Raw genomic sequence first — 70,810 nt, forward strand, 5'->3', positions numbered from 1 at the left:
AAACCAGGTCGTCGTTAGAGGACTCTAACTATGACCTGGTTTATCTGCTCAGTTTAATTATTGACTTTCCCAAAATGATCAGAAACTGAATAATATTTAATTTGAGACATTTTCACACATCGTCTATTCACAGCACAGCCGGGCTAATTCCTGGAGGTTTTAATATTGAGTCCTAATGAGGCTGTGGATTAAAGGGCGAGTTCAGAACAAACAACAACACACAGTTCAGTTTGATTTATGGATCAATAATAATAATAATAATAATAAGCTTTCACACCCGATCTCATTTCTAGAGGAGGTTTGTCTCCGCCTCCGGTTCGGACTCGTCTTTAACTTCAACGTCTGGTTTCCCACATGTTGGCTTCTCTCACGTCCAAACTCCAGACACACAGGCGGAAGCATGTGGAAGCGTTTAGAGGAGGTGGCCCCAAATCACCGTGCCCCCCCCCCCCCCGACACCTCCCAGAGAGCTGTGAACCGGGCACAGAGGTCAGAGGTCGAGCATGGGGGGGCGATGGAGTCCAGGTCCCTCAGAGGTCTCATTTAGTTCAGAGTTCTGCCACCAGACTAAATCACCTCAACATGACTGTGCCACCAGCAGGTGACATCTCCAGATCTGCATCCTGGTTCAACACAATACTTGGTGTTGCATTCATGGTCCCCTCAGGAAGAACCCCGGATCCCACCACTCTCCATCCAACGCCATCTGCAGGCCGAAGTTAAAATCTCTCCCTCTCTCGTTTTCTCCTTTGATCCATTTGTTCTTCACTGAAACAACCCCTCTCTCGCTCTCTCTCTCTCTCTCTCTCTCTCTCTCTCTCTCTCTCTCTCTCTCGCTCTCACTCTCTCTCTCCACCTGGTGTTGGTCCAGTTTGTTGTGTACATTGTGAAATGAGTGAACTCAGTGTTTACACACGAGAGCGGCAGAACGAACACTTGTTCACCTAAGCTCACTCTGGAACACGTTGTTCCCTCAAAGTGAAGTTTGATCGGACGACGCCCGACATCGAGGTGGATTCAGACTTTCACTCCGTCAGGAACTGGGAGATATAAATGTCCCGAGTGCGGGTGAAAGATTAACTTGAACTCTGATCATTAAAAGAATCATGAAACAGAAACTTCCTGAAGATCTCAGATGGAAACACGTTCCCAGATCTCTGCTTTACAGTGAGATGATGAAGTTAAACTCAAATTGAACAAAACATTTTTTATTGATAGAACAGAGAAGAAGAGGAGCAGCAAAGAGTCAGAGCCAAACCTGCAGGACTCAAACCTTCGTACATGACACGTCCGCTCAACCACCGCAAACAAAAGAGAAAGTTTCCTCCTTCTCTCCCTGAGCGTCTGTTCTCTGTGACTCTGCTGAGTGGGTTCCATCTCCTGAGAGAACAACTGACTGAGAGTCACAGACACAACCAGCTGCAGCTGAAGAGTGAAGCTGAACTGAGATCAGTTACAAACACTCTGAAGTTATTAACAACCAGAGTTTATCTCCAAGATTCAGCAGGAAACTGTGAAACATGAAGATTTGTTACAGCTGCAGCTCTTCAGGTTCAGGAAGCAGAGGATCATGGGTAATACCCAGTGTTCAGTGGTGTTTCAGAGCCTGTTCCAGTAAACCAGTGAGCTGCTGCAGCTTCACCTCAGACTCACTCTGTGGTTTCCTGCAAGTTCTATTTCTCGTCTCTGACTTAACTTCAGACCTTCACTCATCGGTGAGGTTCTGGTGAGTTCGGTGGATTCCCTCCATCGTCTCGCTCTCGTTCTTCTTCAGTGTAAAAGCAGATGGACGATTTTACATCATAAAATAAATCAATGACAATGATTGTTGGAACAATTTGTATTACTACTATTTATATAATCTGTAAAGATCGTTTCTCTCCTGAGAGTCTGAAGCAGCTTCATGTGTTTGTTCCATAGTTCCATTGGATCTGGTTCTGGTCTCACATTGTATTAGGATCTGGAACATGGCCTGAGGAACCTTTCACACCTGGTGTTGAGGTCTGAAGATCTGGAACAAACAAGGTGTGAAAGAGGAAGACCTTTAGCTCAGGGTTTGGTCTCCTCCAGCTCCAGTGGGAAACATCAGGGTCTTTAGCTCCTGAATAATCCAATGATGAAGCAGGTGATGAAGGTTAAGGACTTTGCTAAAGGCAGGAACACGTGATTTCCTTCAACATTCTTGAAACATGGTGTAATCGAGGATTTATCTCTGGAGGCTTCACGATGTTGATCAGGAGCAGACTCGTGACCCAGTGTGAATCACGCCCTGTAGATTTAAAAATGAGGAGCTGTGATACTTCATGGTCATTTCCAGAAGAAAGGTTGTGACATTGAAGTATGAGATACAGTTTATAGTAATGTATATTTATATTGACCTGTATCTGACTTTAGGCCTCACACATTTAAAGGTAAACTTTTGTTGTGAAGTCGTGAGCGTTCAAACTCTTTAAGATCATTTAAACTCTTTACTTCTTCTCTTGCAGGGATCAGAATCAGAATCAGAATTATTTTTATTGCCAAGTATGATTGCAAATACAGGAAATTGCCTTGGTGTCGTTCATTGGTGCACTGAACATAAAACAACAATATGAAAACAGCAATATAAAAACAACATATACACATAAAACAACAATATAGTTGTTAATCTAAGGCAGGAAGATAAAGACAGAATCAGAGGAGTGAGCAACACAGAGTGTGAACTGAGAACATGGAGGAACCCCACATGTGGATCCTCTGGTGGTGAGAACATCTGTGTGGCTCCTCCTCTGGTTCCCTGGTGCAGCCTCATTGGCTCTGGGCAGTTTGGTGGTGGATGCTTCTCATCCCGAGCTGCTGAGGAAACAGAGTCACACCCTCATGCATCACTGTGGGTCAGCCACAGGAGAGATGAGCAGGACAGGGCGCCCCCTGCAGGTAGAACTGCTGCACTGCAAAGAGCTGCAGACAACCACAAATCTGGATCAAATAAAAACATGGACATCATCAAACCTACTCAAACTCATTTGTCTGTTCTTGTCCAAAAAACGAATTTACTTTTAAGACATATTGTCTTTATATATAAAGTACATCTATCTATTTATATATCTCTATATTCTAATTATATTCCATTTTTGATCCAGCCCTGAAGATAAGAAAATAGGATGAACTTTAAAAAAGTATAATTGTACATGTTGTTTCAGAATAATGTCCCTTTCAATAATATCATTTATTTCTTCTCCTGTCTTTGTCTTAGTTTATTAAGTATATTTTATTTTGTAAATTCAGATGTTATTCTATTACTACATATTTAATGTAAATAACTTACTTATAGTTTCCCAGCAAACGTTTTCTACATGTTTTCAACTGTGAGATCATCTTGAATCTTTGTGTATACTGAGGTAGAACGTGGGACTCTGATTGGCTGCTCCTTCCCTGAGCAGACATGTGATCGATCACCTGTCAGTCACCTGATGAATGAGTCTTGTTTCTCACTGAGCTCCAGCCCTTCAGAATAAAGTTTTTTATCAAATGTGTGTTTTAATATGAGAGTAGATTCTGATGCTGATGCTGGGACGTGAACAGAAGAACAGCTGCTGGTGACATTCTGTTCTCTGTCAACCTGACTCTGCTCACACTGATCTTTGATGTGGCGGCTGTCTGCAAACATCAAAGGAAGTCGGACGATTGTGTTTCCGCGTCAACGTGTTCAAGTTTCCTCAGAACGACTGAAACAGAGAAAAGTCCCTGAAAGAACAAAATGATGATGAACACCTTGATGTTTCTGGATTTCAGCTGAATTCACTCAAGGGTTTGGGAGTTCCCACCAGTTGGGGTAATATCTGCTCTATTTCATTTGTATTTAAGTTTGTCACTTCCTGCATCGTGTCCTGTGTAAACAGGAAACAGTCACAGCTTCACTCGACTGAAGAGACGACCACAGGGTTTTCCAACAAAAACATTTTGAGTCTTTATTGAAGGAAATGAAATCCAGACCTGTGACTCCTGAGGTCACAACACCACAAACATCATCACACTCGTCGTCACACGTTGGTAAACTTCTACCGCTCTCTCCGTCCGCACGACCAAGAGCTTTGGCAACTTCATATGTTAATTAAGAATTAAATTAAAAAAAGACCAGAAAGTAATTAATCGATGCAGCACGACAGAGAAACAGAAATAAAACAACGAGTGAAACTCTCCTGCAGCGACATTCAAAGAAAAATCCTCTTAACTCTTTTGATATAATAATAATCTTTAGTGACTCCTCTAAGTGTACATCATCTCCGCCATGTGGGACATCTTCTTGGGGATGTAAAGATAATACTCCATGTAGCCAGAAAGATCATCTATTGTGATGTCATCGACGTAACCGCGCGCCTGCTCCGAACAGGAGCGGGGGGAGGAGCCTGCCGACGACGCTGCGTTACTGTTGGTGCTGACAGTTCTGGGGGCGTCGCCGTGGCCCGGCAGGCTCCGCTCACACTCCGAGATGACATTGCGGAGCCCGGTGAAGGAATACACCTCCACGCCCTGCAGGCCCTGAGGATGCGACTGGCATCGGCACTGGCTGGCAGCGCCCTGGCTCTGCTCTGGTGAATCTGGGCTTTCCTTCTGGGCGCAGCAGCAGGGCGGGTGGGCGCCGTCTGGAGAGCAGTGGAGCTCCGATAAGGCTCGGAAGTCCGCGGCCTCAGCGGGTCCGGATCTCAGAGAGGCTCCTGCTCCAGACGCCGCTCCGCCACAGGCACTTTTCTCCTCCTCGCTCGACTGGGCGTCTCCACAGTTTGCCCCCTCCGGCTCTACGACTGGATTGATGAGGCTGGGGATCTCTTGTGAAGATGGCGAGGAAACCACGGCTCCAACACGTGACTCGTAACCGGCACACGATCCAAAAACCAGGGCAGAGATGTGGCCGGGTGAGCCTGGAGACCTGAGCTCTTTCTGGGCGGGGAGAGCTGTGGAGGAGGCGGATCTGCTGTCGACCGCAGGACGAAGCTCCACGGGCTCCGGCACAGCCAGGCGCTGGTGCTTCAGGCAGCCACTAGAGGGCGACAGTGCAGAGGCCGTGGCCGTGCTGCAGTAGCTGAACTTCGGGGGGTGGAGGATGGGGGACTTGGACCTCCGGCGCCGCTGGGTTCTGGATGCTCCTCTGGAAGTTTTCCTCATACAGCTGAGGGGGGAGCGAGAGAAGATGATGAGGAGCAAAAACACAAAGACTGCATCACAGCCAGCATCTGGATGTTAAACCTGTTAGTTCGGATGGAATTCTCTTCATTCAACATTAACATCAGCTGTTTTTAAAAGCTTCTTTTTCTCCATAGACTGAAAATGCAATATGTGTGTTAACATGACGCTGGTCTGCTCCACCCACCCGTGCCAGTTGTCCTTGGGGCAGCTGAGCTTGGGCTTTGCTCCGCTGGTGTCGAGACAAGGTCGCGGTGCCGCTCTGGGAACCAGCGCCTCGGACACACTCACAGCTCCGGGCATGCTGAAAGGAAGAGAGGAGGATGGAAACACGAGTCTGAAACTTGAATAATAACACAAGCACAAGAAAATCTAAAAAGGTTTCCGTTTATGTCCCAGATGAGAGAAGAGCCATCTCTCTTGTGCCTGTGGAGCCTGAAACTCAGACATCACACCAGGAACTAACACGTTTAACTGTCATTATATCTAAATGATAATTCCTCTGCTTAAACATCACGTGATTAAATCTTTTTCCAGAACTTTTACAGGCCTGGACATACCAAATGTCAAGTTCCTGGACTCAGGTCTTCATGACCTTTAACACTCTGATGAAGCCACTAACCAGTGTACAGTGTGCAATACCAACAATCTGATACAACTACCACAGCAGCAGAAGACCAAGGTGAGGCTGTGGATGTGGTTTACCTCTCAGCATCGACCCGGAGCTTCTTAAACGCTGTCTGCAGAGTTTCCTCCTCACGGTCCGTCCCTCCTGCCTCCATGGTGGGAGGAGGCTGCTCTGACCAGCCACCCAGCTGAAACAAGACCACAGCTCTTACATGACACAGGTCGATGTGCAGTGACCTCAGGTTCCACGGGCTCAAGAACAAGAAGTACAGCTAACGAGCTGATGAAGCGATTATCAATATGGTTTAAAGGACGTTAGAAAATGCTAAAGTTGTTCATCCGTATATCTAATGTCTTATTTTGCTCATGAACTGTAATGATGAGGATTTAATGTTACAAAATGTTAGAATTATTCAGGACAGTGACTAGTGATTGTTTTTCTTCATCCATAGATCTGTTGTTTTGAGTCAAAGTTTCCCAGATGAAATCTTCAAAGTTCGATCAATAATGAGAAACCTAAAGATCTTCAGTTCAACGTCATAGTCGAAACTGAAACTAGATTCACGTCCGAGAGAAGACTCTATTTCCTACAGATCCACCACAGCTCATTAACTGATCATATCCAACACGTCTATCAGCTGTTCTGATTGTTCTGGACTGTCTGTGACTCATGATCATTATTTAGTATCGGTTCAAAAATCTGTTAGTCATTGATCCTTTAATATGTGTCCGTTTCCAATATCAATAGTCTAAATGTTTTATTCACATCATGTAATTATGTTAGTGTAAATATCTATATATTATACATTATAAACACATTCTGAGATCTGCTGATGTCACTGCTCTGCATTCTGTTTGGCTGTGAAACTGAAGTAAACAAGCGAAGCTGCAATAACCAGTAAAACAGAGACTTGATCACGGAGCTCTTCTGATAACTGATGGATCGTGAATATGATTGACTGCTTCTCCATGTGAGGACGTCGTGGATCTATTCGTGATACTTGTATCTGTGGGTTAGAGTCCTATTTAAACGAGTCTATTTACTGTCATTTTACAAACCTGTCGATTAATCGATAAGACAATCGGAGTTCTGCTCGGTGATGAAGATAATCATTAGTGTTGGTCGACGACAGAAACTGTTTACATTTATTAATCCCGCAACAAAACGTCTGCTTGTAAACAGCAGATTTCATAACTCCCTCCTCCATGCTAATGCTAGCAGGCTAGTGTGGCCGCTGAGCTAAGCTAGCAGGCTAGCTCTCGGCAGGACGTGGTGAATGAAGCCGTCGGTAAACCTCCGGGCTCCGGGAGCAGATACTCACGGTTCACGGTCTCCTGGTCGCTGGAGAGAAAGATGTCCTCTGGGCATAAAGAGCGTGTCCCCCGCTGCAGGCCCGCGGAGGTCTGGTAGCCAGGGAGGCTAACGGCTAATGCTAACGGGAGCGAGATGCTAGCTGCAGATGCTAACAAGTCACAACGTCTGTTAAAAAAACAACCACGAGGAAAACCGTGTTCTGAGGAAAACAGTGCGCGTGACCGTCAGGACCCGTGTCGCAGATTTATTAAAACTGATATGAGCCGTCAACGTCCACGGGGACGCGCAGTGCTCGCGGCCTCTTGTTTACAACAGTGACTCTGCAACAGCGCTGCTGACGTCACCAGCCTGAAACCCACGCGTGACGTCACTGAGTGCTGAAAATATACTTCTTCGAAGCGTGTGTGGCAGTGTGTATCCCCTGGATGTGTGTGTGTATATACCCTGGATGTGTGTGCGTGTGTGTGCGTGTGTGTGTGTGTGTGTGTGTGTGTGTGTGTTTGCGTGTGTCAGTTATATAAAACTCAAGACAGTAAATAAATTAAATCCATATGAGAACATGTTCCAAAAACAAAAACACACAGAAAAACTCAAAAATCGAGGTAGTTTTAATCTCCATGTTGTTGAGATGACAATCACAGATTTTTAAGTTGATCTGATGAAAGCTCTACAAGGAGTTAAAACACACAACGACTTCCTATTTCGTTAAGCAAAATGAAATGTTTGTTTCCTTTCTGGTCATGCTACACGTGTGAACCGAATTTCGTGAAGATCGGTAAACAAGATAGATAAAACAAATCAAAAGAGAAAAGAAAGAAGTGTAGGAATTAGATACAAAGATGGGGAACATGAGGGGAAACTCAAAATAACGTTAAATCAAATAATTACCTACTGGTCCAACTTGATGAATATCACAGTTGTGATTGAAATGGGATGCAGTGCTCGAGTATTTTACTTTCTAATAATGAAAAAACGAAAGATTATCAGTCACCATCATAATAATGTTTTATCTATTGATTATTCCTCGTTATGAATCGTGTGTGTTTCTGCTTCATCACTTGGTGGCGCTGTTGCTTTGTTTGTCTGATTTTGTATTTAGGGCCCAAGCAGCGTCAAAGGCCCTATTGCTTTGTGTGTGATTATAAATTAATCACATTTTGACGGCTTGATCATAAACTGTCACAGGACATGTTCACTCTATGCAACATGTCTCCTCACATATTCTACCCTCAGGACCTCCTCAGTTCATCTGGTCCTTCCTCTCCAGTAGACATGATGTAGAAACCCTTTAAACATGAAGTTACAAACTGGTTCTTCTCATGTACTGAATCCTGTTGTGTTGATGTGTTCAGTTCCATCAGGATCTGTGTGTGTCCTGGGAGAGGATCCTCACATGGGGCTGAGCTTCACTCACTGGTCACTAAGTTTCTCTGGAGTTTGACTCTTGTTGAGTTAAGAACAATAATCTATGGGACAAACTGTGAATATCAGACCAATAACATGGGATTGGTTGAATATGGACTCATCAGTTGTTTTTTAAAAACGATAATTAGGCTCAAACATGTCTAAACTTTTCTTTTTTCTTTTATTTGCTACTTTCCTCCTCTTTGCATACGATGAGAGCGTGTAGCTGCTGTGGACCAATCAGCGGGCGCCAACTGGACGTTGTTCCCGGAATGTTCTATCCCCGTCCAATCAGAGCAGAGTTCGTGGAGGACTACGGAAGTGATCTTGCCTTTGAACCAATGGAGTGCAGGAGTAGTGTGACGTGGACCAGGAAGCCAGTCTGGAACCATCGCACTTTACCGGCGTCCGTAGTGAATCTGTGGCGGCTCCAGAGACTCAGGGAGCGGACTGTCCTCTGCTCAGCGGCCGGTAGAAACACGCGTCCTCCAGGTGCGGACATGTTGGCTCTCAGCGGGCTGTCGCTGGCTCTCGCCCTCGCGCTGCTTCCGGCTCCCGGCGACGCTCTGAAGGAAGGAGAGTGTGAAGGTAGGTGTTAGCATTGGTTAGCATCTGTTAGCATCTGTTAGCCCCGGATGAATGGCTGCCTGCGGCCACAGCTCAGCGGCTCTGTCCGTGTGGAGCAGCTTCCACAGCCAGACTCCAACCCGTCACCAAACATCTCCTGACCTTAGCGTGGACACAGATCTCAGTCCCACCTGGACCTCCTCCATCTTCTTCCATCTTCCTCCTGGATCCACTGTGTCTCCCTCACGAGTCACCAGAGACTCCAACATCTGCTTCTCTGACCAGCTTCAACCTGCACGCGTTCAAACATCTGCTTTCACATCATGTTCTGCTGTGAGAGGAAGATGTCGACACATCCAGATGTGAGGAGAAGTTCAGGAGTCTGATAAACCGGATTATATAGACCCAATACGTAGAAGAGGCGCCTCAGCACAATGAGATGTATATAACGCACTTATGTAATGGTGTGTATTGTTATAATTGACAGTTGTGACCCATCAGATTCTGTTTAGTTTGTGAATCTGTGGAACACACAAACTACAGTGGTTTCATTGACATTGTATTAGGCTGTGGGATTATTAATATTAATGATTTGAATAATAATGGGAGTCTGGTCAATATGGATTTCTGGGGGCTAATACTGGCAATTAAAAATCATTTGTATTACTAACATATCAGCTCATTAAATATTGTCATTGATTCTTAAGATGTTTTTAAACCTTTATGACAAATATATTTGAGGTTTCATATTTTTTACAGTTTACCCAAACACGTTATTATAAATAACTATAAAGAAAACATAAAAACAACCAAATATGTCATATAAGAAAATATGTCATATAAGAAAATATGTCAAATAAGAAAATAATAATTTTCACATAAAATATCAACATGACTACACGTCTGCATTATTTATTATGAATGTTATCAGTCACTCAAATTAGTCAGGCTCAAATTTTATAATACTTATATTTAAATGCCACTTTACAAAGAGCGTCACGAATAACAACACGAGCGTTGAAATAGTTGCAGTAAATAGCTCAGATGAAATCAGGAGAGGCTTTTTTGTTTTGGGACTTAAGAGACTCAGCCTCATGTCCTCGGGCCGGTCGTCCTCGACCTCGTTCTCCGAACACAAAGCCTCTGTCCCCTGAAGTTCTCAACCTTCTCTCTGGAGCAGTGAGACGACCTCTCTCCCTCTGAGGATCTCACACTACACAAAGGTTCATACAGGATTTACAGATCTAAGATATAATCAGGAGTCAGGACCAGATGGGCTGTCACCTCAACAAGATCTTAAAAGCAGCCCTCAAATAATCAGGGTGAGAAGTCAGACAGCCGAGTTCTGAACTGCCACAAGTCGTCCAAACGTTTCCTGGTTTAGGCACAAAGAAGGTAGTTGCTGTGAGGAGATAACGTTTGACTCGGCTCTGAGATGATTTTAGAAAACATTAGGACAAACCTCTGATATCAATATGTTAATGTGTATTTTCCTCTTTGTTCCAGTGTGCCTCGGCTTCCTCGGGAAGTTTTACAAGTCGCTCCAGGACAACGATGTGAAGTTCAAAAGCGCGGACATCGAGAAGGCGCTCGTCAAGACCTGCAGAGATGTGAAAGGGAAAGAAAACCGCTTCGTGAGTAAAATACAGATCAGACTGTGGAGGCAGAGTCACATCTCATAAACAAGTTATGTATTTTTATTCTGATCAACTGAACTGAATGTGAAAAGGCTCTGGAGTCTGTTTAAACTGAACCAAATACACTTTGGTGTGAACGACACCTTCGTCTCCCACAGATTCATTCAATGCATCTTTACAGCAGGAAACCCAAAAGCTAGAAACCTGTAAAATATGTTTGTCTTCTTCATGTGTAGTGTTACTACATCGGTGCAACAGCTGACGCAGCCACCAAGATTATCAACGAAGTTTCCAAACCGCTCAGCTACCATGCCCCCGTGGAGAAGATCTGTGAGAAGCTCCAGAAGAAGGACAGCCAGATCTGTGAACTGAAATATGGTAAGAAGGAAAAGTGTCCTCTTTTTATTTAGAAGCTGTGAAGGTGAAAAGTAGGAGCAGGGACCGGGAGGTGGAACTGTTACCGACAGTAGAGCCAAGATCTCTGGGTAAAACCTGGATGCTTGGCTGCAGAGTTTGTGTTTCACAGCTGAACAACTCAGCAGCAGGTTCTCTGCACAGACTCGTTCAGCATCAGATCCTCCTCATGGTTCAGGTGAGAGGTGGAGCAGCCGGCTGCAGCAGACAGAGACAGGAAGTGACGTGTTACAGAACGTCTCACTTCATGCATGATCCTCCTCCAGAGAAAATACAGAGGATGTGCACGGTGCTGTTGAGTCTGAAAGCAGCTGAGGTGATCGCAGAGCTTTGCATTCACTGCTGGTGAGCGAGTCATGTGACTGATTAGAGCCAATAGGGGAGATAATCTGGGCGTCTGTGTCATCGTTTACAAAAGTCTCAGTTTCAAACTAAAACGAGCAGTTCACTCAAGTCTCTGATTCCATAGCAACAGCTGAGTTTTACTGACTTAACTAATCATATTTCTATTTTAATTTAGTAAAAGATCGAGTCCAACATTTCAACTATAGAGATAATTCATGAATCTTCTCAACAGTGTCCCTGTGATGATGTTGTGTCTCTTCTTGCAGACAAACAGCTGGACCTCACCACAGTGGACCTGAAGAAGCTCAAAGTGAAGGATCTGAAGAAGATCCTGGAGGAGTGGGACGAGTCCTGCAAAGGATGCGCTGAAAAGTCCGACTTCATCCGCAAGATCACAGAGCTCATGCCCAAGTACGCCCCAGCAGCCGCCAAGGCACGGACAGAACTGTAACGCAATAAAAACCAAACACAAACAAACACACAACTTTGGACTTGATTTGGACCAGACTGCTGAGGACCGGGAGCAGAGAGCTCTGTCTTCTTCTTTTTTTATTTTTTTATTTACAGGGATTCACTCACCTGGTCATAGAACACAGATTCAGAAGTGTAGATGGTAGTGTACACACACAAACACACACTGTATACTACACTGCAGTGTCCTTTTAAATCAGTGTGAGGGTCGAGAGGTTTACATGGTTGAGGAAGTCAATTTAAAGGGGAATCTAGAGGCTCGGGTGTTGTGATGTATTTAAAGCTTTTCACAGGAAGTGGAGACATGAGGGTCGTTCAGTTTTAATCTCCATCAGTGTCAGAATCATCAAGTCGGGGGGGGAAATGCTCAAATGCTCCACAGCAGAGCTCAGCCGTTGCCCAGGACTTCACACTCCAGGTCTTTAAATCTACAGCTCGCTCATTGACAAACCCCTCGTCTGCTGCCTCGGCCAAACCTCACCGGACACATGCTTCTGGAGAGTCGTCAGGTTTCCTGTTTATCGGCTCGACTTAACTTTAATTTCCACGATGTTCTCATCCAGGAGATCGGACACTCTCAGAAGTAGTTTGACATTTTGGGGAAATATTTGCTGAGATCTGCCTACAGGCAACAGAATCACTAACTGCCAGTTTATACCACGTTTATGAACCTGTACAAACATAGTGTGAAAATGAAGGTGAACGAGCGAAGGCCACTTCCCACAGTGTCAAAGGTTTGCTTTACGTGTGTAGGATTTAGACGGATCTACTGGTAGAGATTAAATCTTCATGTTGTTGAGTTTATCATTACCTTTAACTAAGGAGCTGTGTTACCTCACAATGAGCTCATGTTTCTACAGAAGCCCAGAATGGACAAACCACGGCTTTCATCCGCCCGCACACTCTCCCACATGCCTGGAAAGAAAGTGTAATATGCCTTTTCACCACACGGTGCCACTAAATCCTACACACTGTTTTAAAGTCTTGTTATCACTGACGAGTCAAGACTTCAGCATCTATCACGTCTTTCAGTTTTGGTTCTCTGTCAACAGAGTCAGCCGTAATCCAACACAGAGTCAACTCAAACCAAGAACAATAATTAAAACAGGTAAATTTAAAATCTAAATTCATCACGATAAAGATGTTTTCAGACGTGAACTCTGGGAAATGTCCTGACGATGTGATCTGGACATGTTGTGTAGTTTGTGTTTCTCATGTGAAGCAGCAGCAGGAATGTGTCTGAGTCAGACTCGATCACAACGGGAAGCTGTGGTTCATCTGGACATTATCTGGAGTTTGACAGGAAAACCTCTGGACGTCTGAATCTGATCTGACCTCAGTGATGATCATGGTTGACTTCTGTTGAGGAACATCTACTTAATCTCTGACTCAGGAAGGTTCAGCCATCCTTCCTTTGTCGGTAAAAATATTTAGGAAAGATATTTATTTGGGTCTTTTTTAAGAATCTTTCATTTCTGATCTGTGACTGTTTTTCTGCTTAGTTTTGGGGGATTGTTTTTTCTATTTTGCTCTGTTTCTGTACTGCAGCAGTTTAAATGTGTCGTGAACATTGAAACTGATGACATGCTGAGCTTCTCAGCTTCAGTCCAGTCAGGCATTGGATCATGGGAACGTTGAAATTCTAAATAAATACGTGAAAATGAATCCGTGGGTGAATATTTGCTGTCACTCACCATCACCTGTTGTTTATCTCAAGTTCAGCTCAGTTAAAATACTCATGTTTCTGAACACATTAAAAACAATCACGTGTTTCTGTCAGGTGGAACTTTACGGTCTCCGTCAGCCCCGGCCTGCTGAGTGTCAGGAGGGATCATTCTTTTTATTGTGTGATGTTAACGTGTACTCTTTAAAAAAAAACTTGTTATGGGAAATGAAAACTTAAAATATGCTGTTGTTTCACTGTGACCTTTCAAACCAAGGTGCAGCCATTTGTTACAACTGTACTATTCTACTTTTTCATTAAAATATGAAAACCTCAAGATGGTTTTATTTCCTTCAACACGTCAGTCGTTCATAAGAGTCAATTTAAAATTAAATGAGATATATATTGAGTTTCACTATTGTGTAAATAGTTTAACTTGCATCTGAAAGAAAATTATTTAAATAGTGAAATCACTGGTATAAGAGAATAAATATATTTATATACAAAATACATTATGTACACTCAGATATAAGAATAAAAACATAGGTTATATGACATGATTATTGCTATTAGCCCAATTTTTTAAGAATTAACTGGGCCAAAGATTTACAAACAATGCAGAGTATGACATAATTATGAGAGCAACAAAAACAGTGAAGTTAAACTTTGACCGCCATCTCATCATTTGAACCCATTACACATTTCAAATTTAATTTGATTCTACTTGTACGTCTTCTACACAACATTTCAGAGTAAATTATAATATTACTTCATTACATTAAAACTATCAGCATAACATTACATAACATTTCTTTAAGCTGACTCTTTTATCCAAAGCGACTTGAAATAAGTGCATCAACCATGAGGGAGCAAACCCAGAACAAGAATCATCCAGTGAGAACTCGCTCCATCTCAGACGGATACTAAATTCAGAAGTTGTTTAGTGCAGGAGAAACACTTATCCAATATCAAAACCTTTTAATACATTTTAAGTTTGGTGTTTTACTCGTAGTGTTTTTAAAAAGAGGTTTTGCTCCTTCAGGTAGATCTCAATGCAGCAAGTCAGGGGTTCACATCATGTCTATGAATAGAAAACATTTTAAATAAATAAATTACACTAAATATAGTTTTGATATAATTTGATGAGATTTATTTAAACATTTAAAAAAAAAATAATTTAAGTTTAAACAAAGCGTGACACGTCACGAGGCCGTCAGTAGTGACGGCCAGTGGCCCCGCCCCCCAGGAGGAGAGCGCACATTCCTATTGTCCAAGATGGCGGCGGCGGCGCGGGTCCGTGAGGGGACATGTCTTTAAACCAGTTTGTCCTGTTTCTATTCCCACACACGCTGATCCTCGGAGTCTGCAGCCGGAGCGAGTCGCTACCGGAGCCGGTGTCCGCCGCCCTATCGCCCCCCCAGTCCTGAAGCCCGCTGCCCGGGCCGGTCCCCGCTGCAGCCGCGGAAAGTTGGAGCTCCATCCCCCAGTGAAAATGAAGCGGCAGGCCGGGAGGGAGGCGAGTCCGTCCAGGGCCGCAGCTAAACGGACCCGGGAGAGGGAGCGAGAGAGCGGCCGCAGAGAGGAGCTGCCGCCGCCGCCGCCGCCGCTGGCTCTGCTGCTGGCGGAGAGCCGGGGCTACCACCGCCGCAGCCGCAGCAGGGAGCGAGAGAAGCCGCGGCTCCGGGAGGAGCGGGCGGCCGCTCTGGAGCTCCACCACCGACACGAGCTCAGCCTCCTCGGCCGCCCGCCGCTCCGCACCGCGGCGGCCGAGCTGCCCGCCGCCAGGCCCGGGACCCTGGAGTACAAGACGCTGCTCATCAGCAACCTGGGCTCGCAGGTGCCGGACGAGGACGTGGAGGACGCGCTGTTCCACGAGTTCAAAAAGTTCGGGGACGTCAGCGTGAAGCTGTCGCACACGCCGGAGCTGGGCCGGATCGCGTACGTAAATTTCCGTCAGCCGGAGGACGCCAAGGAGGCCCGGCACGCCAAGTCCTCCAGGCTGGTGCTGGGGGACCGGCCGCTGAAGATCGAGCCCATGTACGTCCGGCGGCGGAGTGTGACGCCGCCGGACGTCGGGTATTTACCGCTGCACCCCCCCTACAGACCGAGGTCCCTGTCCCCGCCGGGCCCCGCGGTCAGCAGCATCAGGGACCTGAGAGCCCGACACTACGCCCTGGAGACCCTGGGGCTGGGCCGGGACCGGGACCGGCTGCTGGACTACTACGGTATGTTGGATGAGAGGGGGCGACCCTACGGCCTGCCCATGCCCGTGGTGGAGGACCTGAAGCCCGAGGACGACCAGAGGGCGACCAGCAACCTGTTCATCGGGAACCTGGACGGGAACGTCACCGAGGCGGAGCTGAGGCGGGGGTTCGAGAAGTATGGCGTCATCGAGGACGTGGTGATCAAACGTCCGGCTCGCGGACAGGGCGGAGCCTATGCGTTCGTCAAGTTCCAGAACCTGGACATGGCCCATCGAGCCAAGGTGGCCATGCAGGCCCGGCTGATCGGTGGGAACCCCATTAAGATCGGTTATGGCAAAGCGAACCCCACCACGCGCCTGTGGGTGGGCGGCATCGGGCCGGGGAACTCCCTCGCGGCTCTGGTTCGGGAGTTCGATCGGTTTGGAAGCATCAGGAATATCGACTATGTCAAAGGGGACAGCTTTGCTTACATCCAGTATGAGAGTCTGGACGCCGCCCAGGCCGCCTGCTCCCAGATGAGGGGCTTCCCTCTGGGGGGCCCCGAGCGGCGTCTCAGGGTGGACTTTGCTAAAGTTGAGGACAGCCCCTCCCGGGTGTTTCCCCCCGGGTATCAGCCCCCTGTGGCGCTGCCCTCCAGCTACGACCTCCTGGGGGAGGCCTTCAGCCGCCACCGCAGCCTGGAGCGGGAGCTGAGGGGGGCCAGGGACCGCCCGTCCCCGCCCCCCCACAGCGCCCTGGCCCAGAGGGACAGAGACAGGCCGGTGCTGGAGAGAGACCACCCCACCAGCCCCACCCGCAGCCTGGAGCGCAGGGCGGGAGGCGTGGAAGCGTTCGGGAGGAGAGGAGGGAGGAGCCGCAGCAGGAGCAGGGAGCGATGGCTGAAGGAGAGGGAGGAGAGGAGGAGCCGGAGGAGGAGCAGGAGTCTGTCCACTGATCGGCAGGCGGGGGAGAAGGAGAAGGAGAGGGAGAGGGGACGATCGAGGGTTCGAGGTCCAGGAGGCGTGGTCTCTCCAGATGCGAGTCCAGACCGAGCGAGGGTTCGAGCCCCCGACTCCACCACCGAGCCCAGAGACCACTCCCCCGACAGCGGGGCAGGAGGCCGCCACGCCGCCGGGAGCGAAGAAGATCCAGCTCCTGCTCGCCACCACGGCAAGAGGTCGTCCAGCGTGCAGCTCAACAACCATCACCACCGAACCAGCGAGGTCATCGCGGCCAGCCCCCCCGCCCCCCACACGGACACCTCCTCCTCTCCCAGCACGCTGTCCGAGTTCGCCCACGCCTCGCTCTCCAAAACGTGGCACGGCTTCTTCGCCCTGAAGAACAGCAGCTTCCCCACGGAGCTGCACCTGCTGGAGGGGGGGCCGGCGTTCTTCAGCGCGGTGATGAAGGAGACCCTGAAGCAGCAGAGCCACAAGCAGCCCAGCCAGCTGAAGATCGCCCAGCGGCTCCGCATGGACCAGACCCGGCTGGACGAGGTGTCCCGCCGCATCAAGCTGGGACGTCCCGACGGGTTCGCCATCCTGCTGGCCCTCCAGGGCCCCGTGGACCGCCAGGCCCCGGCCCCCGAGCCGGGCCTGCAGGTGCGCCTGCTGCGCCACCTGGTGACCTACCTGCGGAACAAGGAGGCGGCCGGAGTCGTGAGCCTCCCGGCCGCGAAGGGGGCGGGTCCCGGGGCCATGCTGTACGCCTTCCCCCCCGGGGAGTTCTCCCAGCAGTACCTGCAGGCTGCCAAGAGGACTGTGGGTCATCTGGACGAGGAGCACATGGTGATTGTGATCGTCACCGACACTAATTGATTCATCACAGCACATGAACACACACACACACACACACACACTGGCTGGACGACCACAGACTTCCATGTTTTTAAAAAGATGCATCTTCTTGTTTTATTCGGTGTCTTATGAACTGAACCCAGCGACTGACACTACATCTCTTCACTTTACGTCTCCTCCCTCGGGGGGGGGGGGGGGGCACAGACACACTAACACTGACGGCTCGGTTTTATGCTTGTTAACTTTATGTGTATTTTATCATGGAGCTGAATCCACCAGGTTGTTTCTTTACACCCGACCCACGTGGGACTAAGAGGTTTTCTACAAAGTGATTGTCCTGTGAACTCACAGGTTCCAGCTGTCGTCAGGTGTTTGTGTTTTGATTGTGTGTTCAAAGCTCCAGTAGAGACACACACACATTTCCTGACCCGTCCCTGGGACTGTTTACTCTTCAGTGTTTTTATCAGTTCAACCATTCCACTTCTACAGTGCGAGTGTGTGTTGCATGCAGGAAAAGAAAAGAACAAGTTTTATATTAAAATGTCTGCTTCCTTTTCAATCTGCTGTGGGATGTCTCTGTTTGTGATCTACTGGGACGAGGTGGGATGACATCACCGGCTCTGGTTTTATATGGTAGCTCGACTTTTATTCAGTTTTAAAACATGGATTCCTCATTTTTGAGCCATTCTCTGTTTTTCTTCTCCTCTGCTGCCTCAGCTTCACACGTTTAGTTCCGTCTCTTAAAGCAAAGCTCGTCCTCAGGAGCTTTTAGTTTGAATAAAACCACAAAGTGTCTTTGAGGAGATGAATTCACACAAACATACCAACGACATGCGTGTGGTCATTGAGTTGAATTCACCTCTGGAACAGTTCAAGTCTTTAACACTAATTCTAACTCTTGTGTTCACTTTGTTTTTCTAACATCAGCATTTAGTACCAAGACACTATTTTTAAATACAACTGGTTTCAACAAAGTTTTTCCACCAAGATGTTATTGAATGAAAAACTTGACACTGAAGATTTAAAAAATAAAAGATGGAGACGATTGTTGTTGATGTGAAATGTTGGAAACGTAAATGTTGTGCAGTTCTTTTACCTGAACAACAGGTTTGTTGTGAGAGGATGATGAGGACGTGTGTGGTGGAGAGGTTCTTTAAACCTGAAGCTGGTTTCCAGCAGCAGGAAACGTTCAGTGACACCAGGAGTCCAGGACTCAACACCAGCAGCTCAACGTGTGAAGGTTCAGAAGAAATATTCAAAACACGTGGAGGTTTGGTTCTAAAATATAAACTCAGTGTGGTTGAACATCTGCAGGTAGAAAGGAGAAGGCAGGTTTATTAATCTGAAGATGGTTCCATCAATTAGTCTGTTCATTATTTCATTGATAACAAATAAACACTTTCAAAACTTGATTTTTGATATTTGAGGCTTCACAGGAAGAATCTGAGTCTTCACTCCAGAAGTTTGAGTTTTGGGCCTGAACGCTGTGAACCGCCACGTTGGAGAAATCTGTGTGTTCATCAGATCCGCTGCAGAACGTCTTCTTCCTCGATCCTCACGCGCTCACACATCAACTCAGCAGCTGATCTGTAAATCTGCTGAAGATCAAACCACAATGAAAATATATGGAAACAAACACTGAACTCACTGTGATGGTAGAACTGCAGTTACTGGGTGGTTCCAGGAGGGGGCGCTGCTGCACCTCATTTGAACGTCTTCAACCCTCCTCCACTACATTTACTTTATTCAACAGATGTTTGTTTTATTTGCAATGTAAAAAACGTCATCTTCTAAATCATGACGTCATTTCCTTCTTAGTGTTTCTCAAAAGTAAAAGAAAAATACCTCTTAAAGAAGTTGATTTGAAATTATAATAATATTCTCACTACACTTAAAAAAATACAGAATTGTTTTCAGGATCAATGTTAAACAATCGAGACTTTACAAGATTCAGGTTTGTTCACATTGAACAGCTCATAACTTATGGACTGAGTGAAAATACACAGCTCACACACCAAGGCTGATTCTCTTCTAACACCCAGTGTCCGAGGAGGAGCACTTTCTGTTCTACTTCAGTTTCATGTTGCTTTCACTTCAGGAAAGTTTTAAACAAGTATTTTTATGTTTGTTAAGGATCAGTTTTTTCCACCACTGGTAGAGAAACCTGAACATGATGGTTTTATTGACTCTGTTGTTTTACCACAGCTGCTCTTCACTCTTCATCTCTTCGCTCGTTCTCATGTTCGTAGCTACGACGTAACATCAGCTGCATTTTTAAGTCGTAATGTTGTGAGATTAAAGTCGTGATTGAGAAGAAAGTCTGAATTTATCCTCACGATGTTCCAACGTCACTGTGATATTACGACTGTTTTTATATCAGCCGCCCTCGTGGTGAACAGACTTCCTGTCTCATCTGAACTCGTGGCGTGCTGTGATGCGACCGATGACATCACGACCGATGACATCACGACCGTGACGACGATCGTTTTTGTAAAGTCGCTCTTCGGTTTGTTTTGGTGTCAAAATAAAAGCATGACGTATTCTGCATTTAAAGAAATGTAATAAACTTTATGATCTTTGTAAAACAAAGTGCAGTCATTTCTCAGATAGATAAAAAAACATTTAACACATGAAAATATAAAGTTAAAATATCTGATATTTAAATATCTTATGCAGTTTGGTGCTTTTCAACCTGAGAAATGTTATAAATGGAATTAAAATAAATATTACTATATACTATAATAACATTTTATTTAAAAGACATTTGACAAGAGGTAGAAAGTTATAGAACAAGATTAGTTGCTATAATTTAGAAACTAAAAATGTAAAACATCTAGATCAATAAAATCAATAAAACAGACGAAAAAACAAGAATTAGTTTTAACTCTGATTTTTAAACTCTGTTGCTGCGGAAAACGTGTGAACACCAGGGGGCAGCAAGGGTCAATAAAACATTAGGTCACATGGTCTGATGGGTCAAACTGTGAGACTTCACTAATATATCTGACAGACAGGGGGCGCTCACGTGCTGTTCTTCATCTGAACTGTTTCATGTTTTATTTAGAGATTTTAAACTTCTCTTCTACTTTGTTAACAACCTGAGAAGTGAGAGTTTAACACAAACATTTAAAAATGGTCTGATTTGGATTCACACTGAGATTCAGGGACTTCTTCTGTTTGTAAACAAATCAACAAACAAACAGAGGAAAAACATAACCTCCTTAGAGAGTTAGGGTAAGTTATAGAGTTAGAGTCCTCTCTCTCTCTCTCTCTCTCTCTCTCTCTCTCTCTCTCTCCCTCTCTCTCTCTCTCTCAACTTGTTTTATACTGTATGTGAATAAAACACCAAATCACAACTTACAAGTCAAATAAATCCAATGAAAAGATGATCAAGGCTTTGGTCAAGTTTTCTGTGAAATAGAATTTACACTCACATCAGTTTTATTTCTTGTTTTCATAGAAAGTAGTTTCTATGGTGGAATTCCAGTTCATCCAGTTTAGGCTTGATGGGAAAACCATGTTGTCTGCAGCCAGGTGCTCTGGCTCTTTGCTGACTTGACATGACATGTTCATCTTCATGAACTGGGAGGTTTCAAGAGTGAACTGGTTCCACAGGGAAGAGGAGCCTGAGAACAGGGAGCGGTCAGACTCCATTTTCACCTGGACGAGCAGAAGGAAGGAAAGTGAGCAGGTGAGTGTGAACACAACTTTCTGAAAGTTTCACTGTCTCACTCTCACACCTGCTGTTAACATCCGTCTGCTGATCACATGACTCTAAGTTTGACAGTTCACACCTGGTAACAGACGTCATGTGATCGGATCCCAGAGACAGATGTGAACAGCAGGTCTGGATCAAAGAGCCTTCAAAGGACTAATTAACAGAGTTAACTCACAGCTTCACTTTTTATCTTCATCTGTTCATCAAGTGTTTAATAACACAACGTGTTTTCACCATCATACGTTACAGTCACCTGAGTGTGTGTGTGTGTGTGTGTGTGTGTGTGTTTGTGTGTCCTTGGGTGACACACAAGTGATGCAATTCGTAGTTTGTCGACGTACAGAGAGAGACTCTTGTCCTTCCTGAGGTTTCTGACGTGATCACTGTATTTCCTTGTATATAAGTACTCCTGTGTACTCAAATAAATACCAGTACTACAAACTATGAAGCCCTGCTTCTATTTCACAATAAAAACATTTAAAAAAATAAATCAATAGTTTCAGTCGCCAGAAACGCTGGAGTGCTTTTATTTTGAAATGGGTCGGCTACAGGAAGTGATGCAAATATTTGTGTTTGTGACGTTTTCACAGATAAACATTGAAACTGGTGTGAAAGATCATTTCACTGTGTTCTGCTGTAAACTGAGCGCAGAACCAGAAGGAAATAGACCAGACCTTGAATATCCAGAAGAGCAGCGTGGCCTGAACCACAACTGAGCCGCAGCCGGTGCAACATGGACGAGGACACTTCAGAGCAAGTTGGACCCTCAACCACAAAGTAAGAGACCTGCTGCAAACATGTGAAGCTCCAAACTGAATCCTCACAGAATGAACCAGTGAATGATGTGTTCTGAATAAAAACATGTTTGTGTTTGCAGAGGTCAGGACCACAGACTGAGAGCAGAGTCTCCAGGGTCCAGCTGTCTGTCTCTGAAGAGTGACCAGTCCATGGATCCTCCTCTATTCTTCAGTAAAGAACCTGGACCCTCACCCACAGAGTAAGAGACTGTTTCTACTGGGACCTGCTCTGAAGAGGATCTAGTCTCCTCTAGTGTGGCCCCTGCATTAGGACACAGCTTCATTGAAGTTGGTGACTAATCTCTCAGAATCACTCAAAGAGCTCAGACCTCCACCAAGAACCAACACGCTCCTTATGAAACCACTTTGAAATCCACTAGAGACTCATTTGGATTTGGATCTGCACCAAATTCCACACACTGGTAAACATCAGTCCTCTGAACATGTCTGTGAAAGAGGACCCCCCCCCCCCCCCATCTGGTTCACAGACCACAACCTTCCACCAAGTTTACTGGTAATCTGTTGTTTTTTATAATCCCACTAACGAACCAACCAACACACAAACATACTGGGTGAACACAAAACCTCCTTGACAGAAGTGATGACAACCTGTGACTGTGACATGTGAGTTATCAGGACATGTCTTCACAGGGAGAGGAAGAGGAGTCATGTTTCTGAGGAGGAGCAGTCGTCCTGCTGTGCTTCGTGTCAGGACGTCCTGAAGGATCCAGTCTCCACCAGCTGTGGACACTGGTTCTGCAGACAGTGCATCACCTCATACTGGGACCAGTCTGGTTCTTCAGGAGACTCCTCCTGTCCCCAGTGTGGACAAAGATCCAGAACAGCAGCTGGAGGTCAGACAGCCGGTCAGAGCAGCACTGTACATGTGTCTGCTGATGTCTTCACTTCTGACAACAGCACATGTGGTTTTATTTTGTTCCTTCATACAGCATCAACATTTAACATCGTTAGAAAAGCACAAAGTTAAAAAGCTTTTATTTTCTGTAGTTTTTCTGGATCTGATGAAAACAATCAGCAGATTCTCAGATTCTCTGTCTCTCACATTGTTTCTTGTCTTTCAGCAGATCGTGGTCTGCAGGAGGTTTCAGATGAACATAAGCTCAGTCTGAGGAGGAGATGTGAACATGTGACTGAAGGAAGTGATGAAACAGGAAGTAGAACCCTCCTCAACAGGATCTACACTGAGCTCTACATCACAGAGGGACAGAGTGAAGAGGTTAATACTCAACATGAGGTGAGGCAGCTTGAGACGGCTTCCAAGATGAAGATCCTCCAGGACACTCCCATCAAGGTCCACGACATCTTTAAAGCCTCCACTGACCAGCAGAGCAGCATCAGAGTCGTCCTGACCAACGGAGTCGCTGGCGTTGGAAAAACCTTCTCGGTGCAGAAGTTCACTCTGGACTGGGCAGAGGGTTTAGAGAACCAGGATGTGGGTCTGCTGGCTGTGCTTTCCTTCAGGGAGCTGAACCTGGTGAAGGACCAGCAGCACAGTCTTCTCACGCTGCTCCATGTTTTCCATCCAGAGTTACAGAAGCTCACGGCAGAGACGCTCGCTGTCTGTAAACCTTTGTTCATCTTTGACGGCCTGGATGAAAGCAGACCTTCTCTGGACTTCAACCACAGGGAGCTTGTGTCTGAGGTCACACAGAGGTCATCAGTCAACGTGCTGCTGACAAACCTCATCCGGGGGAATCTGCTTCCCTCGGCTCTCGTCTGGATAACCTCCAGACCTGCGGCGGCCAATCAGATCCCTCCTGCATGTGTTGACAGGGTCACAGAAGTACGAGGCTTCACTGAGGCCCAGAAGGAGGAGTACTTCAGGAGGAGGTTCAGTGATGAAGAGCTGTGCAGCAGAATCATCTCACACATCAAGACGTCCAGGAGCCTCCACATCATGTGTCAAATCCCAGTCTTCTGCTGGATCAGTGCTACAGTTCTGGAGCACATGTTGACCACAGACCAGAGAGGAGAGCTGCCCAAGACCCTGACTGACCTGTACTCACACTTCCTGCTGGTTCAGACAAAGAGGAAGAACAACAAGTACGGTGAGGGACATGAGACGAGTCCACAGCAGCTGACGGAGGCTGACAGGGACGTTCTCCTGAAGCTGGGGAGGCTGGCACTTAAACATCTGGAGGAAGGAAACATCATGTTCTACCAAGAAGACCTGGAGAGGTGTGGTCTTAATGTCACAGAGGCCTCGGTGTACTCAGGAGTTTGTACTGAGATCTTCAGAAGAGAGTGTGTGATCTTCCAGAAATCAGTCTACTGCTTTGTTCATCTGAGCGTTCAGGAGTTTCTGGCTGCAGTCTACATGTTCCACTGTTACACTGAGTGGAACACAGAAGAACTCAACAACTTCTTGGGACATTATGGGAACACAAACAGTTCCTTCTCCCTGAATGACCTCCTGAAGAGAACCATGAAGAAATCCCTCACCAGTACAAATGGTCATCTGGACCTGTTTGTTCGCTTCCTTCACGGCCTCAGTCTGGAGTCCAACCAGAGAGTCTTAGGAGCCCTGCTGGGTCGGACAGGGAACATTCCAGAGATCATCCAGAGAGTCATCAACAACCTGAAGGAGATGGAGAGTGATGACATTTCTCCTGACAGAAGCATCAACATCTTCCACTGTCTGACTGAGATGAACGACCACTCAGTTCATCAGCAGATGAAACAGTTCCTGACGTCAGAGAACAGATCAGAGGAGAAACTCTCTGAGATCCACTGCTCAGCTCTGGCCTACATGCTGCAGATGTCAGAGGAGGTTCTGGATGAGTTCGACCTGAAGAAGTTCAACACATCAGACCAGGGTCGACTGAGACTGATCCCAGCTGTGAGGAACTGCAGGAAGGCTGTGTGAGTCCAGACATGATCAATATCATGTTCAATCAGTAGAGATGAGTCGTTCTTCAAATACACTCAGTGTTAGATGATCCTCATTGTTTTGGGCAGCTAATGTGTGTATGTAATAATGTATGTCCCCTCGGGTTTGAATGCACTTATTGTAAGTCGCTTTGGATAAAAGCGTCAGCTAAATGAAATGTAATGTAATGTAATATGTCAATCAATCAATCAAATTTTATTTGTATAGCCCATATTCACAAATTACAATTCATCTCATAGGGCTTTAACAGGGTGTGACATCCTCTGTCCTTAACCCTCAGCAAGAGTCAGGAAAAACTACTAAAAACCCTTTAACAGGGTAAAAATACGTAGAAACCTCAGAGAGAGCCACATGTGAGGACCCGTCTCCCAGGACGGACAGAAGTGCAATAGATGCCACGTGCAGGAAAACGTCATCAAGATTATTACACATATTATGTGTGTAATAAAGTTATTATTATGTACATTTACATTCTCATGTACATGTGAGAACAACTAGATCAGATGTGGAGAGTGAAATCCAATGTGATCACTGTGCTGGAGTTTGAGGGTTCAGACATACGACCATGTGGGGTGCAAGGGGTCATTGTATATACTGTGTATATATATATATATATATATATATATAAATATATATGATCAAACAGCTAGCAGAGAGTGAGGAGACGATCAATGAATCAGTGTTTTGGATGAGAATCACTGATGGTTCCTTTAAACTGAAGAGAGGGGGGAGAGCGTGGCCTAGGGGATAGATTGGGTGCTCTGCAACAAGAAGGTTGCCGGTTCAAATCCTACTCTTTCCCATCTGCATGCCTAAGTGTCCTTGGCAAGATACTGAACTCATAAATGTTGAGTGTACGAAAAATGTAAGTCGCTTTGGAAGAAGCAGGAAATATAGTTTATTCTTCATTCTTGTCAAACCAGAGTTCCCACTCTGCGTTTGTCCTCCACCACCAACCAGTGCAGTGTCCGTCCCTCCAGGTTCCTGACATGTTACTTCACAATAATATGAGGTCACTGTGACCTTTGACCTTTGACCACTGAACTCTAATTGGTTTCTCTTTCCAACAAAATGTGAAAAATTCCCCTGAAGACAAACTTGAGATATCATGTTCAAGAGGCCATGAACATGTTCTGTGACCTTCACCTTTGACCCTTGACCACCTGAATCTAACGAGTTCCTCTGTTAGTCTGAATGAACGCTTGAACTAAATCTGAAAGGATTCTCTAGAGGAGTTTTTAACAAAGAGGGGATTTACCAGGGTGAGGGTCACATGATCACGTTTTGTATGAATGTATTGTTTTCTGATTTAATTCTCACAGATTTAATATTTTCTTTAATTACAGACTCGTTGATTGTGAACTCTCAGAGACTCACTGTGAAGTCGTGGCCTCAGCTCTGAAGTCAGACCCCTCACATCTGAGAGAACTGGATCTGAGTGACAACGAGCTGCAGGATTCAGGAGTGAAGCTGCTGTGTTCTGGACTGGAGAGTCCAAACTGTGGACTGGAGACTCTGAGGTCCTTAAATCCTTCTTCACTTTTCAGACTTTCTTTCTTATTGGGTCATTATTTATTTATATTGTCTCAGTTCTGCTCTGCTCACTGTCCCTCAGTCATCTGTCACTCACCCAGCCTGTCAGTCACGTCCACCTCATCAACTCCATTCACCTGCACTCACCTGCTCCTGATCACTAAGAAAGTGTCAGTAAATAACATGTGGACTGAGGCCGAGCACTCGTCCTCCTCAGGTTTTCAAAATAAGACTCATTCTTATTGAAACTCGTTGGACAGTTGATAAGTATAGAAACAAACAGGAAGTGACATCAGGAGCCATCCCTACTTTAAACAGTGTTTAATTTCACAAACCTGCTCAGTGACCAACACACAGAGAAGAAGCTGATGAATGAAACAATGGTCCAACATGTCTGATCTGATATTTATCTTCAGGTCACAGACTGGACTGAGGTCAGCAGCATGTTGAGAGTCTGTGTTGACATGATGAAGATCCACAACAACAGGAGGACACATTCTAATATTCATATTTCTTTATCCAGGTTGGTGTACTGCAGTCTGTCAGAGATCAGCTGTTCTTCTCTGGCTTCAGCTCTGAGGTCAAACCCCTCTCATCTGAGAGAACTGGATCTGAGCTACAACTACCTGCAGGACTCAAGAGTGAAGGAGCTGTGTGGTTTTCTACAGAGTCCAACCTGTCACCTGGAGACTCTGAGGTCAGTTCACTGACTGGCTTTTTTTAGATCTCATATCTATAAACAGCATTTATACACAATTTATCTAATTTAATTATCACTCTCACTCATCTCACTCATCGTCATCCGCTTATCCGGGGTCGGGTCGCGGGGGGAGCAGCTCAAGCAGGGGGCCCCAGACTTCCCTTTCCTGGGCCACATTGACCAGCTCTGACGGGGGGATCCCGAGGCGTTCCCAGGCCAGTGTTGAGATATAATCTCTCCACCTAGTCCTGGGTCTTCCCCGAGGTCTCCTCCCCACTGGACGTGCCTGAAACACCTCCCAAGAAAGGCGCCCAGTGGGCATCCTTACCAGATGCCCGAACCACCTCAGCTGACTCCTTTCTAAGTAAAGGAGCAGCGGCTCTAATCCGAGTTCCTCACGGATGGCTGAGCTTCTCACCCTATCCCTAAGGGAGACGCCAGCCACCCTTCTGAGAAAACTCATCTCGGCCGCTTGTACCCGTGATCTCGTCCTTTCGGTCATCACCCAGCCCTCATGACCATAGGTGAGGATAGGAACGAAGATCGACCGGTAGATCGAGAGCTTTGCCTTGCGGCTCAGCTCTCTTTTCGTTACAACGGTGCGGTAAAGAGAACGCAATACCGCCCCCGCTGCTCCGATTCTCCGGCCAATCTCACGCTCCATAGTACCCTCACTCGCGAACAAGACCCAGAGGTACTTGAACTCCTTCACTTGGGCTAAGGACTCATTTCCTACCCGGAGTAAGCAATCCATCGGTTTCCTGCTAAGAGTCATGGCCTCAGATTTAGCGGTGCTGATACTCATCCCAGCCGCTTCACACTCGGCCGCCAGCCGATCCAGTGAGTGCTGAAGGTCACAGGCCGATGATCCAATGAGGACCACATCATCCGCAAAAAGCAGTGACGAGATCCTCAGACCACCGAACTGCAACCCCTCCCCACCACGACTACGCCTCGATATCCTGTCCATGTATATCACAGACAGGATTGGTGACAAGGCGCAGCCCTGGCGGAGACCAGCATCCACTGAGAACGAAACTGACTGGCTGCCGAAGACCCGAACACAGCTCTCGCTTTGGGAGTACAGGGATTGGATGGCCCTGAGGAGAGACCCCCTTACCCCATACTCCCGCAGCACCTCCCACAGTTTCTCCCGGGGGACCCGGTCATACGCCTTCTCCAGATCCACAAAACACAAGTGGACCGGATGGGCATACTCCCAGGCCCCCTCCAGGATCCTTGCGAGAGTGAAGAGCTGGTCCGTAGTTCCACGTCCGGGGCGAAAACCGCATTGTTCCTCTTCAATCTGAGGTTCGACGATCGGCCGAACCCTCCTTTCCAGCACCTTGGAGTAGACTTTACCAGGGAGGCTGAGAAGTGTGATACCCCGGTAATTGGTACACACTCTCTGGTCCCCCTTTTTGAACAGGGGAACCACCACCCCGGTTTGCCACTCCTTTGGCACTGCACCCGACTCCCACGCGATGTTGAATAGGCGTGTCAACCATGACAGCCCCTCAACACCCAGAGCCTTTAGCATTTCTGGCTGGATCTCATCAATCCCTGGGGCCTTGCCACTGCGGAGATGTTTGACCACCTCAGTGACCTCCACCAGGGAAATTGACGACGAAACACCATCAACCTCGAGCTCTGCCTCCAACATAGAGGGCGTGTTATTCGGATTCAGGAGTTCCTCAAAGTGTTCCTTCCAACGTCCGACGACCTCCTCAGTTGAGGTCAACAGAGTCCCATCCTTACTGTACACAGCTTGGATGGTTCCCCGTTTCCCCCTCCTGAGGTGCCGGATAGTCTTCCAGAAACACTTTGGTGCCGACCGAAAGTCCTTCTCCATGGCCTCTCCGAACTTCTCCCACACCCGCTGCTTAGCCTCCGACACGGCAGCAGCTGCAGCCCTTCGGGCCTGTCGGTACCCTGCAACCGAGTCCGGAGTCCTCCAGGATATCATATCCCGGAAGGCCTCCTTCTTCAATCGGACGGCTTCCCTGACCACCGGTGTCCACCACGGTGTCCGAGGGTTACCGCCCCTTGAGGAGCCTAAGACCCTGAGGCCACAGCTAGCCACCACAGCTTCAGCAATTGAGGCTTTGAACACCGCCCACTCTGGCTCAATGCCCCCAACCTCCTCAGGAATGCCAGAAAAACTCCGCCGGAGGTGTGAGTTGAAGATACCTAGGACGGGGGCCTCCTCCAGACGTTCCCAGTTCACCCGCACTACTCGTTTGGGCTTACCAGGTCTATCCGGAAATTTCCCCCATTCCCTGATCCAACTCACAACCAGATGGTGGTCGGTTGACAGTTCCGCCCCTCTCTTTACCCGAGTGTCCAAAACATGCGGCCTCAGATCAGATGACACAATCACAAAATCGATCATTGATCTTCGGCCTAGGGTACTCTGGTACCAGGTACACTTATGAGCACCCTTATGTTCGAACATGGTGTTTGTTATGGATAATCCATGACTAGCACAGAAGTCCAATAACAAACGACCGCTCGGGTTCAGATCAGGGAGGCCGTTCCTCCCCACCACGCCTCTCCAGGTGTCTCCATCGTTGCCCACGTGGGCGTTGAAGTCACCCAGCAGAACTACGGAGTCCCCTACTGGAGCCCCATACAGGACTCCATTCAGGGTCTCCAAGAAGGCCGAGTACTCTGAGCTGTTTTTTGGTGCATACGCACAAACAACAGTCAGTTTTCCCCCCAACAACCCTTAGGCGCAGGGAGGCGACCCTCTCGTCTACCGGGGTAAACTCCAACACCGCGGCGCTCAGCAGGGGATTTATGAGTATCCCCACACCCGCCCGGCGCCTCACGCCCTTGGCAACTCCGGAGAAGAATAGAGTCCAACCCTTATCCAGGAGTACGGTACCAGAGCTGAGACTGTGCGTGGAGGTAAGCCCCACCAGATCTAACTGATAGCGCTCCACCTCCCTCACAAGCTCCGGTTCCTTTCCCCACAGCGAGGTGACGTTCCACGTCCCCAGAGCCAGCTTCTGCCGCCCGGGTCTGGTCCGTCGAGACCCCTGACCTTCGCTGCCACCCATGTGGCTGCGCACCCGACCCCAACGGGTCTTCCCACAGGTGGTGGGCCCATGGGATGAAGAGAGGGGGGGGGTGCCACGTAGTTTGTTTGGGCTATGCCCGACCGGGCTCCGTGGCAAACCCGGCCACCAGGCGCTCGCCATCGAGCCCTCCATCTGGGCCTAGCTCCAGACGGGGGCCCCGGGCTTCCTCCGGGCCGGGTCACATCTCCTCTTTTTTCGTTATTCATTGAGGTTTTTTGAACCATTCTTAGTCTGGCCCCTCACCTGAGACCACTCTGCCATGAGAGACCCTACCAGGAGCACAAGGCTCCAGACAACACAGCCCTCAGGTTCACAGGGACACGCAAACCTCTCCACCACGATAAGGTGACATTTAATTATGTTTAACATAATTCCTCTTCATTCATAACTTGAATTCACTCATTAATTAATCTGTGACATTTTAAATATTCAGCTACTTGTTAAAACACTGAGTTTAGTTCTGGATTTCCTAAACTGATCTGCAGGACAGAGACCGGGTCCAAATAATCTATTTGTACTGAATCAGGACTCGTTTTTAGTCCAACATGTCTGATTTCATATTTATCTTCCATGTTATGAGTCTGTGCTGACATGAATATGTGTCTGTTATTTTCACACATGAACTCAGTTTAATTTACAGTTAAGTTTTATTCTTTATCCAGGTTGAAGTGGTGCAGTCTGTCAGAGATCAGCTGTTCTTCTCTGGCCTCAGCTCTGAAGTCAGACCCCTCTCATCTGAGAGAACTGGATCTGAGTCACAACGAGCTGCAGGATTCAGGAGTGAAGCTGCTGTGTTCTGGACTGGAGAGTCCAAACTGTCGACTGGAGACTCTGAGGTCCTTAAATCCTTCTTCACTTTTCAGACTTTCTTTCTTATTGGGTCATTATTTATTTAAATTGTCTCAGTTCTGCTCTGCTCACTGTCCCTCAGTCATCTGTCACTCACCCAGCCTGTCAGTCACGTCCACCTCATCAACTCCATTCACCTGCACTCACCTGCTCCTGATCACTAAGAAAGTGTCAGTTAATAACATGTGGACTGAGGCCGAGCACTCGTCCTCCTCAGGTTTTCAAAATAAAACACATTCTTATTGAAACACGTTGGACAGTTGATAAGTATAGAAACAAACAGGAAGTGACATCAGGAGCCATCTCTACTTTAAACAGTGTTTAATTACACAAACCTGCTCAGTGACCAACACACAGAGAAGAAGCTGATGAATGAAACAATGGTCCAACATGTCTGATCTGATATTTCAATAAGGAGAGACTTGATTTCCAATTTACCAATATTTATTTATTTACAAACACACAAAAGAATGTGTATGTTTCACAGCATTTTAGACCCCTGTGAGATGTCATCAGGTTTAGAAGGGGGTGGAGCAGAACATCAAACAGGAATACCCCCGGGGGTCTAGACACTGGTTGTGGTTTTATCTGTTGAACGTATGTTTACAAGGCCCATCTTATGCTCCTTTGTCCTATTGGACTCGCTGAGTGTGACATCCTCTGCCCTGAACCCTCACAAGGGTTAGGAAAAACTACAAAAACCTTGACAGGGAAAAAGTAGAAACCTCAGGAAGAGCTGCATGCGAGGGAACCCTCTTCCAGGATGGACAGAAGTGCAATGGATGCCACGAGCAATGTGTATATTGTCAGGGCGCCTTGTCGATTTAGTCTGTGATCAGCTGCCACCATGATGGGGTGCCGCTAAAATCCCCATCCGTTGACATGATCCATGATCAGTTGAGGTCGGGATCCGGATGAGGTGAACATCCTCGACTGGAGGAGAATGGGGTGGAGGAGGGGCTGCACGAGTTGCTGAATGATGGGTGACTGAGGAAGAGAGGAGAAGGGATTTTTAAAGGTTGGCAGCTGCTGAATGACTGGCTGACTGAGACCGCGCCCGACCTGATCGATATTGAGGTACACCCACAATCAGCTGATCACTGTGCAGGTAAGGACCTCCATTGGGCGCTCCTCAAGTTAGGAACGCCCACGATCAGCTGATCGTCTGCTGGTTTAAGTCTTCCTTCCTGAACTTGTGCTGAGCTTCATTTATCTTCAGGTCACAGACTGGACTGAGGTCAGCAGCATGTTGAGAGTCTGTGTTGACATGATGACGATCCACAACAACAGGAGGACACATTCTAATATTCATATTTCTTTATCCAGGTTGGAGAACTGCAGTCTGTCAGAGATCAGCTGTTCTTCTCTGGCTTCAGCTCTGAGGTCAAACCCCTCTCATCTGAGAAAACTGGATCTGAGCTTCAACGGCCTGCAGGACTCAAGAGTGAAGGAGCTGTGTGGTTTTCTACAGAGTTCAACCTGTCGACTGGAGACTCTGAGGTCAGTTCACTGACTGACTTTTGTAGATCTCATATCTATAAAACAGCTTTTATACACAATTTATCTAATTTATTTCTAATTTAACATAATTCCTCTTCATTCATAACTTGAATCCATTCATTAATTAATCTGAGACATTTTAAATATTCAGCTACTCATTAAAACATTGAGTTTAGTTCTGGATTTTCTAAACTGATCTGCAGGACAGAGACCGGGTCCAAATAATCTATTTGGTCTGAATCAGGACTCGTTTTTAGTCCAACATGTCTGATTTCATATTTATCTTCCATGTTATGAGTCTGTGCTGACATGAATTTGTGTCCGTTATTTTCACACATGAACTCAGTTTAATTTACAGTTAAGTTTTATTCTTTATCCAGGTTGGAGAGCTGCAGTCTGTCAGAGATCAGCTGTTCTTCTCTGGCTTCAGCTCTGAGGTCAAACCCCTATCATCTGAGAAAACTGGATCTGAGGAACAACAAGCTGCAGGACTCAGCAGTGAAGGAGCTGCTTGATCTACAGCAGAGTCCAAACTGTCGACTGGAGACTCTGAGGTCAGTAGATGGTTGGAGTCAGTCCACGCTGCTTTCATCAGTATGTTACTAAACACAGTCAGTATCACAGATCCAGGGTCTGTGCTACCAAGCAGGATTTGTGGTTATCAGGTTAACTTCAGGTTTAGTTTTTTCAGTTCTATGAAGCTCGTCCACTTCTTAACCAGGTCAATCACCATGGTAACTTCTGATGAACAGCTAACCTGCTCCAGGTTAAGTTGGAGATCAACCCGTATAGAAGCTCCGCCCACTGACCACAGTGACTCTACACTGTTGTGTGGTGCACACCCAGAACATCTCAATGTCTCCAGACTCATCCTGTCCCCAAAACACCAGATGACCTCAGCTTCCTGGAGACAGGTCCATGTGTGTGTCCTCAGAGACAGTGAGACAGTGTGTGTCCTCAGAGACAGTGTGTGTCTCAGAGACAGTGAGACAATGTGTGTCTCAGAGACAGTGAGACAGTGTGTGTCTTCTTGTCTTCCACTCGTCTTGTTAGTAAACAACAGATTCAGGTCTCGTGGTCTCGAGTTATTTATCTCGTTCACACGTTATTATGTCGTGGTCATGTAATATATTCTTACCAGATTCCACCAGGGGGCGCTGTAACTTACACATTGACACGATCCAGATGTTTCACCAGCTGTTCTTCCTGCATTTAGCAGCTGTGACTGGGTTTCTTTTATTCTGGATCAGGTGTTTGTTCTCCTCTGATTTTTATTATAGAACAGTTTGATCCTGGTTGTGAAATATGAGGCTCTGCTGTCAGTCAAACTGTCCATGTCTGTGATTGGTCACACACAGTAGACCCCGCCCCTTTTATGTGCCCGCTCAGATCTCGATGAGGAAAACCTGAGTTAACTTAACGAGTTGATAACCAGCGTCATGTGACCACTTAGCCTGACTGTGTCTGTCAGGTTCAGTTGAGCTGATCTCAGAAAGATCTCCTGGACATGTTGAAGTGTCTTCATAGTTCAGGCCTCAGTGTTTCCTCAGTGAAGCTGTGAGAGGACAATGAGGACAGACGTCAGGATTGGACAGAGACACAGAGAGACAACAGTCGGCCAATCAGACGAGCCACAAGCTGCTTGGGATCATGTGACTGAGTTGACGTGAAGACGACAGTTGTTGTTGTTTTCATGTGAACAGGAAGTGAAGCTGGACCACAGCTGACAGCCTCACACGAGGGACAGAGACGGTGTCGTCTTCATCTGATCTGAGACAGTTTGTCCTCTCACTTCATCAGTGAAGAACTGATCAGGTGGATCTTTGTCACAGCTCTGAGATCAGTGGGACTGAAGCCTCTCCTCATCACATGGTAACCAGGAGCTCTTTATACAGAGCAGAACCTCTGCTGAGGTCCATCTGTCTCCTCTGGTCCCAGTTTGTCAGAAGCAGATGTTCATCAACACACAGTGAAACATGGCTTCACCTGTAACAGCAGTAAATCCACCTCTCAGGTGTCCACTCTGCACTTTGACATGCAGAGGACACACACTGAGCTCTTAGCGTGTTCATTCCAACACGTGAACATGAAGCAGAGAGGAAGCTGCTCCACCTCTGAACAGGACTGAAGTCCCTGCTGCTCTTTCTACTGGATGAGCTGCATCACTGACTCACAGCTGATGAAGTGAGTCTCTGTGACACTGATGTCTTCTTCTCTCAACAGGTGGGACGGGTCTTTGTGGAGTTGAGAGTGAAGAGGACAGTGTGTGTGGACGGAGGCTGAGCTGTGTCCTGAGGATCCAGAGGCTGAAGCAGCAGCAGCTTGTGTGTAGTCTCCAATCTACACAACCCCTAATCTGCATGTGTTTGTGAGATGAAGCCGGAGCACCTGGAGAAAACACGGGGAGAACATGCAGACTCCACACAGGAAGACCCCATCTGAACCGGATTCAAACCAGCAACCTTCCTGCCCTGATTGTGTTTATTCACATGTAGAATGTGTTTATTGAAATGACACAACACAAGCAGAATATATAAACCCTCTATAAAGAGTCACATACACAAAGTTCAACACATTGAAATCCCTTTGAGTTCAAAATCAGAGTTTTGTCTTTGACACAAAAGATCAAAACTCTGGACTTAAAAATGGGACGTTTTCATTTCTGCATCAGGTGCAGAGCGGTGGTGGCTTTTCTACTTTTGACCCACAGGTGGCGCTGCAGTACAACAGCAGCACATCCCAGTCAAAGGCTTTATATTCAGTCTATGAGTCAAACACATGGATCATTTCCTCTGTGACAAACCATTACATTATTATTACATTAGCTGACACTTTTGTCCAAAGCGACTTACATTTTAAGTACACTCAACATTTATGAGGGGCCATCTAGGGGTTCAGTATCTTGCCAAGGACACTTAGGCATGCAGATGGGATGAAGAGCATAAACAAACATCTTTCCCGTATGAAGATGTTTGTTTATGCTTCTTCTTCTTCTTCATCATCTTCATCATCTCTGACAAACGTTCATCCTAACGTCTGTACGACGTTAGGATGCCCCCCCCCAGCCATCACCCCAACTTAAACAGCACCCCCCCATCCGTACAGCGCCCCCCCAACAATAATCTGTTAGTTTTTTTAATCTGTTGGTTTTATGATTTCACTTCTTTCATTTTGATTCTAAAATCCTCTTTGTTTTTCGCTATGATTTAGTTTTTGATTTTTTTTAACATGTCTTTGGTTTAACCCTCTAACCCTTCTCCATCCAACCCCCCCCGTACCGCCAGGGATTCGAACCAGCAACCTTCTTGTTGCAGAGCACCCGCTCCATCCGCTAGGCCACGCTCTCCCCAAACCAGATGTAACGAGAAGAAAAACATCTCAGAGAGAAAAGTTCTGTTTCTACTTGTCTCTGCTTTAATGCTCAATAAACATCCTTCAACTGGTGGAAACATCTGGTCCTTGGTGCAGGTAAAAGAACAAAATCACCAGTTTGACATAATGGAAACCAGCAGAAGAAAAGTGAATGAGACATTAACAGTATGAAGAAGAGTCGATGAAGAGCAGAGCATCTTTAAGTCTCTGAGGAAACTGTTTCATAAACATTTTACCATATTAATAGAAAACTGACCCGAGGACGTTTTATACAAACCCTAACTCACTTATAAGGAAAAGCTTGAGATCATAATGAAATTCTACATCTGATCAATATGTCTCAATATAAACAGCCTGACAGCAGATCAATACATTTATTCATGATTCTTTATCAGTGGATTTAATTCAGAGAGAGAGTGTTGATTGGATTGTGTTTACAGGAACAGGTTACCGACAGTCAGGTCGAGTCCTGCATGCAGATATTAAAAGTGTATGAATGTGTGTGTGTGTGTGTGTGTGTGTGTGTGTGTGTGTGTTTGTGTTTGTGTTTGTGTGTGGAATCCAAGTCCTTTGTCTTTTTCACAGAGAAACAGATAAAACTGAAACACGTCAGGAACACGTCAGGAACATGTGAGGAACACGTGAGGAACACATCAGGAACACGTCAGGAACACGTAAGGAACATGTCAGGAACATGTGAGGAACACGTGGTTGAGTTCATGTATGGAACCAGCTTCAGTGTTGTTCTGGTGAACACTGTACAGTTACTGGTCTCCACAGTAAACCCACAGCTCCAGGCAGTAATCCTGTGGAAACACGACTTCATGATAAACACGACTCGGCCTCTTTGTTTGTTTCAGTGTGGGTTTTATTTATTAGAACATGAATGTAAAGAAAACAGAATCAGTAACACGCTGACACACTGAGCACTCGTCTTCAGAGGAAGCACAAATGAAACGATGGAGAACATCAGCAGGAAAGATCTGGTCCTAATGGACTTTTCATGTTCAAGTGCAATAAAGAATTCAGAACTCGTTTAGTTCGGCGATTGGTTGGTGAGTGTGTGCGTTTGTCTTGTGTTTGTGTCAGTGTGTGTTTGCTGTACAGGTTGATGTGTGTCTTGGAATGAGAGCTTCATTAAATGGTTGATTCTTCTCTGTGTTCGGTGTCGACTGGTGTAGCGTCGCTGAAAACCTTCGTCTCTGCTCCGAGGGTCTGATTCACGTCACGTCCGTCCTCTGGTTGTTTTCACGTCCAAACAGGAAGTGAAACATGTTTAGTGACGTGAATCTGTGATATTAAGAATCAGAGATTATAAACTAAGATGATGACACATCTCCACTTCCTCCAGAAATGAACACAAAATGTTTTAAATACAAACGCTGCCATCTTGTGGTTAAAACATAACATGCAGTCATTCGTGATCGTGGTGCTGATGATATATCAGCTCGACCAATCAGAAGCCGGTCTCAGCTGTCATCACGACGTCTCAGCCTGTCTTTATATGATCATGTCACGATTGACAGATGAAATCGACTTGTGATTGGTCGAGTGTAGATTTAGGCGGGACTTTAAACCACGCCTCTACTCCACGATCACTGCTGGACAAGTGATGTCATCACCACAAGATGGCAGCGTTTGTATTTGAGATACTTGGCTTCGTTTTTATTAGAACAGCAGGAAGTGGAGACGTGTCGTCCATCTTTATTTACATCTTCATCTATGTCGGCATCATTTCCACGTCATGTGACACATGGTTGATAATTTAGTTGTTGATGTTGTGATCGTTATGTCTGGTTTGATTTGAGGGAGTACACCAGAGTACACGTGTACTACATGTACGTGTACTGAGTGAAGTATCTGGAAGTTTTTCCTTGTTTTGTTTCAGTAGAAATTAGTTTGTATGTTTTGTTCTTGTTTTATAAACGCAGGCGTGTGATTGGTCGTGGTTGTGTCCGCAGCGTGAATCAGACCCGGTGTCGACTGTAGCCCTTTGATTTCAGCTTCACGTGCACGAGCACCAGCGCAGCGTGCACGTGAGCCCGCGCACGTGAGCCGAACCACACAGAGACGCTTCTGCATAGACATCAATTCAAATCACACTCATGCAAATAGATGGAGGACACGTGGACGAGGGACAGGAAGTAAACAAAGACAAGAGGTGAGTGTGAAGAGGACGGATGAGTGATCGGGTCCTCGAGGTTTATAAAAATAAATACGTTTGTTTAATATTGAACATTTTTCTCTGAATGATTTTGAACCAACGGACGAAACGAAGACGACGTGAAAGTTTCTGAAAACACAGCCTGTGTGTGTGTGTGTGTGTGTGTGTGTGTGTGTGTGTGTGTGTGTCAGTAAAATGTTCTGAGCATCAGGTCGATTAATAAACAAACAGTAAACATCTGTCACGTGATTAAACGCTTCGGCCACAGAACTACAACAAGTAGATAAACACGTCTGATTCTCCATCGGTCACAGGAAACAGCAGCGAGGGAACCATGTCACATGATCAGTCACATGATCAGTCACATGATCACGCCACACGTTTCGTTCACTGTGGACGCGATGATGTCATTCGTTGCTGAACTGCATCATGGGTCGTTTCACTTGTTTTACGTTCAGCAGAGAAAAGCTCAAAGTTTCAAACGGCACCAGCCAATCAAATTATGCAAATACAGGCCCCCCCCTTAAATCAAGATGGCCGACATCACAGCTCCATAATAGTGAAGCCAACGCCTCTTGATCGCCCTCTGGTGACTGGCTGCAGTATAAAGGAAATCCATGTTATAATTATTTGTCATCGATAGAACTTTGAAAAAAACACGATAGAAAGAACAAAACATATTCATCAAGATTGTGACTGATGGATTTTCTCTCCAGAAAATAAAACATTGACAGTTTTAATTTTCACGAGCTCAGATCTGACGAGGTCATGGTTAGATCATCACATGACATGGTCACTTCCTCTGCGCAGACAGGAAGTGGATCTACTTGATTCTAGTTCTGCGGCTGAAGGTGGAGACGACGAGTTCCCGCTCAGAAAGTGTGTGTTTGTGTTAAAACGTCCAGTTTGAACTCACAAGTGAAAACACAACTCTTCTATCTAACACAACATCTGGTTATTAGCATCAATGATACAGGTTATTAATCTTTGTTCACACAACTAAAAAAAACAGGTTCAGTTTTACAGTATTTACCTGCAGCCATGTTGGAAAAGTTTGTTTCTAAAACTGTAAATGTAATACTCCTTTAATAAGTTAAAAAAATAATTTAAACAACACATTTGAAATTAAGAACTGAGAATGAAAACAAAAACAGACTGTTAACACAGAAAGAGAACTTTTAAAATCTGTTGTATGTTTTAAAAAACTCTTTACAACAAACTAAAGAAATGAAAAAGAGACAGGAAGCAGACAGGAAGTAGTTTTATACAAGTCGACATCATTGTATACAAAAGCCGAGTCGTTCAGCTCAGTGTTAGTGACCAGTGATATAAATTCTCTGAGGGAATATTTCATATTAGTCAATAAATATGTGAGGACACAGTAGAATAAAGGAGGAGAAAAGCTGAAAAGTCTTTATGGCTTTTAGAGGCTTCGTGGCCCAAATCACCTGGAACCTCAGAATCATCAGATCGTGAGACGAGGGCAGCGTCACAAAGAAAGAGTTCAGTGAGACGTGGGAAGTGGGATCAGTGGAACACTGGGATGTGAAGGAAGAGGAAGCTGGGATTCTACTGAGTTAGATTTGTCTCATTAAATCAAACAGACAGTTTGTGTCTCTAAATGAAAACAACACAACTTGAATCACCTTAAAGATGAAAACACTAAAGTCAAACTTTATGTAACAACACATTTTATCTCCTAAATGTATATTTTCCCTGTTGAATAAATCACAGGAAGGTTTCAGAAATGTGTTCATGCTCTAATGCTCAGCGTCCTCTCCTCAGCCTCTGTCTCAAACACTGTCTCTTCAAATCCCCCCCGATGGTCTGCTCTGATTGGTCAGCAGATTTTCCCACGTGTGCATTAAAATGTGTTGAGCACAGAACAACAGTAAACGTCTTCACATCCGTCTCTTCTGTTTCTAAAAGCCTTCATCCTGAGTCTCTGAGGTTTGTTGGTTTCAGATGAGTCAGAGTTCAGGTCCTTCAGAACCCTGCAGGGTTTCTGAGGCCGATATCTGAGAGTTTAACAAAGAAAACGTGAAACCACTGATTGTTTTGTGACCAGATTTTAACTGTTGGGTCATTTTACAGTTAAAAATAAACCTGAATGCTTCCAGAGCTTAAATCTTTGGTTTCTCCACATGTCCTAGTTTCATTGTTTTCTGGCTGACGAGCAGGTCGGGCTCATCTTCTGCTGCTTCACAATAAAAGCTTCCACCAGGAACCCAGAGGGAGGCTTTTATTGTGAAAGGACTGCTCTCTGAGTAAGAGGAGCTGCTCTTCAACAACAAACCAACCACATGTGAACTCTGAGCTGTTCGGTCGGATCAGTCACTTCCTGCACCCCCCCCCCATCACATTGAGACTCTATCAGAGACAGACGTCTTCCAGTGATCCCACTTCCACAGAGACACGAGACAAATGGAAGAAAGGGACAAAGACAGACAAGTGAGAGAGTGAGAAAGTGCACCAGAGAGTGATGGAGAAACAGAAGGGAAATGAAACTGCCCTCAGTCTGAGACCAGATACCTCAGTGACGTTTCCTCTCCTCTTCAGTACGGAGCAAACTTCTGTCTCTCCGGCTTCTTCATCCCGTTGGCTGAGGAGGAGATCTTCGCCGTGTAGGACGCCAGGGCCGCCACCGCATGAGCCTGCACCGGGACGGCTGCCGACGCTGCCGTGTGCATTGAGCCTGGTAACAAGGGACCCCCGATGGCTGAGGCAGGAGGGCTGGAGAGGGCCAGGTAGGGGATGGACTTCACTCCCAGGAGGCTGGAGAGGGGGAAGGCGTAGGGAGACCCCAGGAGGGGAGCGGGGGGCATCGCGGCGCCCATCGCTGCCAGGGGGGAGGAGGAGGAGGACGAGGCGGGGGGGGCGGGCTGGGTGAAGCTCATGGTCAGGTCAACGGGAGACGGCATGGAGGAGGACTGGGCGGTGGATTTGGCGGTCTCTAATCTGGAGGAGGGGAGGTAGGAGGGGAGGGAGGAAGGAAGAGGAGGAAGGAGGGAGGGAGGAAGGAAGGGAGGAAGAGGAGGTGGAAAGAAGGAAGGGAGGGAGGGAGGGAGGGAGGGAGGAAGAAAAGGAGGGAGGGAGGAAGGGAGGAAGGAAAGGAGGGAGGGAGGGGAGGAAGGGAGGAAGGAAGGGAGGGAGGGAGGGAGGAAGAGGAGGTGAAAGGATGAGGAAGAAGAGGAGGTGGAAGGAAGGAAGGGACGGAGGGAGGAAGAGGAGGTGGAAGGAAGGAAGGGAGGGAGGGAGGGAGGAAGAGGAGGTGAAAGGATGAGGAAGAAGAGGAGGTGGAAGGAAGGAAGGGAGGGAGGGAGGGAGTGAGGGAGGAAGAGGAGGTGGAAGGAAGAAAGGGACGGAGGGAGGAAGAGGAGGTGGAAGGAAGGAAGGGAGGGAGGGAGGAAGGGAGGGAGGGAGGGAAGAAGAGGAGGTGTTGGAGGGATGAAGGGAGGGAGGGAGGGAGGGAGGGAGGAAGGGAGGAAGAAAAGGAGGGAGGGAGGAAGGAAAGGAGGGAGGGAGGGGAGGAAGGAAGGGAGGGAGGGAGGAAGAGGAGGTGAAAGGATGAGGAAGAAGAGGAGGTGGAAGGAAGGAAGGGAGGGATGGAGGGAGGGAGGAAGAGGAGGTGGAAGGAAGAAAGGGACGGAGGGTCATCGCGGCTCCCATCGCTGCCAGGGGGGAGGAGGAGAAGGACGAGGTGGAAGGAAGAGGAGGAAGAGGAGGAGGAAAGGAGGGAGGGAGGGAGAAAGGGAGGGAGAAAAGGGAGGGAGGGAGGGAGGGAGGGAGGAAGGGAGGGAGAAAAGGGAGGGAGGGAGGAAGGGAGGAAGGAGGAAGGGAGGGAGGAAGAGGAGGTGGAAGGAAGGGACGGAGGGAGGGAGGAAGGGAGGGAGGAAGAGGAGGTGGAAGGAAGGGAGGGTCGAGGGAGGGAGAGAGAGAGGGAGGGAGGGAGGGAGGAAGGAAGAGGAGGTGAAAGGAAGGACGGCTGGAGGGTCATCGCGGCTCCCATCGCTGCCAGGGGGGAGGGAGGGAGGAAGGGAGGGAGAAAAGGGAGGGAGGGAGAGGAGGTGGAAGGGAGGGAGGGAGGGAGGAAGGAAGGAAGGGAGGGAGGAAGAGGAGGTGGAAGGAAGGAAGGGACGGAGGGAGGGAGGAAGGGAGGGAGGAAGAGGAGGGGGGAGGGAGGGAGGGAGGGAGGGAGGGAGGGAGTGAAGGAGGAGGGAGGAAGAGGAGGAAGAGGAGGAGGAAAGAAGGAAGGGTGGTAGGGGGGGGGTTGGATGGAGAAGGGTTAGAGGGTTAAACCAAAGACATGTTAAAAAAATCAAAAACTAAATCATAGAGAAAAACAAAGAGGATTTTAGAATCAAAATGAAAGAAGTGAAATCATTAAACCAAGTTTTACTGGAGGCTGCAACAGATTATTGTTGGGGGGGCGCTGTACGGATGGGGGGGTGCTGTGTAAGTTGGGGTGATGGCTGGGGGGGGGGCTGAGGGAGGAGGGGACACAACCATCGTACAGACGTTAGGATGAACATTTGTCAGAGATGATGAAGATGATGAAGAAGAAGAAGAAGAAGCATAAACAAACATCTTCATACGTCACAGTCTGTTGATCACATGTAGAAATAAATATGTTTATAACCTTTTTATCATCAAATCAATCAGCTGTCAGAAGTTTTCTATTAAAATGTCTGCTTCCTTTTCAATCTGCTGTGGGATGTCTCTGTTTGTGATCTACTGGGATGAGGTGGGATGACATCACCGGCTCTGGTTTTATATGGTAGCTCGACTTTTATCCAGTTTTAAAACATGGATTCCTCATTTTTGAGCCATTCTCTGTTTTTCTTCTCCTCTGCTGCCTCAGCTTCACACGTTTAGTTCCGTCTCTTAAAGCAAAGCTCGTCCTCAGGAGCTTTTAGTTTGAATAAAACCACAAAGTGTCTTTGAGGAGATGAATTCACACAAACATACCAACGACATGCGTGTGGTCATTGAGTTGAATTCACCTCTGGAACAGTTCAAGTCTTTAACACTAATTCTAACTCTTGTGTTCACTTTGTTTTTCTAACATCAGCATTTAGTACCAAGACACTATTTTTAAATACAACTGGTTTCAACAAAGTTTTTCCACCAAGATGTTATTGAATGAAAAACTTGACACTAAAGATTTAAAAAATAAAAGATGGAGACGATTGTTGTTGATGTGAAATGTTGGAAACGTAAATGTTGTGCAGTTCTTTTACCTGAACAACAGGTTTGTTGTGAGAGGATGATGAGGACGTGTGTGGTGGAGAGGTTCTTTAAACCTGAAGCTGGTTTCCAGCTGCAGGAAACGTTCAGTGACACCAGGAGTCCAGGACTCAACACCAGCAGCTCAACGTGTGAAGGTTCAGAAGAAATATTCAAAACACGTGGAGGTTTGGTTCTAAAATATAAACTCAGTGTGGTTGAACATCTGCAGGTAGAAAGGAGAAGGCAGGTTTATTAATCTGAAGATGGTTCCATCAATTAGTCTGTTCATTATTTCATTGATAACAAATAAACACTTTCAAAACTTGATTTTTGATATTTGAGGCTTCACAGGAAGAATCTGAGTCTTCACTCCAGAAGTTTGAGTTTTGGGCCTGAACGCTGTGAACCGCCACGTTGGAGAAATCTGTGTGTTCATCAGATCCGCTGCAGAACGTCTTCTTCCTCGATCCTCACGCGCTCACACATCAACTCAGCAGCTGATCTGTAAATCTGCTGAAGATCAAACCACAATGAAAATATATGGAAACAAACACTGAACTCACTGATGGTAGAACTGCAGTTACTGGGTGGTTCCAGGAGGGGGCGCTGCTGCTCATTTGAACGTCTTCAACCCTCCTCCACTACATTTACTTTATTCAACAGATGTTTGTTTTATTTGCAATGTAAAAAACGTCATCTTCTACATCATGACGTCATTTCCTTCTTAGTGTTTCTCAAAAGTAAAAGAAAAATATTTATCAAAGAAGTTGATTTGAAATTATAATAATATTCTCACTACACTTAAAAAAAAACAGAATTTTTTTCAGGATCAACGTTAAACAATCGAGACTTTACAGGATTCAGGTTTGTTCACATTGAACAGCTCATAACTTATGGACTGAGTGAAAATACACAGCTCACACACCAAGGCTGATTCTCTTCTAACACCCAGTGTCCGAGGAGGAGCACTTTCTGTTCTACTTCATTTTCATGTTGCTTTCACTTCAGGAAAGTTTTAAACAAGTATTTTTATGTTTGTTAAGGATCAGTTTTTTCCACCACTGGTAGAGAAACCTGAACATGATGGTTTTATTGACTCTGTTGTTTTACCACAGCTGCTCTTCACTCTTCATCTCTTCGCTCGTTCTCATGTTCGTAGCTACGACGTAACATCAGCTGCATTTTTAAGTCGTAATGTTGTGAGATTAAAGTCGTGATGAGAAGAAAGTCTGAATTTATCCTCACGATGTTCCAACGTCACTGTGATATTACGACTTTATTCTTGTGAAATTGTTTCTGTGTCTCCACGACTTTATTCTTGTGATGTTACGACTTCAATTTGATTGAGTTTCGACTTCTTTATTCTCTTGGTATTACAACGTCGCTCTTGAAGTTTCTCAGATTGTTTTTGGCCCGAACACGTTGTGGTACGCAGCCGAGTCATTGGTCCGATGTTTGTCTGAACGTTTGTTGATCTCTGACGTGAACATGTTCGGTGTGAAGTGAAGACGACTCAGTTTGGAGCCGTGAGGACGAAAAGAAGCTTCTGGAAAAACGTAGAAATGTGTAACACAGAAAGTGTCGTGAATGTTCATCAGCGCACATGAATAAACCCGTTTTGTACGATACGCCGTTACAGAAGATGTTTTCATATCAGCCGCCCTCGTGGTGAACAGACTTCCTGTCTCATCTGAACTCGTGGCGTGCTGTGATGCGACCGATGACATCACGACCGATGACATCACGACCGTGACGACGATCGTTTTTGTAAAGTCGCTCTTCGGTTTGTTTTGGTGTCAAAATAAAAGCATGACGTATTCTGCATTTAAATAAATGTAATAAACTTTATGATCTTTGTAAAACAAAGTGCAGTCATTTCTCAGCTAGATAAAAAAACATTTAAAGTTAAAATATCTGATATTTAAATATCTTATGCAGTTTGGTGCTTTTCAACCTGAGAAATGTTTAAATGGAATTAAAATAAATATGACTATATACTATAACATTTTATTTAAAAGACATTTGATAAGAGGTAGAAAGTTAAAATAGAACAAGTTTAGTTGCTATAATTTAGAAACAAAAAATGTAAAACATCTAGATCAATAAAATCAATAAAACAGACGAAAAAACAAGAATTAGTTTAACTCTGATTTTTAAACTCTGTCTGTGAACACAAGGGGGCAGCACAGGTCGATAAAACATTAGGTCACATGGTCTGATGGGTCAAACTGTGAGACTTCACTAATATATCTGACAGACAGGGGGCGCTCACGTGCTGTTCTTCATCTGAACTGTTTCATGTTTTATTTAGAGATTTTAAACTTCTCTTCTACTTTGTTAACAACCTGAGAAGTGAGAGTTTAACACAAACATTTAAAAATGGTCTGATTTGGATTCACACTCAGATTCAGGGACTTCTTCTGTTTGTAAACAAATCAACAAACAAACAGAGGAAAACATAACCTCCTTAGAGGGTTAGGGTAAGTTATAGAGTTAGAGTCCTCTCTCTCTCTCTCTCTCTCTCTCTCTCAACTTGTTTTCTACTGTATGTGAATAAAACACTAAATCACAACTTACAAGTCAAATAAATCCAATGAAAAGATGATCAAGGCTTTGGTCAAGTTTTCTGTGAAATAGAATTTACACTCACATCAGTTTTATTTCTTGTTTTCATAGAAAGTAGTTTCTATGGTGGAATTCCAGTTCATCCAGTTTAGACTTGATGGGAAAACCATGTAGTCTGCAGTCAGGTGCTCTGGCTCTTTGCTGTCACCTTGTGGTCAAACACTGGTACTGTTTCTACTTGGATCATTTCATACATCGAACACTCGTCTAGTCAGAGAAAAGAAGGGGATGCAAATCTCAGCAGTTATTGAAATACACAACGGTCAAATGATGCAACACAATGCAGCTGTATTTCTCTAGATCTATGAACCACACTGTGACTGGACTGTATGAATGTGACCTGACGTGGCAGAGTTCTGCAGATGGAGTCACACATTCAGCTCCAACACCAAATATAACAACCTTCAACTCCCAGGAGGAAACATGGGTTTGAGCTCAGGCTTCATTTGATGGAGTTGGGCCGTTTGGGAGTTTTCCACATTTTAACAAACTATTGACGGATCAGACCGATCTCAAGGAAACACGTCTTCATCGAGTTCACATGATGAAGACGTGTTTGACTCCAGAGTTTCTGAGGCTCATTTAAACATCATGATGAATCTCATTGTACGGCTCAGTCCCAGTAGACGCTCCCAGTCAGGACTCAGTGTTAAAGTGAAGATCTGGATTCATGATCCCACACCGTCCATTATTAATTAAATACATGATCCTAAGTTTGTTATCTACATCATAACATCACAATAAAACATGAACTGTGAACCAGTTCATCTTCATGGGTATGAACTGGACTTTGAACTGGGTGGAAGCAAGAGTGAACTGGTTCAACAGGGAGGAGGAGCATCAGGACAGGGAGCGGTCAGACTCCATTTTCACCTGGACGAGCAGAAGGAAGGAAAGTGAGCAGGTGAGTGTGAACACAACTTTCTGAAAGTTTCACTGTCTCACTCTCACACCTGCTGTTAACATCCGTCTGCTGATCACATGACTCTAAGTTTGTCAGTTCACACCTGGTGACAGACGTCATGTGATCGGATCCCAGAGACAGATGTGAACAGCAGGTCTGGATCAAAGAGCCTTCAAAGGACTAATTAACAGAGTTAACTCACAGCTTCACTTTTTATCTTCATCTGTTCATCAAGTGTTTAATAACACAACGTGTTTTCATCATCATACGTTACAGCAGTGGTCACCAACCAGTCGAGAGTCTTCACTGTGGATCCCAGTAAAGCTCTGGACTCACTGGCTGAGGTGTGAGGAGCATCGACCTGCAGAGCCAGGTCCACACACACACACACACACAAACACACACACACACACTTCATACTGGTTTTGTGTGAGTTTTAAAGTGAATATAAAGTTGTTGCTTGTGTTTGACCTTCATTTGGGCACAAAGCCATAGAACTGAGTGGAGATACAGAGTGCTGCTTCAAGCTGTGACTGATGTGCTCTCGTGTTACTGTCTATAAAGTTCTGTAATTCAAATCCAGCCTTTATGACGTGAACATGATTCTAGATGTTGAGTTTCTTCTCTTAGTGGCCGGGGGTTGAAGGACACATGAACTTTTACAAGCTTGTATTCATTAACTTGAATGTAGTTGATTGGTTTGAGGGGAGATCAGGAAATGCTCAAGTTGCTAAAACACTTTGTTATTCAACGTTTGTTTATGGCTCTGCAGGTTTATTGGTGTAATTAAAAATGACATAAACCAATATTACATGAGAGGGAACTTTATTATTGTACTTGTACAATAGTACACCTCCACACCCGTATTGGCTGGTACCCTAAAAGATATATTCATATTATAATTTAATAATGTTCTCAATGAAATGTCTCTTCTCTTAGTGGCAGGTTTTTATCTAACTACATCCTTCCTGAGGTTTCTGATGTGATCACTGTATTTCCTTGTATATAAGAGGTCCTGTGTACTCAAATAAATACCAGTACTACAAACTATGAAGCCATGTTTAACAATAAAAACATTTAAACAAAAATATGAATAGATTCAGTCGACAGAAAGGCTGGAGTGCTTTTATTTTGAAATGGGTAGGCTACAGGAAGGGTTGCAAAAATTTGTGTTTTTGAAGTTTTCAACAGATAAACATTGAAACTGGTGTGAAAGATCATTTCACTGTGTTCTGCTGTAAACTGAGCGCAGAACCAGAGGAAATAGACCAGACCTTGAATATCTAGAAGAGCAGCGTGGCCTGAACCACAACTGAGCCGCAGCCGGTGCAACATGGGCTCGGACAATTCAAAGAAAGTTGGACCCTCAACCACAAAGTAAGAGACCTGCTACAAACATGTGAAGCTCCAAACTGAATCCTCACAGAATGAACCAGTGAATGATGAGTTCTGAATAAAAACATGTTTGTGTTTGCAGAGGTCAGGACCACAGACTGAGAGCAGAGTCTCCAGGGTCCAGCTGTCTGTCTCTGAAGAGTGACTGGTCCAAAGATCTTCCTCCAGTCTTCAGTAAAGAACCTGGACCCTCACCCACAGAGTAAGAGACTGTTTCTACTGGGACCTGCTCTGAAGAGGATCTAGTTTCCTCTAGTGTGGCCCCTGCATTAGGACACAGCTTCATTGAAGTTGGTGACTAATCTCTCAGAATCACTCAAAGAGCTCAGACCTCCACCAAGAACCAACACGCTCCTTATGAAACCACTTTGAAATCCACTAGAGACTCATTTGGATTTGGATCTGCACCAAATTCCACACACTGGTAAACATCAGTCCTCTGAACATGTCTGTGAAAGAGGACCCCCCCCCCCCCCCCCCCGATCTGGTTCACAGACCACAGCCTTCCACGAAGTTTACTGGTAATCTGTTGTTTTTTATAATCCCACTAAAGAACCAACCAACACACAAACATACTGGGTGAACACAAAACCTCCTTGACAGAAGTGATGACAACCTGTGACTGTGACATGTGAGTTATCAGGACATGTCTTCACAGGGAGAGGAAGAGGAGTCATGTTTCTGAGGAGGAGCAGTCGTCCTGCTGTGCTTCGTGTCAGGACGTCCTGAAGGATCCAGTCTCCACCAGCTGTGGACACTGGTTCTGCAGACAGTGCATCACCTCATACTGGGACCAGTCTGGTTCTTCAGGAGACTCCTCCTGTCCCCAGTGTGGACAAAGATCCAGAACAGGAGCTGGAGGTCAGACAGCCGGTCAGAGCAGCACTGTACATGTGTCTGCTGATGTCTTCACTTCTGACAACAGCACATGTGGTTTTATTTTGTTCCTTCATACAGCATCAACATTTAACATCGTTAGAAAAGCACAAAGTTAAAAAGCTTCTTTTTTCTCTAGTTTTTCTGTATCTGATGAAAACAATCAGCAGATTCTCAGATTCTCTGTCTCTCACATTGTTTCTTGTCTTTCAGCAGATCGTGGTCTGCAGGAGGTTTCAGATGAACATAAGCTCGGTCTGAGGAGGAGATGTGAACATGTGACTGAAGGAAGTGATGAAACAGGAAGTAGAACCCTCCTCAACAGGATCTACACTGAGCTCCACATCACAGAGGGACAGAGTGAAGAGGTTAATACTCAACATGAGGTGAGGCAGCTTGAGACGGCTTCCAAGAAGAAGATCCTCCAGGACACTCCCATCAAGGTCCACGACATCTTTAAAGCCTCCACTGACCAGCAGAGCAGCATCAGAGTCGTCCTGACCAACGGAGTCGCTGGCGTTGGAAAAACCTTCTCGGTGCAGAAGTTCACTCTGGACTGGGCAGAGGGTTTAGAGAACCAGGATGTGGATCTGCTGGCTGTGCTTTCCTTCAGGGAGCTGAACCTGGTGAAGGACCAGCAGCACAGTCTTCTCACGCTGCTCCATGTTTTCCATCCAGCGTTACAGAAGCTCACTGCAGAGACGCTCGCTGTCTGTAAACCTTTGTTCATCTTTGACGGCCTGGATGAAAGCAGACCTTCTCTGGACTTCAACCACAGGGAGCTTGTGTCTGAGGTCACACAGAGGTCATCAGTCAGCGTGCTGCTGACAAACCTCATCCGGGGGAATCTGCTTCCCTCGGCTCTCGTCTGGATAACCTCCAGACCTGCGGCATCCAATCAAATCCCTCCTGCATGTGTTGACAGGGTCACAGAAGTACGAGGCTTCACTGAGGCCCAGAAGGAGGAGTACTTCAGGAGGAGATTCAGTGATGAGGAGCTGTGCAGCAGAATCATCTCACACATCAAGACGTCCAGGAGCCTCCACATCATGTGTCAAATCCCAGTCTTCTGCTGGATCAGTGCTACAGTTCTGGAGCACATGTTGACCACAGACCAGAGAGGAGAGCTGCCCAAGACCCTGACTGACCTGTACTCACACTTCCTGCTGGTTCAGACAAAGAGGAAGAACAACAAGTACGGTGAGGGACATGAGACGACTCCACAGCAGCTGACGAGGGCTGACAGGGACGTTCTCCTGAAGCTGGGGAGGCTGGCACTTAAACAACTGGAGGAAGGAAACATCATGTTCTACCAAGAAGACCTGGAGCGGTGTGGTCTTAATGTCACAGAGGCCTCGGTGTACTCAGGAGTTTGTACTGAGATCTTCAGAAGAGAGTGTGTGATCTTCCAGAAATCAGTCTACTGCTTTGTTCATCTGAGCGTTCAGGAGTTTCTGGCTGCAGTCTACATGTTCCACTGTTACACCAAGAGGAACACAGAAGAACTCAACAACTTCTTGGGAATATATGTGGAAAACGACAGTACCTTCGCCCTGGATGAGCTCCTGAAGAGAACCATGGAGAAATCCCTCACCAGTACAAATGGTCATCTGGACCTGTTTGTTCGCTTCCTTCACGGCCTCAGTCTGGAGTCCAACCAGAGAGTCTTAGGAGGCCTGCTGGGTTGGAAATGGAACAATCCAATGATCATCCAGAGAGTCTTAGGAGGCCTGCTGGGTCGGACAGAGATCAATCCATGGATCATCCAGAGAGTCATCAACAACCTGAAGGAGATGAAGAGTGATGACATTTCTCCTGACAGAAGCATCAACATCTTCCACTGTCTGACTGAGATGAACGACCACTCAGTTCATCAGCAGATGAAACAGTTCCTCACGTCAGAGAACAGATCAAAGGAGAAACTCTCTGAGATCCACTGCTCAGCTCTGGCCTACATGCTGCAGATGTCAGAGGAGGTTCTGGATGAGTTGGACCTGAAGAAGTTCAACACATCAGACCAGGGTCGATGGAGACTGATCCCAGCTGTGAGGAACTGCAGGAAGGCTCGGTGAGTCCAGACATGATCAATAACGTGTTCAATGAGTGGAGATGAGTTGTTCTTCAAATACACTCAGTGTTAAATGGTTCTCATTGTTTTGGGCAGCTAATGTGTGTGTGTGTAATAAAGTTATTATTATACATATTAGAACAACTAGATCAGATGTGGAGAGTGAAATCCAATGTGATCACTGTGCTGGAGTTTGAGGGTTCAGACATACGACCATGTGGGGTCCACGGGAGATTATTGTATATACTGTGTATATATATATTTATATATATAAATATATATATGATCAAACAGCACAGAGTGAGGAGACGATCACTGAATCAGTGTTTGGATGAGAATCACTGACGGTTCCTTTAAACTGAAGAAGCAGGAAATATAGTTTCTTCTTCTTTCTTGTCAAACCAGAGTTCCCACTCTGCGTTTGTCCTCCACCACCAACCAGTGCAGTGTCCGTCCCTCCAGGTTCCTGACATGTTGACTTCACAACAACATGAGGTCACTGTGACCTTTGACCTTTGACCACTGAAATCAAATCAGTTTATCTTTGAGTCAAAATGTGAAGAAATCCCCTGAAGACAGACTTGAGATATCATGTTCAAGAGGCCATGAACATGTTCTGTGACCTCTGACCTTTGACCTCTGACCAACTGAATCTAATGAGTTCCTCTGTTAGTCTGAATGAACGCTTGAACCAAATCTGAAAGGATTCTCTTGAGGAGTTTTTAACAAAGAGGGATTTACCAGGGTGAGGGTCACATGATCACGTTTTGTATGAATGTTGTGTTTTCTGATTTAATTCTCACAGAGTTGATATTTTCTTTAATTACAGACTCAGTGCTTGTTGGGGACTCTCAGAGACTCACTGTGAAGTCGTGGCCTCAGCTCTGAAGTCAGACCCCTCACATCTGAGAGAACTGGATCTGAGTAGAAACTTCCTGCAGGATTCAGGAGTGAAGCTGCTGTGTTCTGGACTGGAGAGTCCAAACTGTCGACTGGAGACTCTGAGGTCCTTAAATCCTTCTTCACTTTTCAGACTTTCTTTCTTATTGGGTCATTATTTATTTAAATTGTCTCAGTTCTGCTCTGCTCACTGTCCCTCAGTCATCTGTCACTCACCCAGCCTGTCAGTCACGTCCACCTCATCAACTCCATTCACCTGCACTCACCTGCTCCTGATCACTAAGAAAGTGTCAGTCAATAACATGTGGACTGAGGCCGAGCACTCGTCCTCCTCAGGTTTTCAAAATAAAACACATTCTGATTGAAACACGTTGGACACTTGATAAGTATAGAAACAAACAGGAAGTGACATCAGGAGCCATCCCTACTTTAAACAGTGTTTAATTACACAAACCTGCTCAGTGACCAACACACAGAGAAGAAGCTGATGAATGAAACAATGGTCCAACATGTCTGATCTGATATTTATCTTCAGGTCACAGACTGGACTGAGGTCAGCAGGAGGTTGAGAGTCTGTGTTGACATGATGACGATCCACAACAACAGGAGGACACATTCTAATATTCATATTTCTTTATCCAGGTTGTGGGGCTGCTGTCTGTCAGAGATCAGCTGTTCTTCTCTGGCTTCAGCTCTGAGGTCAAACCCCTCTCATCTGAGAGAACTGGATCTGAGGTTCAACGACCTGCAGGACTCAGGAGTGAAGGAGCTTCTTGATCTACAGCAGAGTTCAACCTGTCGACTGGAGACTCTGAGGTCAGTAGATGGTTGGAGTCAGTCCACGCTGCTTTCATCAGTATGTTACTAAACACAGTCAGTATCACAGATCCAGGGTCTGTGCTACCAAGCAGGATTTGTGGTTATCAGGTTAACTTCAGGTTTAGTTTTTTCAGTTCTACGAAGCTCGTCCACTTCTTAACCAGCTCAATCACCATGGTAACTTCTGATGAACGGCTAACCTGCTCCAGGTTAAGTTGGAGATCAACCAGTATAGAAGCTCCGCCCACTGACCACAGTGACTCTACACTGTTGTGTGGTGCACACTCTCCTTAAAGGGACGGATAAGGGAAGTTTAAATCAACGTCTGGTTGGTTCAGTTGATCTCTAACTCACCCAGAACATCTCAATGTCTCCAGACTCATCCTGTCCCCACAACACCAGATGACCTCAGCTTCCTGAAGACAGGTCCATGTGTGTGTCCTCAGAGACAGTGAGACAGTGTGTGTCTTCTTGTCTTCCACTCGTCTTGTTAGTAAACAACAGATTCAGATCTCGTGGCCTCGAGTTATTTATCTCGTTCACATGTTATTATGTCGTGGTCACGTAATATATTTTTACCAGATGCCACCAGGGGGCGCTGTAACTTACACATTGACACGATCCAGATGTTTCACCAGCTGTTCTTCCTGCATTTAGCAGCTGTGACTGAGTTTCTTTTATTCTGGATCATGTGTTTGTTCTCCTCTGATTTTTATTATAGAACAGTTTGATCCTGGTTGTGAAATATGAGGCTCTGCTGTCAGTCAAACTGTCCATGTCTGTGATTGGTCATAAACTGTAAACCCCGCCTCTTTCATGTGCCCGCTCAGATCTCGATGAGGAAAACCTGAGTTAACTTAACGAGTTGATAACCAGCGTCATGTGACCACTTAGCCTGACTGTGTCTGTCAGGTTCAGTTGAGCTGATCTCAGAAAGATCTCCTGGACATGTTGAAGTGTCTTCATAGTTCAGGCCTCAGTGTTTCCTCAGTGAAGCTGTGAGAGGACAATGAGGACAGACGTCAGGATTGGACAGAGACACAGAGAGACAACAGTCGGCCAATCAGACGAGCCACAAGCTGCTTGGGATCATGTGATTGAGTTGACGTGAAGACGACAGTTGTTGTTGTTTTCATGTGAACAGGAAGTGAAGCTGGACCACAGCTGACAGCCTCACACGAGGGACAGAGAAGGTGTCGTCTTCATCTGATCTGAGACAGTTTGTCCTCTCACTTCATCAGTGAAGAACTGATCAGGTGGATCTTTGTCACAGCTCTGAGATCAGTGGGACTGAAGCCTCTCCTCATCACATGGTAACCAGGAGCTCTTTATACAGAGCAGAACCTCTGCTGAGGTCCATCTGTCTCCTCTGGTCCCAGTTTGTCAGAAGCAGATGTTCATCAACACACAGTGAAACATGGCTTCACCTGTAACAGCAGTAAATCCACCTCTCAGGCAGTGGCGATTCTAGAAAATTTTACATGGGGTGGCAGAAGGGTGGCAAGTTAAATTCAAGGGTGGCAAATCACACACACAAAGTCAAGTCAAGTCAAGTCTTTTTATTGTTGGAAACACACATGCCTGGTGTCTATATGTATTTATTTATACCAATCGCTAATGAAAACAGTTAACATATTCACATATCCAGCAGCAAAACAATTCATATTTCCCTTCATAATGACAAATACTTTTCTAAATGGCCAATTGAATTTCTAATGTATTAGGTTATTACATACACATGTACATATGTATTATGTATTAGGTTATTACATACAAAATCATGTTTACCAAAGCTAAACTAACTAGCTACCAAAAGATTCACTCATGAATGCTAACCGCGGCGCCATCCGTTTCAATGGGAATCGCGACTCTCCGTAATTTCAACATTAATTTTAACATATTTATAATTCGAAATTCGTCCCAGCCTTTATACCACATACACAATAGGGTCTATAGCATATAACCGAGTCATCCTCTCACATTTTAATGCAGCTGTATAGCGAGCTAGCTACTAGTCCTATCGACTTTTGCAAGCTAGCAATTAAATAAACGATTGAAATTACAACGGAATTGTCTATCACATATGACCACCCATCACATTTTCTTGATTCAAGTTTCAGCTGTACTGTACCTTTTTTCATCACTGCAAGCGTACAGTTGGCTTGTCTCCAGTTCTTTGGCTTTCAAACCGTTTCTGTCTTCATTTGAATGAAGCGGCAGATGCGCACGGTGAGAAGAGAGCAAATAGGATTTATGGACTCAACCATTTTATAGGGGAGAGGGGACATAAAGATTTTAGTTCTTAAACTTAAACAAGTTACCAATGAGATCAACAGCTTCAGTAGCAAAAAATATAATACCATTCAATAAATGTATATTGGAGACACTTCTAACAACCTGGGTGGCAAGTGGGGTGGCAAGCATTTTTTGGGGGGTGGCAGCTGCCACCCCTTGCCACCCCGGTAGTTTCGCCACTGCTCTCAGTTCATCAACACACAGTGAAACATGGCTTCACCTGTAACAGCAGTAAATCCACCTCTCAGGTGTCCACTCTGCACTTTGACATGCAGAGGACACACACTGAGCTCTTAGCGTGTTCATTCCAACACGTGAACATGAAGCAGAGAGGAAGCTGCTCCACCTCTGAACAGGACTGAAGTCCCTGCTGCTCTTTCTACTGGATGAGCTGCATCACTGACTCACAGCTGATGAAGTGAGTCTCTGTGACACTGATGTCTCCTTCTCTCAACAGGTGGAGATGAGTGTGAAGAGGACAGTGTGTGTGGACGGAGGCTGAGCTGTGTCCTGAGGATCCAGAGGCTGAAGCAGCAGCAGCTTGTGTGTAGTCTCCAATCTACACAACCCCTAATCTGCATGTGTTTGTGAGATGAAGCCGGAGCACCTGGAGAAAACACGGGGAGAACATGCAGACTCCACACAGGAAGACCCCATCTGAACCGGATTCAAACCAGCAACCTTCTTGCCCCGATTGTGTTTATTCACATGAAGAATGTGTTTATTGAAATGACACAACACAGGCAGAATATATAAACCCTCTATAAAGAGTCACATACAGTGTGTTTAAGTTTGTCTTTATTATTGTCCACCTTTGTCCCTCAGTGTGTCTCCATGTGTGTAGAACCACATTCTGTGTATATGTTTGTTTATGATCTTAAAGTTCCTGGATTCACGTCACAAATTGATTTAGTTCAACACAAAGTTCAACACATTGAAATCACTTTGAGTTTAAAATCAGAGTTTTGTCTTTGACACAAAAGATCAAAACTCTGGACTTAAAAATGGGAAGTTTTCATTTCTGCATCAGGTGCAGAGCGGTGGTGGCTTTTCTACTTTTGACCCACAGGTGGCGCTGCAGTATAACAGCAGCACATCCCAGTCAAAGCCTTTATATTCAGTCTATGAGTCAAACACATGGATCATTTCCTCTGTGACAAACCAGATGTAACGAGAAGAAAAACATCTCAGAGAGAAAAGTTCTGTTTCTACTTGTCTCTGCTTTAATGCTCAATAAACATCCTTCCACCGACTTCACTGGAATCATGACTCAGCTTTTCTTTCCTCTTCAAACAAACTGGTGGAAACATCTCGTCCTTGGTGCAGGTAAAAGAACAAAATCACCAGTTTGACATAATGGAAACCAGCAGAAGAAAAGTGAATGAGACATTTACAGTATGAAGAAGAGTTGATGAAGAGCAGAGCATCTTTAAGTCTCTGAGGAAACTGTTTCATAAACATTTTACCATATTTAATAGAAAACTGACCCGAGGACGTTTTATACAAACTCTAACCCACTTATAAGGAAAAGCTTGTGATCATAATGAAATTCTACATCTGATCAATATGTCTCAATATAAACAGCCTGACAGCAGATCAATACATTTATTTATGATTATTTATCAGTGGATTTAATTCAGAGAGAGAGTGTTGATTGGATTGTGTTTACAGGAACAGGTTACCGACAGTCAGGTCGAGTCCTGCATGCAGATATTAAAAGTGTATGAATGTGTGTGTGTGTGTGTGTGTGTGTGTGTGTGTGTGTGTGTGTGTGTTTGTGTTTGTGTATGTGGGTGGAATCCAAGTCCTTTGTCTTTTTCACAGAGAAAAAGATAAAACTGAAACACGTCAGGGACACGTCAGGAACATGTGAGGAACACGTGGTTGAGTTCATGTATGGAACCAGCTTCAGTGTTGTTCTGGTGAACACTGTACAGTTGCTGGTCTCCACAGTAAACCCACAGCTCCAGGCAGTAATCCTGTGGAAACACGACTTCATGATAAACACGACTCGGCCCCTTTTTTTTTGGTTCAGTGTGGGTTTTATTTATTAGAACATGAATGTAAAGAAAACAGAATCAGGAACACGCTGACACACTGAGCACTCGTCTTCAGAGGAAGCACAAATGAAACGATGGAGAACATCAGCAGGAAAGATCTGGTCCTAATGGACTTTTCATGTTCAAGTGCAATAAAGAATTCAGAACTCGTTTAGTTCGGCGATTGGTTGGTGAGTGTGTGCGTTTCTCTTGTGTTTGTGTCAGTGTGTGTTTGCTGTACAGGTTGATGTGTGTCTTGGAATGAGAGCTTCATTAAATGGTTGATTCTTCTCTGTGTTCGGTGTCGACTCGTGTAGCGTCGCTGAAAACCTTCGTCTCTGCTCCGAGGGTCTGATTCACGTCACGTCCGTCCTCTGGTTGTTTTCACGTCAAAACAGGAAGTGAAACATGTTTAGTGACTTGAATCTGTGATATTAAGAATCATAGATTATAAACAAAGATGATGACACATCTCCACTTCCTCCAGAAATGAACACAAAAGATTTTGAACACAAACGCTGCCATCTTGTGGTTAAAACATAATTTGCAGTCATTCGTGATCGTGGTGCTGATGATACATCAGCTCGACCAATCAGAAGCCAGTCTCAGCTGTCATCACGACGTCTCAGCCTGTCTTTATATGATCATGTCACGATTGACAGATGAAATCGCCTTGTGATTGGTCGAGTGTAGATTTAGGCGGGACTTTAAACCACGCCTCTACTCCACGATCACTGCTGCACAAGTGATGTCATCACCACAAGATGGCAGCGTTTGTATTTGAGATACTTGGCTTCGTTTTTATTAGAACAGCAGGAAGTGGAGACGTGTCGTCCATCTTTATTTACATCTTCATCTATGTCGGCATCATTTCCACGTCATGTGACACATGGTTGATAATTTAGTTGTTGATGTTGTGATCGTTATGTCTGGTTTGATTTGAGGGAGTACACCAGAGGACACGTGTACTACATGTACGTGTACTGAGTGAAGTATCTGGAAGTTTTTCCTTGTTTTGTTTCAGTAGAAATTAGTTTGTATGTTTTGTTCTTGTTTTATAAACGCAGGCGTGTGATTGGTCGTGGTTGTGTCCGCAGCGTGAATCAGACCCGGTGTCGACTGTAGCCCTTTGATTTCAGCTTCACGTGCACGAGCACCAGCGCAGCGTGCACGTGAGCCCGCGCACGTGAGCCGAACCACACAGAGACGCTTCTGCATAGACATCAATTCAAATCACACTCATGCAAATAGATGGAGGACACGTGGACGAGGGACAGGAAGTAAACAAAGACAAGAGGTGAGTGTGAAGAGGACGGATGAGTGATCGGGTCCTCGAGGTTTATAAAAATAAATACGTTTGTTTAATATTGAACATTTTTCTCTGAATGATTTTGAACCAACGGACGAAACGAAGACGACGTGGAAGTTTCTGAAAACACAGCCTGTGTGTGTGTGTGTGTGTGTGTGTGTGTGTGTGTGTGTGTGTGTCAGTAAAATGTTCTGAGCATCAGGTCGATTAATAAACAAACAGTAAACATCTGTCACGTGATTAAACGCTTCGGCCACAGAACTACAACAAGTAGATAAACACGTCTGATTCTCCATCGGTCACAGGAAACAGCAGCGAGGGAACCATGTCACATGATCAGTCACATGATCAGTCACATGATCACGCCACACGTTTCGTTCACTGTGGACGCGATGATGTCATTCGTTGCTGAACTGCATCATGGGTCGTTTCACTTGTTTTACGTTCAGCAGAGAAAAGCTCAAAGTTTCAAACGGCACCAGCCAATCAAATTATGCAAATACAGGCCCCCCCCTTAAATCAAGATGGCCGACATCACAGCTCCATAATAGTGAAGCCAACGCCTCTTGATCGCCCTCTGGTGACTGGCTGCAGTATAAAGGAAATCCATGTTATAATTATTTGTCATCGATAGAACTTTGAAAAAAACACGATAGAAAGTTCAAAACATATTCATCAAGATTGTGACTGATGGATTTTCTCTCCAGGAAATAAAACTTTGACAGTTTTAATTTTCACGAGCTCAGATCTGACGAGGTCATGGTTAGATCATCACATGACATGGTCACTTCCTCTGCGCAGACAGGAAGTGGATCTACTTGATTCTAGTTCTGCGGCTGAAGGTGGAGACGACGAGTTCCCGCTCAGAAAGTGTGTGTTTGTGTTAAAACGTCCAGTTTGAACTCACAAGTGAAAACACAACTCTTCTATCTAACACAACATCTGGTTATTAGCATCAATGATACAGGTTATTAATCTTTGTTCACACAACTAAAAAAAACAAGTTCAGTTTTACAGTATTTACCTGCAGCCATGTTGGAAAAGTTTGTTTCTAAAACTGTAAATGTAATACTCCTTTAATAAGTTAAAAAAATAATTTAAACAACACATTTGAAATTAAGAACTGAGAATGAAAACAAAAACAGACTGTTAACACAGAAAGAGAACTTTTAAAATCTGTTGTATGTTTTAAAAAACTCTTTACAACAAACTAAAGAAATCAAAAAGAGACAGGAAGCAGACAGGAAGTAGTTTTATACAAGTCGACATCATTGTATACAAAAGCCGAGTCGTTCAGCTCAGTGTTAGTGACCAGTGATATAAATTCTCTGAGGGAATATTTCATATTAGTCAATAAATATGTGAGGACACAGTAGAATAAAGGAGGAGAAAAGCTGAAAAGTCTTTATGGCTTTTAGAGGCTTCGTGGCCCAAATCACCTGGAACCTCAGAATCATCAGATCGTGAGACGAGGGCAGCGTCACAAAGAAAGAGTTCAGTGAGACGTGGGAAGTGGGATCAGTGGAACACTGGGATGTGAAGGAAGAGGAAGCTGGGATTCTACTGAGTTAGATTTGTCTCATTAAATCAAACAGACAGTTTGTGTCTCTAAATGAAAACAACACACAACTTCACCTTAAAGATGAAAACACTAAAGTCAAACTTTATGTAACAACACATTTTATCTCCTATTGAATAAATCACAGGAAGGTTTCAGAAATGTGTTCATGCTCTAATGCTCAGCGTCCTCTCCTCAGCCTCTGTCTCAAACACTGTCTCTTCAACACCCCCCTTCTGCTGCTTCACAATAAAAGCTTCCACCAGGAACCCAGAGGGAGGCTTTTATTGTGAAAGGACTGCTCTCTGAGTAAGAGGAGCTGCTCTTCAACAACAAACCAACCACATGTGAACTCTGAGCTGTTCGGTCGGATCAGTCACTTCCTGCACCCCCATCACATTGAGACTCTATCAGAGACAAACGTCTTCCAGTGATCCCACTTCCACAGAGACACGAGACAAATGGAAGAAAGGGACAAAGACAGACAAGTGAGAGAGTGAGAAAGTGCACCAGAGAGTGATGGAGAAACAGAAGGGAAATGAAACTGCCCTCAGTCTGAGACCAGATACCTCAGTGACGTTTCCTCTCCTCTTCAGTACGGAGCAAACTTCTGTCTCTCCGGCTTCTTCATCCCATTGGCTGAGGAGGAGATCTTCGCCGTGTAGGACGCCAGGGCCGCCACCGCATGAGCCTGCACCGGGACGGCTGCCGACGCTGCCGTCTGCATTGAGCCTGGTAACAAGGGACCCCCGATGGCTGAGGCAGGAGGGCTGGAGAGGGCCAGGTAGGGGATGGACTTCACTCCCAGGAGGCTGGAGAGGGGGAAGGCGTAGGGAGACCCCAGGAGGGGAGCGGGGGGCATCGCGGCGCCCATCGCTGCCAGGGGGGAGGAGGAGGAGGACGAGGCGGGGGGGGCGGGCTGGGTGAAGCTCATGGTCAGGTCAACGGGAGACGGCATGGAGGAGGACTGGGCGGTGGATTTGGCGGTCTCTAAACTGGAGGAGGGGAGGGAGGAGGGGAGGGAGGGAGGGAGGGAGGGAGGAAGAGGAGGTGGAAGGAAGGGAGGAAGAGGAGGTGGAAAGAAGGAAGGGAGGGAGGGAGGAAGGGAGGAAGAAAAGGAGGGAGGGAGGGAGGGAGGAAGAGGAGGTGGAAGGAAGGAAGGGACGGAGGGTGGAGGGAGGGAGGGAGGGGAGAGCGGTACGGGGGGGGGGGGGTTGGATGGAGAAGGGTTAGAGGGTTAAACCAAAGACATGTTAAAAAAAATCAAAAACTAAATCATAGAGAAAAACAAAGAGGATTTTAGAATCAAAATGAAAGAAGTGAAATCATTAAACCAAGTTTTACTGGAGGCTGCAACAGATTTTTATCGGGGGGGCGCTGTACGGATGGGGGGGTGCTGTTTAAGTTGGGGTGATGGCTGGGGGGGGGGCTGAGGGAGGAGGGGACACAACCATCGTACAGACGTTAGGATGAACGTTTGTCAGAGATGATGAAGATGATGAAGAAGAAGAAGAAGAAGCATAAACAAACATCTTCATACGTCACAGTCTGTTGATCACATGTAGAAATAAATATGTTTATAACCTTTTTATCATCAAATCAATCAGCTGTCAGAAGTTTTCTATTAAAATGTCTGCTTCCTTTTCAATCTGCTGTGGGATGTCTCTGTTTGTGATCTACTGGGACGAGGTGGGATGACATCACCGGCTCTGGTTTTATATGGTAGCTCGACTTTTATTCAGTTTTAAAACATGGATTCCTCATTTTTGAGCCATTCTCTGTTTTTCTTCTCCTCTGCTGCCTCAGCTTCACACGTTTAGTTCCGTCTCTTAAAGCAAAGCTCGTCCTCAGGAGCTTTTAGTTTGAATAAAACCACAAAGTGTCTTTGAGGAGATGAATTCACACAAACATACCAACGACATGCGTGTGGTCATTGAGTTGAATTCACCTCTGGAACAGTTCAAGTCTTTAACACTAATTCTAACTCTTGTGTTCACTTTGTTTTTCTAACATCAGCATTTAGTACCAAGACACTATTTTTAAATACAACTGGTTTCAACAAAGTTTTTCCACCAAGATGTTATTGAATGAAAAACTTGACACTAAAGATTTAAAAAATAAAAGATGGAGACGATTGTTGTTGATGTGAAATGTTGGAAACGTAAATGTTGTGCAGTTCTTTTACCTGAACAACAGGTTTGTTGTGAGAGGATGATGAGGACGTGTGTGGTGGAGAGGTTCTTTAAACCTGAAGCTGGTTTCCAGCAGCAGGAAACGTTCAGTGACACCAGGAGTCCAGGACTCAACACCAGCAGCTCAACGTGTGAAGGTTCAGAAGAAATATTCAAAACACGTGGAGGTTTGGTTCTAAAATATAAACTCAGTGTGGTTGAACATCTGCAGGTAGAAAGGAGAAGGCAGGTTTATTAATCTGAAGATGGTTCCATCAATTAGTCTGTTCATTATTTCATTGATAACAAATAAACACTTTCAAAACTTGATTTTTGATATTTGAGGCTTCACAGGAAGAATCTGAGTCTTCACTCCAGAAGTTTGAGTTTTGGGCCTGAACGCTGTGAACCGCCACGTTGGAGAAATCTGTGTGTTCATCAGATCCGCTGCAGAACGTCTTCTTCCTCGATCCTCACGCGCTCACACATCAACTCAGCAGCTGATCTGTAAATCTGCTGAAGATCAAACCACAATGAAAATATATGGAAACAAACACTGAACTCACTGTGATGGTAGAACTGCAGTTACTGGGTTGTTCCAGGAGGGGGAGCTGCTGCACCTCATTTGAACGTCTTCAACCCTCCTCCACTACATTTACTTTATTCAACAGATGTTTGTTTTATTTGCAATGTAAAAAACGTCATCTTCTAAATCATGACGTCATTTCCTTCTTTGTGTTTCTCAAAAGTAAAAGAAAAATATTTTTTAAAGAAGTTGATTTGAAATTATAATAATATTCTCACTACACTTAAAAAAATACAGAATTGTTTTCAGGATCAATGTTAAACAATCGAGACTTTACAAGATTCAGGTTTTTTCACATTGAACAGCTCATAACTTATGGACTGAGTGAAAATACACAGCTCACACACCAAGGCTGATTCTCTTCTAACACCCAGTGTCCGAGGAGGAGCACTTTCTGTTCTACTTCATTTTCATGTTGCTTTCACTTCAGGAAAGTTTTAAACAAGTATTTTTATGTTTGTTAAGGATCAGTTTTTTCCACCACTGGTAGAGAAACCTGAACATGATGGTTTTATTGACTCTGTTGTTTTACCACAGCTGCTCTTCACTCTTCATCTCTTCGCTCGTTCTCATGTTCGTAGCTACGACGTAACATCAGCTGCATTTTTAAGTCGTAATGTTGTGAGATTAAAGTCGTGATTGAGAAGAAAGTCTGAATTTATCCTCACGATGTTCCAACGTCATTGTGATATTACGACTGTTTTTATTTCAGCCGCCCTCGTGGTGAACAGACTTCCTGTCTCATCTGAACTCGTGGCGTGCTGTGATGCGACCGACGACATCACGACCGTGACGACGATCGTTTTTGTAAAGTCGCTCTTCAGTTTGTTTTGGTGTCAAAATAAAAGCATGACGTATTCTGCATTTAAAGAAATGTAATAAACTTTATGATCTTTGTGAAACAAAGTGCAGTCATTTCTCAGATAGATAAAAAAAACATTAACACATGAAAATATAAAGTTAAAATATCTGATATTTAAATATCTTATGCAGTTTGGTGCTTTTCAACCTGAGAAATGTTATAAATGGAAGTCAAATAAATATTACTATATACTATAATAACATTTTATTTAAAAGACATTTGATAAGAGGTAGAAAGTTAAAATAGAACAAGTTTAGTTGCTTTAATTTAGAAACTAACAATGTAAAACATCTAGATCAATAAAATCAATAAAACAGACGAAAAAACAAGAATTAGTTTTAACTCTGATTTTTAAAATCTGTTGTTGTCACTGCAGAAAACGTGTGAACACCAGGGGGCAGCACAGGTCAATAAAACATTAGGTCACATGGTCTGATTGGTCAAACTGTGAGGACACTTCACTAATATATCTGACAGACAGGGGGCGCTCACGTGCTGTTCTTTATCTGAACTGTTTCATGTTTTATTTAGAGATTTTAAACTTCTCTTCTACTTTGTTAACAGTCTGATTTGGATTCACACTCAGATTCAGGGACTTCTTCTGTTTGTAAACAAATCAACAAACAAACAGAGGAAAACATAACCTCCTTAGAGGGTTAGGGTAAGTTATAGAGTTAGAGTCCTCTCTCTCTCTCTCTCTCTCTCTCTCTCTCTCGGAGTGCATGTTGGGAGTGAGTCTGGTGAGTGGGCTGGAGAAAGTTTGTTTCAAACTATATATTTCTACCTGTTTACTTTGCTCTTTTTCCCTCTGCACTTGTATTAGAGGTGTTTTTTGTTTCTGTGTGAGTGACAGGGTCAGGAGCAGCAGTTTAGTTGTTAGTTGTGTGTTTGTGTTTGTGCAGCATGGCTGCTGCAGGTGGAGGCTTCGGCCTCCACAAGCTAACGCGCCAACACGGCATCAAACTGTGTCCGGCTGTGGACTGCTCGGTGGAGGAGGTCAGTCTGGCTGTAGGTGAGGTTGTGGGGTATGACAGTGTGAAGTCTGCCTCACGTATGAACAGTGCTGTGGTGGTGTTTGTAGAGAGCGTAGAAAAAGCTAACCAGCTACTTGAGAGGGGAGTGGTGATTCAGGGCTCCTTCACACCTGTGTTGTCCCTGGCAAATCCGGTCAGGAAGGTCCTAATTTCTAATGTCCCCCCATTCCTGAAGAATGAGTTATTGGAGAAGGAACTGGCCAGACATGGACAATTAATGTCCCCCATAAAAATGATCCCCATTCACAGTAGATCTCCACGTCTAAAACATGTCATGTCTTTTAGGAGACACGTGTTTATGGTTCTCAAGAAAAGTGAGGAGGAGTTGAACCTGGTGTTTACTTTTAAAGTTGAGGATTATAACTACACGGTGCATGTAACTTCAGGGAACATGAAGTGTTTTGGCTGTGGGAGGGAGGGACACCTGATCCGCTTGTGCCCGGACAGAGCCGGTGGGGGCCAGTCGGCTGCCTCTGCATCGGGGCCTCCGGCTGCCTTGGCCGGGGGTGGTTCTGCTGCTCCTGCATCGGGGCCTCCGCCTGCCTTGGCCGGGGGTGGCTCCTCTGCTCCTGCATCGGGGCCTCCGCCTGCCTTGGCCGGTGGTGGTTCCTCTGCTCCTGCATCGGGGCCTCCGCCTGCCCTGGCGGGTGGTGGCTCGGATGCTCCTGCACCGGGGCCTCCGCCTGCCTTGGCCGGGGGTGGTTCCTCTGCTCCTGCATCGGGGCCCCCGCCTGTCTCGGGTGGTGCTGGGGCCACTGTCCCGATGGAGCCACGGGGGGACACACCAGGTTCACGGGGGGAGGACAGTGAGGACGTCCATCAAGAGAACGAGGTGAGATATACTCACACATCCACTAGAGGAGCAGAGGCAGAGCTCCCTGATGAGGAGGATTTTTTGATGGAGGAAGATTTCCTAAAACGGTCAGCCAAAAGAAAAAACCCTGAAACCAAGACAAATAGTAACCAGGCAAAAAAAGTATCTAAGATAAACCCACCGTGTTCTTCCTCTCAGTCAGAGGACATTTCAACAGAAACACCGGAGAACATGAAGGAGGATGTAGAGAGGCTTTACACCTTCACCAGTATCAGGAAGTTTTTACAAAACACTAAGGGCACAAGAATGGTTAGAGTAGAGGACTTCTACCCAGATTTAGGACTTTTCCTCAAGTCATTGAAGTATCACATGGGGAATTCTGAAGGTCCAGACCAACCGACCTTCACTGATCAGGAAACTTATCGTCTTAAAAAACTAATGTCGAAGGTCCGAGCCCAAATAGCAATTTGATGTTGAAAAACCTGTCTGTTTCCTCTGTCTGTGTGGTCCTCTATGTTTGTTTTAACCTCTCTCTTATCCTCAACATGTGTGACATAAAGCTGGGATCTTTAAATATGAATGGTGCCAGAGGAGATGTGAAGAGAGCTGCTCTGTTCAGCCTGTGTAGAATCAGGAAGTTAAATGTTGTTTTTCTCCAGGAAACACACAGCACAGCTGAGAGTGAAGCTGCGTGGAGGAAGGAGTGGGATGGGCAGGTGTTCTTCAGCCATAAGAGCAGTAACAGTGCTGGAGTGGCCATTTTATTTTCCAGGGACTTTCTACCTGTTTCCTCTGCAACAGAGGATATTGTAGAGGGTCGCCTGTTAAAAATACAGGCTGTCTTTGAAAATGTAAAACTAACCTTCATAAATGTTTATGCTCCGACTGTAGGCACAGAAAGAGTAACTCTGCTAAACACTCTGAACTCTGCTGTTAACTCGTGTAGTGGTGAAGGGCACATGTTCCTGGGTGGTGACTTTAACTGCACGGCTGATGCAGCTCTGGACAGAAACCATGCAGAACCTCATGGAGCCTCCAGGAGGTGTCTTGTCAAACTGATTGAACAGAATGATCTGTGTGACACCTGGAGGTTTCTTCATCACACTCAGCGTCAGTACACTTGGGTTCATACTAGAGACAATACTCTATCTATGGCTTCCTGGACAGATTTTATTGTTTCAAACATCAGGCCAATGCTCTTCAGAGTTGCTCCATACACCCAGTTGGCTTTTCAGACCATTCACTCGTTCAGGTTTCAGTTTCCATTAAAAATATTAAGTGCAGCAGTAGTTACTGGCATTTCAATGTAGCCCTGCTGTCAGATAATGTTTTCAAAAATGCTTTCGTTTTGTTTTGGAACAATTTTTCAAAAACTAAATCTGACTACACCTCATTACAGCAGTGGTGGGATATAGGAAAGGGTCAAATTAAGGATCTGTGCCTACAGTACACTCTCAATGTCACGAGAGACATGACCAGGTCTATGAAAGCTCTGGAGAAAGAAATAGTGGATCTGCGAGATTTAGCAGAATCCACAGGAGACGGAGAACATTTTAAAGTTCTCAAAAACAAAAAGTAAGCTCTGTCAGACCTGTTGGGTTTTTCTGCTCAAGGTGCTCTGGTTCGCTCCCGGTTCCAGCATGTTGCCAAGATGGATGCTCCCTCTCACTTCTTCTTTGGCCTCGAACGTAAGAACGGGCAAAAAAGACTCATGACCTCCCTGCGGTCCAACACGGGGCAGCTGTTGCAGGAGTCTGCAGAGATTCGCTGATATGCTGTTGGTTTCTATGAGGACCTCTTCGCGATGGAGTTCCAAGAGAGACCAGAGGTGGCACAGCCGTTCTTTGAGGGTCTCACCAAGGTGCCTGCAGAGGTCAGTGCAGAGCTACACACACAGGTCTCTGCAGTAGAACTACATGCTGCTCTGCAGAGGTTAAAGAACGGCAAGGCTCCGGGTATCGACGGACTGCCTGCTGACTTCTACAAGGCTTTCTGGCCTGTGATTGGAGGAGATCTGCTGTTGGTCCTCAGAGACAGTTTCAACAAAGGACAACTACCTTTGAGCTGCAGGAGAGCGGTCCTCACCCTTCTCCCCAAAAAAGGAGATCTTAAAGAAATAAAGAACTGGCGACCAGTGGCTCTGCTCTGCACTGACTATAAACTTTTGTCCAAAGTGTTGGCAACGAGGCTGAGAAAAGTGATGGAGCAGGTCATTCACGTAGACCAGACCTACTATGTGCCCTGCAGGCTGATATCTGACAATATTACTCTGATTCGGGATGTTTTTAACCTCTCTGGTTCATCGGGCTGTGAACTTGGTCTTATTTCTATAGATCAAGAAAAGGCTTTTGATCGGGTTGAACACGGATACTTGTGGCAGGTGCTGCAGGTGTTTGGGTTCAGCCCTGGTCTCATAGCCATGATCCGGACTTTGTACAGTGACATTGAGAGTGTTTTAAAGATTAATGGTGGATTAAGCTCTCCTTTTAAAGTCCAGAGGGGAATCAGACAGGGCTGCTCCCTCTCTGGCATGCTGTACTCTCTAGCCATAGAGCCGCTCCTGCACAGACTGAGGGTACAGCTGTCAGGTGCAAATCTCCCAGGGTGTCCACAAACTGTGAAAGTATCTGCTTATGCTGATGATGTCATGGTCTTTGTTCAAAAACAAGAGGACATCGATAAATTGGTTGAAAATGTCGATCATTTCAGTAAAATATCATCTGCTAAAGTTAACTGGGGAAAAAGTGAAGCTTTAGCAATGGGAACTGAGCTGAGGAGAGAACTTGTATTACCGGGGGGGTTGACCTGGAAAAAAGAGGGTCTTAGATATCTAGGTATTTATCTTGGGGATGCAACCTTCATAAGCAAAAATTGGGATAATGTTTTAGAGAAGGTAGAGGGACGCCTTAAAAAATGGAATTGGCTTTGTTTACACATGTCGTTTAAAGGCCGCACCCTCAGTATAAACAACCTGGTGTCCTCCATGCTGTGAGACCGACTGGCATGTGTGGACCCCCCAGCACGTCTGCTGGCCAGGATACAGGCCGTGATGGTGGACTTCTTCTGGGACCGTCTGCACTGGGTCCCACAGAGTGTCCTCTTTCTACCTACGGAGGAGGGGGGACATGGCCTTGTCCACTTGGCGAGTAGGGGGGCCGCTTTCAAACTCCAGTTTGTCCAGAGACTCCTTACTGGTCCTTTGGACCTGGTCTGGAGACCAGTAGCCCATGCCATACTCGAGCGGTGTGGTGGGCTAGGCCTGGCTGAGTCGTGGTTTCTAATGGATGTGAATGCATGTAAGTTGAACAACCTTCCACTTTTTTACAAAGGACTGCTCCGAGTGTGGGGAATGTTCCAGAAGGGCAGAATGAAAGACTCTGACTCTCTGCTCTGGCTCCTCAAAGAGCCAGTGGTTCACGGGAATCGGCTCCGGTGTGCTGCAGAACCAGGCCTGAATCAAAAACTGTGCGAGGCCCGGGTCCTCACACTGGACCATGTGGTGGAGGTGTGTGGCCCTCACCTGGACAACGCTGCAGGTCTGGCCTCACGTTTGGGGATCAGGTCAGTCAGGGTGGTCAGCTTCCTGCTGAGAGGCTGGAAACAGCAGCTGACTCACCCTGAACTTCAGTTGATCACTGATTACCGGGATGGACTCATTCAGCCGACACCAGTGATCCTCTTCCTGAGTTAACAATTGTTCCTATGATAAAATGTGAAGGTTTGTTGTTGAAATTAAAAACTGCCTCTGGTAATACACTCAGCACCATGACAGGGAAAACAATGTATTATTTACTAGTGAAGTTTCTGAACCAGAACAGACTAGAAGCCCGGAGTGACTCTCCATGGAGGACTCATCTGGATCTGACGGAGGCTCAGAGGCCGGAGTGGAGAGCCCTGTACAAACCACCGCTGACTAAGAGGGGGGGGGACTTACAGTGGAGGGTTCTACACGGAGCTGTTCCTGTAAACGCTTTTGTTTCGGTGATTAACTCTGAAGTTGCTGCTACGTGTCCCTTCTGTCCACAGAGGGAGACAGTTCTTCATTGTTTGGTCGACTCTCCTCACTGTTTCTGTTTCTGACTCACCTGTGTGCTTTATTTGAAGAAGTTTTCACAGATCAAATGTTCATCCTGGGTTACAAGTACAACAGTAAAAACAAAATAAAATGTCAACTCTTCAACTTTTTTTAGGGTCAAGCAAAGATGGCGATCTATCTCTCCAGGAGGAAAAAACTTGAAGACTCACTGGATGTAGATGTTATTTGCATCTTTAAACAAATGTTAAAGGCGAGGCTGAAAACTGATTTTTCTTTCTTTATTTTGTCAAATAATGTAGAAGATTTTGAGAAGATGTGGTGCCTCAAGCAGGTTTTATGTTCTGTGACAATAGATAAGCTGGTGTTTGGTCATATTTTGGATTGAATATTGTTTTTATGTTGATGTAACTTGTGTTTTTGAAAACTGAGTAAATAAAAGTGGCTTGAAAAATCAATCAAAATCTCTCTCTCTCTCTCTCTCTCTCTCTCTCTCTCTCTCTCTCTCTCTCTCTGTCTCTCTCTCTCTCTCAACTTGTTTTATACTGTATGTGAATAAAACACTAAATCACAACTTACATGTCAAATAAATCCAATGAAAAGATGATCAAGGCTTTGGTCAAGTTTTCTGTGAAATAGAATTTACACTCACATCAGTTTTATTTCTTGTTTTCATAGAAAGTAGTTTCTATGGTGGAATTCCAGCCAGGTGCTCTGGCTCTTTGCTGACACCTTGTGGTCAAACATGACATGACATGTTCATCTTCATGAACTGGATGTTTTCAAGAGGGAACTGGTTCCACATGGAGGAGGAGCCTGAGAACAGGGAGCGGTCAGACTCCATTTTCACCTGGACGAGCAGAAGGAAGGAAAGTGAGCAGGTGAGTGTGAACACAACTTTCTGAAAGTTTCACTGTGTCACTCTCACACCTGCTGTTAACATCCGTCTGCTGATCACATGACTCTAAGTTTGTCAGTTCACACCTGGTGACAGACGTCATGTGATCGGATCCCAAGATGTGAACAGCAGGTCTGGATCAAAGAGCCTTCAAAGGACTAATTAACAGAGTTAACTCACAGC

The 70,810-nt window shown here is 45.5% G+C and overlaps 4 protein-coding genes across 6 annotated transcripts; 3 read left to right on the plus strand and 1 right to left on the minus strand.

Annotated features, from left to right (window-relative positions):
• Positions 1–3,921: 3,921 nt before the first annotated feature.
• oser1 (oxidative stress responsive serine-rich 1) lies at positions 3,922–7,445 on the minus strand. Its single transcript, XM_062410557.1, has 4 exons — positions 7,113–7,445; positions 5,869–5,978; positions 5,351–5,467; positions 3,922–5,149 (listed from the first exon to the last, which is right to left on the minus strand). Exons 2-4 carry the CDS (start codon positions 5,943–5,945, stop codon positions 4,249–4,251), a joined length of 1,095 nt encoding a protein of 364 aa, XP_062266541.1. The 5' UTR covers positions 5,946–5,978; positions 7,113–7,445; the 3' UTR covers positions 3,922–4,248.
• A 1,441-nt stretch (positions 7,446–8,886) lies between these two features.
• On the plus strand, positions 8,887–13,608 carry manf (mesencephalic astrocyte-derived neurotrophic factor). The gene is made up of 4 exons (XM_062410851.1): positions 8,887–9,097; positions 10,583–10,710; positions 10,950–11,091; positions 11,739–13,608. The coding sequence occupies exons 1-4, from the start codon at positions 9,010–9,012 to the stop codon at positions 11,921–11,923; spliced, it is 543 nt and encodes a 180-aa protein (XP_062266835.1). The 5' UTR covers positions 8,887–9,009; the 3' UTR covers positions 11,924–13,608.
• A 1,268-nt stretch (positions 13,609–14,876) lies between these two features.
• rbm15b (RNA binding motif protein 15B) lies at positions 14,877–18,144 on the plus strand. The gene has a single exon (XM_062409985.1). The coding sequence runs from the start codon at positions 15,099–15,101 to the stop codon at positions 17,604–17,606; it is 2,508 nt and encodes an 835-aa protein (XP_062265969.1). The 5' UTR covers positions 14,877–15,098; the 3' UTR covers positions 17,607–18,144.
• Positions 18,145–21,196: 3,052 nt separating this feature from the next.
• Positions 21,197–56,576, plus strand: LOC133972330 (NACHT, LRR and PYD domains-containing protein 12-like). 3 transcript variants are annotated; one of them, XM_062409739.1, is made up of 11 exons: positions 21,197–21,276; positions 21,894–22,080; positions 22,181–22,300; positions 22,752–22,954; positions 23,186–24,983; positions 26,358–26,531; positions 27,068–27,241; positions 30,990–31,163; positions 32,503–32,676; positions 33,057–33,230; positions 55,781–56,576. In XM_062409739.1, exons 2-11 carry the CDS (start codon positions 22,037–22,039, stop codon positions 55,788–55,790), a joined length of 3,045 nt encoding a protein of 1,014 aa, XP_062265723.1. In that variant the 5' UTR covers positions 21,197–21,276; positions 21,894–22,036; the 3' UTR covers positions 55,791–56,576. The 3 variants fall into 3 exon arrangements, with proteins under 3 accessions (XP_062265723.1, XP_062265714.1, XP_062265731.1); XM_062409730.1 differs by lacking the exon at positions 55,781–56,576 and adding an exon at positions 34,900–36,119; XM_062409747.1 differs by lacking the exons at positions 32,503–32,676; positions 55,781–56,576 and adding an exon at positions 34,900–36,119.
• Positions 56,577–70,810: the final 14,234 nt, after the last annotated feature.

This window comes from Platichthys flesus, chromosome 2, assembly GCF_949316205.1.
Source record: "Platichthys flesus chromosome 2, fPlaFle2.1, whole genome shotgun sequence".
Lineage (NCBI taxonomy): Eukaryota > Metazoa > Chordata > Actinopteri > Pleuronectiformes > Pleuronectidae > Platichthys > Platichthys flesus.

Excerpts from the sequence above, each read along its gene's own strand:
- oser1 (XM_062410557.1), bottom strand. The coding sequence starts at position 5,945 with ATGGAGGCAGGAGGGACGGACCGTGAGGAGGAAACTCTGCAGACAGCG. Across the intron at positions 5,468-5,868 it reads CTCCGGGTCGATGCTGAGAG|CATGCCCGGAGCTGTGAGTG; the intron begins GTAAACCACATC and ends TCTTCCTTTCAG. Across the intron at positions 5,150-5,350 it reads CCCAAGGACAACTGGCACGG|CTGTATGAGGAAAACTTCCA; the intron begins GTGGGTGGAGCA and ends CTCCCCCCTCAG.
- manf (XM_062410851.1), top strand. The coding sequence starts at position 9,010 with ATGTTGGCTCTCAGCGGGCTGTCGCTGGCTCTCGCCCTCGCGCTGCTT. Across the intron at positions 9,098-10,582 it reads GAAGGAAGGAGAGTGTGAAG|TGTGCCTCGGCTTCCTCGGG; the intron begins GTAGGTGTTAGC and ends TCTTTGTTCCAG. Across the intron at positions 11,092-11,738 it reads GATCTGTGAACTGAAATATG|ACAAACAGCTGGACCTCACC; the intron begins GTAAGAAGGAAA and ends CTCTTCTTGCAG.
- rbm15b (XM_062409985.1), top strand. The coding sequence starts at position 15,099 with ATGAAGCGGCAGGCCGGGAGGGAGGCGAGTCCGTCCAGGGCCGCAGCT.
- LOC133972330 (XM_062409730.1), top strand. The coding sequence starts at position 22,037 with ATGGACGAGGACACTTCAGAGCAAGTTGGACCCTCAACCACAAA. Across the intron at positions 24,984-26,357 it reads AGGAACTGCAGGAAGGCTGT|ACTCGTTGATTGTGAACTCT; the intron begins GTGAGTCCAGAC and ends CTTTAATTACAG. Across the intron at positions 31,164-32,502 it reads TGTCGACTGGAGACTCTGAG|GTTGGAGAACTGCAGTCTGT; the intron begins GTCCTTAAATCC and ends TTCTTTATCCAG.